This window comes from Pleurodeles waltl, chromosome 4_2 (assembly GCF_031143425.1).
Source record: "Pleurodeles waltl isolate 20211129_DDA chromosome 4_2, aPleWal1.hap1.20221129, whole genome shotgun sequence".
NCBI lineage: Eukaryota > Metazoa > Chordata > Amphibia > Caudata > Salamandridae > Pleurodeles > Pleurodeles waltl.
The window spans coordinates 324,657,503-324,729,591 of record NC_090443.1 but is presented as its reverse complement, the minus strand read 5'-3'; the positions used below and the strand labels follow the sequence as shown (position 1 = coordinate 324,729,591).

At 47.8% G+C, this 72,089-nt stretch overlaps 1 protein-coding gene across 3 annotated transcripts; it reads right to left on the bottom strand.

The window, feature by feature from the left end:
* Positions 1-25,447: 25,447 nt before the first annotated feature.
* Positions 25,448-47,767, bottom strand: DNAL4 (dynein axonemal light chain 4). 3 transcript variants are annotated; one of them, XM_069231305.1, is made up of 4 exons: positions 47,656-47,767; positions 41,095-41,179; positions 40,470-40,553; positions 25,448-27,034 (listed from the first exon to the last, which is right to left on the bottom strand). In XM_069231305.1, exons 2-4 carry the CDS (start codon positions 41,164-41,166, stop codon positions 26,870-26,872), a joined length of 321 nt encoding a protein of 106 aa, XP_069087406.1. In that variant the 5' UTR covers positions 41,167-41,179; positions 47,656-47,767; the 3' UTR covers positions 25,448-26,869. The 3 variants fall into 3 exon arrangements, with proteins under 3 accessions (XP_069087406.1, XP_069087405.1, XP_069087407.1); XM_069231304.1 differs by having other exon boundaries at positions 41,095-41,219; positions 47,656-47,766; XM_069231306.1 differs by having other exon boundaries at positions 26,722-27,034; positions 47,625-47,692.
* Positions 47,768-72,089: the final 24,322 nt, after the last annotated feature.

The following is a 72,089-nucleotide window of genomic DNA, read 5'->3' as shown; positions in this document are numbered from 1 at the left end:
TATCGCACTCTTTTGATGCTTCCGCGAGCCCACATACCAGCCCCAGGCGATGTATTGTGTCAAACATACAGATCGCTTTCTATGGGGCTCGCTAGCCTGGATATGTGCAGCCGCGTCCAACCTTCGCGTGCAGCAGATGCTGGCAGCGGAGCACAAAGGCGCGTGGCCTCGGAGGCTGACGTGCGCGTGTCTGAAAAGCAGAAAGGCCTGAATCAAAGCGCGCGACATAATGAACAGAAAATGGTGCCTCGCTGAATAGAGCATGTCGTAGATCGATGCCGCCCGGGCCGCCTTTGAAGATAACGGCTGCTTTTGAGCACGGGCACCCGTAGTGTTAAGCAGCCAAATGATTTCAACCCCATTAAACGGTACTTTGTAGGGCAGCGTGTGCTGCCCCTTCTTGTTGAAAGCAGGATCTGCTGGGAGCATAAAAGGCCGGCAATTTGAGAAAGACTCTTTTCTCTAAAACGGGGCATTATGAGAACCCTTTCCCGCACAATAGGAAGTCTCTCAAATCCGAAAACAGCGAACGATGATGAACCGATATACAATTTTCAAGGCGACAGACACCCTTTCAGAAATTAGATATATTCATTACAACATTGCTTTCATTCCTGTCAAACGTCACAATAAAAAAAGGAAGCCACTGGTTATCTGGCACCTGCTGTAAACAGTTTGCAGCCTTCGCTTTCTGTCTTCACCTAATATAACTTCCTCTTTTAAATGCTGAGTCCCGCTCACAAAATGGAGACCAGATCATGTAAGAACAACCATTCGCAAAGGCCAAATAGATCTGGCTTGGTTGCTGACCTTTTGACTTTGTCAATGGTTATTTGTTTGTGAAAGGTTTTTGTATGAAGATATACAACGTATGAAAAGAAATATTATCTAAAAGCCAACGTGTTTTTTTTTAATGTTAAACCACACATTGCAAAATAGTCCCTGGCACTAAAGGGGCTACTTGTTGAACGGATGTGCACACTATGCAAGAGTAGAGATGACTGCAACAGCACAATGCGTCCCTCACAGCCAGTTGTCAATGGCTGAAGCGGGCTGACCCTATGCCCTATGCTATATCATATGATAGGTGGATGCAAAATGTGAATGACAGTGCAGCAGACCAATATATGCCCCTGTAAATTGAAAACAAAACTTTTTAGATAATGCCATACATGAAAAAACACAAAAGTGTTTTAAATGAAGGCAAATTTGTCTTAATGCCTGGGCTCGGGGTGCCACCCGGTGCAACAAATCCTTCACCTGGCTCAGAGGTACACAGCAAGTAGTGGGCTGGCAAACGCTCAAGGCCAATGGTTTGGAGTTTCAACCAACTCCCAATGCCCAAGTCAACCCCCCATAAATATTTTAAACAAAAGAAGAAAAATGCCCTATTAAAGGACACAAGGTAAAGATCAGAAGTAATGTATGCACAGAAGAGTATCTTGTTAATGTTCCCAAATGCCAAGGTATTAACAAAACAGACCCTTGCTTGTTTGAAACAAAAGCAGGAACCAGGATTTATTAAAGGAGGTGACCTAAAGTTTGTCAAGCGAGCACGCAACAACAGAGGAGCTCAAACAAATGATTGCATAATTGTTGGCTATGAGAAAATTCCTCTATCAATGGCCGTTTCGGAGAAGTTGTGTGCTGAGTACAAAACACTAATTTAAGCTTGCCCCTTTGACAAAGACAATAGTGAATAGTGCACTGCTTCAGCTGTTTCCTCCTGCCCTATTGCTTCGTATAGAGTCCATCACAAAGTGACAGTTATTCAATTTCTTTCCCTTTTCTCCCCACCCTTGTTATTCCTATTTGAAGGGAGCTCCAAGTACACATTTTCAATAGTAGAAGTAGAAGTCGTTTACCACAAACACATTAGCTGGTTTATAAATAGGATTCCGAATACCCTCAAATTTCCCCTTCCACTATTCCCCACACCAAGAAAATAATTGCAGTTTTCTTAATTTTATATAAGTAGTAATTATTTTTTTATATTTGAGCTGTATATGCTCTTCTCCTTGCTGATGCATCAAAAGGCCGACTGTCCATAAGGGAACAAAAAAAGTTGTGCCCTGTAGGGCATACTACATGTTTCAAAGGACTGCCCAGATCTTTTGTGGTGGTATGGGCCTGTTTTCTTAAGTACCTCACTTTACCCCTAAAGGTCTTAGTAGCATATAACAGTTGGGGCCCCCACTGCAGAGATCGAAGTGTAATCTACAGATCAACAACTTGAATTATGGCCTGGCTACGGTAACCATTTTCATCATTCTGTGATTGATTATATGAAAGATTGTGTATTGATGAGCAGTGCTTGCTCTGTGAGTTAAGGGAGACAACTTAGGGGGTGATTACAACATTGGCGGGCGGCGGAGGCCGCCCGCCAATGTTCCCCCAACAGAATACCGCTACGCGGTCAGAAGACCGCCGCGGTTATTCTGTGTTTCCCGCTGGGCTGGCGAGCGACCGCCAGAAGGCAGCCCGCCAGCCCAGCGGAAAACCCCTTCCCACGAGGAAGCCGGCTCCGAATGGAGCCGGCGGAGTGGGAAGGGTGCGACGGGTGCAGTTGCACCCGTCGCGATTTTCAGTGTCTGCATGGCAGACACTGAAAATCTTTTTGGGGCCCTCTTACGGGGGCCCCTGCAGTGCCCATGCCATTGGCATGGGCACTGCAGGGGCCCCCAGGGGCCCCCAGGGGCCCCACGACACCCTTCACCGCCATCCTGTTCCTGGCAGTCAAAACCGCCAGGAACAGGATGGCAGTGAGGGGGTTGGAATCCCCATGGCGGCGCAGCAAGCCTCAGGGCAGCGGAAGGATTCCTCAGGGCAGCGGAAAACCGGCGGGAAACCACCGGTTTTCCGTTTCTGACCGCGGCCATACTGCCGCGGTCAGAATGCCCTTGGGAGCACCGCCAGCCTGTTGGCGGTGCTCCTGCGGTCGTTGACCCTGGCGGTCAATGACCGCCAGGGTCAGAATGACTCCCTTAGTCTGTTGGGAAGGCTGCAAGTAAATCATACAACGTTCAGCTTGCGGATACCCTGTGCAACACAAAAACGCTTTAGCAGTGCATGTCGGCGAAAGAACTATTGGCTGCATCTGGCATTGCAGAAGGGCGCCATGGGTGGCGGAACACACCATGGGAGCCATTTTGAACAGACTTTTCTAGTCCTATTTTATCAGAACATCCAACAGTATATACGACAGAGGTTTCAGTTCACAGCACTGGTACACCAACAACAACTAGACAAAATTAACTTAAATAGCAGTATCATTAGTAGAAGCTACTCAATCAAGGGAGATGAGCATCTCTCTACAATGAAAACATTTTACCACTAACAAATTAAATTTACTTGTTCTGAATTTGCTCAAAGAAATTGATTTTGTGGTTCAATATTATTGCCAAACAACATTTTTCATAACGTTTGGGCTCCAGATGCAAATCATACTGCTCTGAGTTCATGGAAGATAAATCTGTTTATTTGCTTTGGAAGCATATCATGGATGATCATTCAATTCCACAAAAATTGACACATTTTAGCATGTTTTATTATTGTTTGTTGGTAGCCCAACAAGGCTACTGACCGTCTCCAAGAGCTATGTTTACACTTTAGTGCCAATGCTATGACATTTTACAGCAAAGAGGGAGCAAGACTATCCCACAGAGCTCTGATTTGTGAATGGGCATCTGGTGATCACATTGTACAATTGGTACCAGTCAGCGCTAATAAAATATATCACAGACTAACACCATCTAATGATATATGCATGAGATAAAAAATTATTTACTTGGTGACTGGAGGCCTCACCACCCTGTCTCGCACTGGTGTTTTCTACAACCAACAGCACTGGCTGCGGGTAGATAGGCCACTATAACCAACCTGATTGCCTCGAGTTTTTGTTGAATGGCCTCTTGTTAATGCATTGGTCTTCGAAAATTCAATGCAACACTCCCCACTTTGTGGAAAAAAGTAATAGGATCCTCTAGAATAACAAACATCTGTAATATCGGTACTTAACAATTCAAACTGTGCAGTTAGTGTTCAATTCTCTCTTTAAAACGCAATCAAACACATGATTTCCAATATGCTATTGGCAGCCTGGTCTCGCAAAAAAGGGTAAAAGTATCCACAGTGTGAGGGACCTTGATGGTTAGTTGGATCCTCTCTCTGCCCACTGTGGCACCTACAGGACATGAGTGACAGAAACATTACCGATGGCTAATCACAGGGTGTCTCAAGGCCAATCTATTTTCTTTCATTAAAAGCACAGCAGTGTTTTCACATGATGTTTGTCTTGGTTTCCCAGGAACACAGGAAATGCTCCACTTGAACAGAGCCTCAAATCATGCACTGAAATCCATTCATGCCCTGTTGGAAATGGCCCTTTATGCTGGGTTTCTCCTGACTTTTTGCCTTCGACCTCTGAAGAACCAGAACCTTATGGGCCTGGCGGCGCAGGGTACGCCTGAAATCTCCTTGGATTCACCTGCCTCAACTAACAGAGACACGGGACACTCTGTCAGGCGTAAAAGATCAGATTTTATTAGCTGCAGCTAGTACAGTTGTCCAAGAAGTACACAAGGTATGTTCTCAGGAGACTGCCACTTTACTTTGTGGCGCACAATCTTATATACCGTATAAAAACCATTTATTAACTACATACACTCCCAGAACACATAGAAAGGAGCCAGTAAGAATAATGTAAAGATAGAACAGAGCCAATAGAAATGTCGGAAAACAAGACAGAACAAAGTATCAAGTGACTTAAGGTTGCCTTCCCTCCAGCTGTGTTTGTCACCCCTCCCTTGAACTAATTCATTAACCGATCCACAACGAAGTTGCATGTGGTGTGATAAGTTTGTGTGCGTTTGGAAGACAGTTGTGAAATGAGAGAATACTAGCAAAGGACAGCGAAGGCCAGACGATAAGATAAGATCGGCGGAGAATAGTGTGAGCCTACAGATAGTTGAAACAAGGATTAGAAAACCAGACAGGGATTAGTGTACTCGGTCAGACCTTAATACCAGCCTTGTAAAGATAGAGGCAGAAGGCTGTTTTGAACACCATGTTGCAGAATAAGCAGAAAAGGCAGAATGGACTTCGTTCGCTGTGCTGCCTGAGTGAAGGCAACATAAAATGGCGGCGGGCCACAAAATGGCGGGTCGATACGATCGTATTAAAAATCGAATTTCCTCAGACCCTCCTTTTGCCAGAACTCAGGCAAGATACACAAACTCATGTTAATCTGAGTCGATGTTTATGGCCATGAGGTCATCAAGCTGTTGCTGTACCATCATTTTGATATTCTCTGCTCTTTGTGACTTGGGTTTGGGAATACATGCAGTAGCACATAGGTTGCAGATGGCAGGACCGCAGTGCATACAAAGACAACAAGAGAATATAAAAGCTAACATTACTCCAAAGAATGTCAATACCTTCCAACCCCATTTGGACAGTAATCCCCAAAACCACTCTGAAAAGGACCAATCTCCTTCGTCCTGATGAATCGATTCGGAGATTATGTGTAACTTAGAGATAGCTTGGTATACTGTTGGAGCGTCATTAGGTATGAAAATACAGCAACTTGATCCGATCAATTTGCATACTCCACCACGGTCCGCAAGAACAAAGTCTAAGGCAACACGGTTCTGCAAGGTCATAAGACGATCAGCCTGTAGTTCAGCTGTAATGTTACTTAAAGCTCCTACAGTGATGTCTATGGTGGTTTCTACGACACGAACCAATTGCCTTATATTTCTGCTGTTGGCCATTGGACCCCAGAAGGGAAGAAATCCTTTGAGGAAATCTCCTCCCTCTTGTCCTGCTGTGTCTTTCGAATCCACAATCCCTCTGCCATATCTATTTTTATGATGGTTCGCAGGAGCGGTGTATGTAGGGGGAAGAAGAAAGGCTATATAACAAGTACCAGAGAAATCAGCTGGCAACCATGTATAAGCCCTATCGTGGCAAACGAAGTATGTACCTTGAGATGGTACTAACGGCAGTGGATTCAGGGCTGAATAAACATATGTATGGGAACATAAACTTTCTCTTTGTCCGGTGTTTGGAGTTCTACCATTTATTTGCAGACAGAAATTTCCTTGTTGGGGTATGACCCGTATCGGAGGAGATTTTCCTTGCTCAATCTTATCATTGAGGCTGGAAATGTAATTAGTTATGTTCCAATTAGTATATGCTTTTCTTTCATCTATGGAAGCTTCACTTTTTTCCATGATTTTAGCCATAGCTACCATTCCTTTTATCAATAAACTATGACTGAAATCTGAACCAACACTATGTGAACTGACAGGTTGTTTAATTTTACTTTGATATGCATTATTGAAAATGACAAAATAAGCCCAAGCGGAACCTTCATAGGAGAATGGAAGAACTAAATATGGCATTCCTTTTTCTACCGTATGTGGTATGAGTCCACACACCCAACAGTCAGTTGTATTGATCACTAACTGATGTTGATGTAACAACTGGACGAAGGAATTGTTAAAGTATTCAGTTCTTCTGATGAGTTCATGCTGGGGAAGAGTGTGAAATAGGTGCGGAGAGATAGTAGAAGAAGATGTAGAGGTAGGAGAAGAGACAACTTTTTGCTGCAGAGTAATAATGATCCAGTTTACAGATGCCAAAAGAATACACGACAATATAATGACGCATAGAGCAATACTACAACGACTATATATTTCTTTACAATTATTCTTTAAATTTTTACTTTCTCTTTTATCTAATGTAGCCTCCATCTTTCTAAGTGGATGCTCACGGCAATCTTCCTCAATCACTGTAGTCACGATTATCTACCGTCCTATGACACTGTGAGGTCCTGCAGGCCTATTGCCACTTACTCAGGTCGTAACTAAGACTCCTACCGTGACCCTGCAACCGGGATAGAGTACTACATAGGAGAGAAAGTTACAAGTTATTTGGTCTTGGTCTCAAATTATAGCGTTCCTGTCCAGAGGCAGTCTGGTTTTGAAACAATGTTCCTGGATTTGTCGTGTTCAAGCGACGATGCGATGGTATTGCTTCTTGAAGGATGTCGTCGTCCTCTTTCTCAGAAAGTGTTCCAATTAGACGCGCATCACTGAATGGTACAAATTGCGGAACTTTCTCACTTTCAGAGTCACTGATGCCTCTACGGACCCACTGATCGAAAGGCAAGGGCAAAGGCACTTTCTTGCAGTGCACGGCATGCACCCAGTTTTTCTTTCCTTCGACTGTAACTGCTGTTCTTGTGGTCAAAAGAACCAGGCGTGGCTCTCTCCATCTGGGCTCCAAATTTCTCTGTCGTTGGAAATTTTTCGTGCAGACCCAGTCACCTGGTCGGATGGAATGACCTGGGTCTGTGGAAGCCTCTGGTAGAGCACTCTGAACCTGTTGATGAAGAACACGCAATTTAGTTGTAAGGTCATGCAAGTAGTCAATCAACATCGGGTATGGCAAGTCTGAGTATTTCTTAGGGCGAGGAACTCCCCATACATTAGCTGGGCGACCAAATATCACTTCGTAAGGGCTAAGCCCCAAACGAGAGTGTACTGCTGTTCTGGTGGACAGAAGAGCCAATGGTAAAGCATCAGGCCAATTAAGTCCTGTGCTAGCTTGCACCTTAGCAATTTTAAGCTTCAAGGTTCCATTGTAGCATTCTACTAAACCAGCCGACTGTGGGTGATTCGCCGCGTGGAACTTCTGTTTTATGCCAAGACCTGCACAAACTTTTTGCATGACTTGACCCACAAATTCGCTCCCATTGTCACTCCAGACAATGCGCGGCAAACCAAACCTAGGGAAGAATTCTTTCAAAAGTATTTTGGCAGTTGATAAAGCAGTATTGTCCTTCAGAGGGTAGGCTTCTACCCATCTAGAAAAAGCAAATACTACCACCAGAACATATTTGAGGTTGTTGCATCGTTCCATGTGAATATAATCGATCTGCAACACCTCAAATGGATATGTTGGAGGAGCAAAATGACCTGCTGGAGTTGGGGTTCCCTTTCCCGGATTGTACATCAAGCAAACAATACAATGTTTTACTACATTATTTGCACACTTTGGGATCCCCTCATTTTGCCACACTGGAGCCAGAAGTTTACATATTCCTTTTGCACTTAGGTGAGCTGGACCATGTGCCATAGTAACTACAGGTAGTACATAAGCATCTGGTAACAGCCAACGTTGATGTTCTGATAATTCAACCCAACATCCCATCTCATCTAACATCCCTGTACTTTCCTTCCACTTTCTCAACTCATTCTCCGTAGCCTCTCCTTGAATTGATTTCACACTCTCTACTGTATCTTCACACATTCCCTTTTCTCTTACGCAGTTTGCGGGACCTGCAACATACATTCGACTTGTGTGGTCTCTGGCTGTCTTTTTCGCTACCTCATCTGCAAATGCATTTCCTCGACCAACATCGTCCACAATCTTTTTGTGTGCACTACACTTCACGATCGCTATCTGAGTAGGCATTGTAAGTGACTCAAGAAGTTCAGTCACTAATTGACTATGTTGTATCTTAGTACCATGGGAAGTAAAGAATCCTCTTTCCTTCCATAAACGCCCAAAGTTAAACGCTACACCAAAAGCGTATTGGCTATCAGTGTACACGTTTACTCTTTTTCCTTTGGATAACACACACGCTCTAGTTAAGGCTATCAATTCAGCTGCCTGAGCTGAATTATGTCTAATGCGTGCTGTCTCCACAATCGTATGCAAAGTAGTAATAGCGTAGGCTGAAACTGTATCTCCATTCGGGAGCTTGAAACAAGAACCATCTACCCATAGTGTTCCATCTGGATTCACTAATGGCGTGTCTTTTAGGTCAATTCTACCCTTAGTCTCTTCTTCAGTACGGAGAAAACAATCATGCTGTTCAGAGACATCTCTCTCTTCTGGAAGAGGCAACAAAGTAGCTGGATTCAGGGTATTACATCGTTTGATGTGTATGTGACTAGCCAAAAGCGTCAGCTCATATCCGGACAACCGAGCACTCGTAAGATGCTGCGTTTTTGTCCTATTTAGTAAAATATCCACTGCATGTGGCACCATAACAATGAGAGTATTATCTAGCACTACTCCAGCAGATTGTCGAATAGAAATTGCTGCTGCCGCTGTCGCCTTAAGACAACTAGGCAATGCTTTAGCTACTGGATCTAACGTAGCTGAGAAATATGCGCATGGTCGCTGTTGATCTCCAAAACGCTGCGTTAAGACTGACAATGCACAACCCTCTCTTTCGTGGACATAGAGCGTAAAGGGCTTACTGTAATCAGGAGTACCCAATACAGGAGCAGAACACAAAGCAATACGCAAATCAGTAAAACTCTTCTGACACTCGTCAGTCCACGGAAGAGGCTGAGGCGTATCTTTTAAAGTTAGCGCCAACAGCGGTTTAGCCAATAAAGAGAAACTCGGAATCCACTGTCTACAATAAGAAGTAATGCCCAAAAAGGCACGTACCTCTCTTTGTGTGGATGGCACTGACATTTGTGCAATTGCCTGAATTCGTTCGGGGGTCAATCGTCGTCCCTCCTTTGACAAGAGATGACCCAAATAAGTCACCTCGCGACAGACATATTGTAATTTAGAAGGAGAAACCTTGTGATTCAGATCAAACAAATGACGCAACAGTGCAACGGTCACGTTTTTGCAAATCTCCTCTGAATCAGCGGCAACTAATAAGTCATCCATGTACTGAATGAGAGCGGCACCGGACGGTAAGGAAAAGGCATCAAGATGACATTTTAGAGCTTGACTGTAAACAGAGGGACTTTCACAATAACCTTGAGGTGCGCGTTTAAACCGGAAGCTTCGGCCTCCGAGGGAAAAACCAAAAATATCTCTACTCTCTTCGGCGATGGGAATACTAAAGAAAGCATTCTTTAAATCAACAACTGAAAACCAAGTCGCTGTAGAAGGTATCATCGTCAACAGAGCAGTGATATCTGGGACTACAGGAAACTGCGGTACGACAATCTTGTTTACCTCCCGAAGATCAATTACAAAACGATAAACAGGAGGCTGAGAAGGATCAGTGCGTTTAAGAACCGGAAGAACAGGACTGTTACATGTATTTCCTCTCGTTTCCTCAACCACACCCTTCTGAATCAAATCATGGACAATTTCCAGAAGTGCTTTCTCACCTTCAGTAGAGATTCTGTATTGCGGAATACGTGGCATTTCAGCATTGGGCTTAAGAGTAACAACATAAGGTGGGATCTCAAGACAACCAACGTCATTCGGACCCGTAGCCCAAAGCGTTTCGGGAAGAGAAAGCAATTCAGGTGGGAATTGATCTTTTGATAAGTACATTGGACTAGTCATTTTCTGTCCTAGAGTGAGGTATACACCAGAAGGTGAACCATATATCGTAGCATGCATTCTTTTTAATAGATCTAAACCCAACAGATTTTCACCACAACCATTCGTCAGAAGAAGCGGAGCTTCTAAATCATAAGGGCCTATTGAAACAGGCAAAGGGCAAGAAACTGGATTGCGAACAGGGGCGCCAGAAAATCCTACAGATACATTCGTTAAGCCAGACAAAGGTGCGCCAGGGAGTTTAGAATGAATGATAGAGCTTCTCATGGCACCAGTATCTAAAAGAAATGGCTCTGAAACACCCATTGTAGTGACATTAACATAAGGTCCATTCTGATCCACTGGAATTGACGTAACCCCCTTACTTTGTCCATGGCTGTCCTATTCAAAATGAAGACTTTCATTCCCTCCTTCAATATACTGATCCTCACTGTAATACTGTGTAGACCTAACATTTTGCTGATCAAAGTAATTTCCGGAATTTGGAGGAACAAAAGAACGCTGCCCTTGGGTTAACACACCTCGACCTCTACCTCTATTTGCTGACTGAAGACCACCACGACCTCGTGAAGCAGATGTTGCTCCATTACGCTGCAACAATGCCGGACAACTGTTCTTAAAATGACCTTCCTCCCTACAATAAGCACATTGATTGGGACCTAGCAAAGGTCTTGGAATGAATGGTTCAGGCTTTTGATACAACCTCTGAAACTGCGGAGGCTGTTGAAACTGAGGCTGAACATAACGAGGAGGATAAGCCTGTTGCAAGAGAACTTTAGTTTTTAATTCTTTCGTCTTTTTCTCTTGTTTTTCCCTTTCTTCTTTGTCTCTATTTTCATAATATTGTGCAGTAGCCAATATCTGGGCGGAAGAAGAAACTGCCCATGAACTCTCGGAGTCTTTTAGCTTGTGTGATAGTTCAGGAAGCAAGTTATATACGAACTTATCCACAAATAATCGCTGTCCCCCTTCTGTAGCCATATCTTGACCACTGTGATCAATGAATGTCTCCTCAAATCGGGTAAAGAAATCGGAAACACTTTCATCTTTCTTTTGTTTACATACTGCTAGCTTATCCCAATTAACTCTCAAAGCAGGCATCATTGTTTTCATTAATGTAATAATCCTACCAGGGAGTTCTGAGATCAAAGCGTCGGGCTTTGCACCACCTACTTGACCTCTATCTGCGGCAATAATAGCGTTCCAATCGCCGCCTAATTCTTGAGCGTGATCCTCTCTACGAATTTTAGCCCATATTGTCTGTGGAACTACATTTCCCATCAACATGTCAATATCTGCTAGATTCATAGTACATGCATCAACTGTTTGCGACAACTCTTTATAGTAACCAGCAGGATTTTTGCGTGGATCTGGTAGTGACTGTTTAAGTGCTAAAACTTCAGACCTTTTCCAGGGGACATGTATCCATATGCGCTGAAAATGCGCAGGAATAGCTGGATTAGCACCTGCTGCTGCAACTTCTTCCTTCCATATTGGAGAAACCTCTCTCATGGGATAGTTTTTCAGTGCTGTCCTAACTGAAGGATCAGAATCAGGAAAAGTCTGTGAGAACAATAGGGATCTGAAAGAAATAAGTGTTCTGACAGCGTTTTCAACCTTAGGACCCACAATAAGTCCTTTGTCAAAGTCAGCCTGAACATCTAACAGATCCTGTGGGACCGAACCCAAATTCATATCCTCCCATTCTTTAGCGAGAGTATCGCACATAACTTTAAAAACATATCTCTGCGTAGGTGCATTCCATTGCAAAAAGGTGGACATAATATCAGACGTACTATATTGGGGACCCTTCTTGATCCATCTACAAGCAAGTGAGTCCAATTTTTCTCGCTCTTCGGAGTCTGGGAATTGACTACGAGACTGTCTTCGAGAAAAAGCTGGAGACACATTTAAAGCTTCAAAGAAAGGTGATAAGAGACCAGAGACAGTATCTGCAAATCGCTTACGCATAGATGGAGAATTTGACATAAGGATAGGGGACAAGGTATTAGGTGAATTAACTAAAGGAGCATTAGGAATTGCCAAAGGAGCAGAAGGCAAAGGAGTTAAAGGCAAAGCTGGCATAGGCAATACTTGAGGAGGCAATTGTGGAAAAGCTGGAGCAGGCGGAAGCACAACTGGCGGCTGAACAGGCTGTAACATCGGGGGTGCATTAGCACCTTGTACATAGGGCGGAGGCAATTTCAATAAGTGGGACATTAAGGAATCTTCCTCAAAATCTTTTCTCTTATCAAGGGAAGAGATAGGCAACGTCGGATAGCATTTATCTATTGCCATTCGATGCTGTCTGTCTGAAATTTCCATTGCATTATCTATTTCATCATCTTTGAATTTCTGAGCAGCCTGTATAATAGTCATTCCCTGTGTTTTCCTATCTCGTTTCGCTTGTTTAATTTCTCTCTGTTTGGCTTCCTTACGCCAAAGGCGAAAAGAGTCAAACATTGCCGGCCGGGCTTTTCTTTTAAATAACGTTGCTTCTAAATTATCTAGCACATCAGTTTCGAAACTACCATTTTCTGGCCATTTTAAAACACCATCTTTCTTTGTATATCGGGTCCATGTCTTATTAAAGGCAATAGGACCAACACCATGTTTAGAATAGAGCTCATATGTGGGAGTTCCAACCGAAGAAATCGGACAGGAGTCCTCAAGCTGGGAGTCCCTATTACAACCAAAGCAACAAAGTTTTCCAAACTTAGTCAGACCAGACATCTCACGATTTTTACTGGCTGTTCACAAACATCAAGGGGGTAAAACTTTCAGTTTACACAGCACAAATGCACTTACCCCTCGGCTTTGGCCACTGCAATGGCCAAATCTAAGAACCTAAGGACAAAACAAAGACCAAAATTTGTGGGCGCGACCCACCAAATACTTAACTAAGGATGTCTTCTTACACCAACAGAGGCCCGTCTATCGTCTCGCTTTACCATACATCATCAAAGAAAGGGCCAAGGCAGGGCGGCAGTCAGGGCAGCAGTCGTCAGTAGCCGTCAGGAAGGAGTAACCGCGCTGAAAAAGACCTTCGGACCACTTCGACATACAGGGGTCGCTTGACGTGGCTCGCGATTCCTCCAGAATTTTCTTGCGGGGTTCCTCACGACCTTCAGGCAGAACCGGTACCGCTGAAGCCGCCCCACGTTGGGCGCCAGTTGAAGAACCAGAACCTTATGGGCCTGGCGGCGCAGGGTACGCCTGAAATCTCCTTGGATTCACCTGCCTCAACTAACAGAGACACGGGACACTCTGTCAGGCGTAAAAGATCAGATTTTATTAGCTGCAGCTAGTACAGTTGTCCAAGAAGTACACAAGGTATGTTCTCAGGAGACTGCCACTTTACTTTGTGGCGCACAATCTTATATACCGTATAAAAACCATTTATTAACTACATACACTCCCAGAACACATAGAAAGGAGCCAGTAAGAATAATGTAAAGATAGAACAGAGCCAATAGAAATGTCGGAAAACAAGACAGAACAAAGTATCAAGTGACTTAAGGTTGCCTTCCCTCCAGCTGTGTTTGTCACCCCTCCCTTGAACTAATTCATTAACCGATCCACAACGAAGTTGCATGTGGTGTGATAAGTTTGTGTGCGTTTGGAAGACAGTTGTGAAATGAGAGAATACTAGCAAAGGACAGCGAAGGCCAGACGATAAGATAAGATCGGCGGAGAATAGTGTGAGCCTACAGATAGTTGAAACAAGGATTAGAAAACCAGACAGGGATTAGTGTACTCGGTCAGACCTTAATACCAGCCTTGTAAAGATAGAGGCAGAAGGCTGTTTTGAACACCATGTTGCAGAATAAGCAGAAAAGGCAGAATGGACTTCGTTCGCTGTGCTGCCTGAGTGAAGGCAACATAAAATGGCGGCGGGCCACAAAATGGCGGGTCGATACGATCGTATTAAAAATCGAATTTCCTCACCTCCTGTGTTTTGACCCTGTGCTGAATTTCGTTTTTGCTGGCTTTAAGACTCTGGGCACTTTACCACCGCTGACCAGTGCTAAAGGGCAAGTGCTCTCTGTCTAAACTGTATTGGTAATTGGTTTATCTATGATTGGCATATCTGATTTACTAGTAAGTCCTTAGTACAGTGCACAGTGTGTGCCCAGGACCTGTAAATCAAATGGTACTAGTGGGCCTCTGAACACGTCTCAGACCTGCCACTACAGTGTCAGTGTGTGCAGTTTAACTTCCAGCTCAACCTGGCAAGTGCACCACTTGCCAGGCCCAAACCTTCCCTTTTACTACATGTAAGTCACCCCTAACGTAGGCCTAAGGCAGCCCCATGGGCAGGGTGCAGTGTACTTCAAAGGTAGGGCATGTACTGGTGTGTTTTACATGTCCTGATAGAGAAATACTGCTAAATTCGTTTTTCACTATTGCAAGGCCTATCTCTCCCATGGGTTAACATGGGGATTTAATTGAAATATCATTTAAGTGTAATTTCCCATTGGGAGCAGATAGGGATCTGGAGTTTGGGGTCTCTGAACATGCCACTTTTAGAAAGTGGGTATTTTCATGGTTAACCATTCTGTACCTCTGCCTGGCTGTGGAATACAAGTCTGGGTCAGGATGACAGTTGGGCTGTTTGCGAAGCCACTGTAGATATTCACACAAAGGGAGCTAAGGTGTGCCCGGCATATTCTGATGGGTTTTCCTGGGCTAGTTTGGTGGGAGGAGGGGACACTTGCACCTGAATAGAGCTCTGCCTGTCTTTACACAAAGCAGTATCCAAACCCCTAGAGTGTATATGGGACAAGGGTAGGAAAGACAGGGTCTTGTGCACTACAAATACCTTCCTTTGAAGTTTTCCTACTTCAAAAGGCAGAAATGAGTATACGTATTGGGCCTCTGAGACCACAACTTCAGAGCACTTCTGGACTGAGGACATTCTGCCAGGAAGAAGTGCTGGATGCTGTAGGAGGAACTGCCACTATGCCTGTTGCTTTGTTGTGCTAGCCTGCTGCCTGCTGTTTCTGTCCTGGGAGTGAAAGGACTGGACTTTGCTTTTTTACATCCTGCTTTCCAAGGCTCTCCAAGATCTTGAACTGAGCTTGCCTCCTGCTAAGAAGTGTCAGGAACATCAAAGACTTCACCTGTCAGTGCCTGGACTCTTCTGCTGAGAGTCCTGACTTGCCAAGTGGTGCCAAATCCAGTCCCTGGGCCCTTGGAAGTGGAAACTGGTGTCCTGAGGAAGAAAATCCACGCATTGGATCGCTGTGGCTGAAAATCGATGCATTGCTGGGTTTGTGGCAGAAGAATCGACTAAGCGCCGCCTTATGGCTGAAGAATTGATGCAGTGCCTGGCTTGTGGTGAAAGGATCGACACAACGCCTGCCTTGCGGTGGAAGGATCGATGCAGCTCCTGTAGGACAGACACAGCGCCTGTTCCACCACATTTTTATCCTCTCTGTGAGTCAGGATTTTCCCATGCATCGTCCCTGGGGATCAACCCCACACCGCAGCAAGGAACTGAGGCTGTGTGACTGGAAACCGATGCATCAATTCTCCTGAAGGGAGAGAACCAATGCATCACCTCCCCTGCCAGCAAGGAACCGATGCATCACCTTCCCTGTCAGTAAGGATCCAATGCATTGCCTCTCCTGCGAGGAGAGAATCGCTGCATCACCCCCGTCAGTAAGGAATCAACGCATCACCTCCCCGGTGCAGTAAGGAACCAACACATTGGTTTGTTTTTCCGCAGCTCACCTTCTCTGCAGCCCACATTGTCTTTGTTTTTGATGCATCCCAGGTATGGTGTGTTAACAAGAGACAACGATTGATTCCACAGGATTAAGACTCTGCAACTTTGTAAAAGTGATATCTTTGCTTGTGCATGTTTGATTTTGTCGTTTTGGTCTTGTTTTTTTCAGATAAATATTGGCTATTTTTCTAAACTGGTGTGGAGCCCTTTTGTAGTGTTTTCACTGTGTTTGTGTGTGTGTATGTGTGTGTGTGTGTGTGGGGTGAGCAGAGGCTATCTTACCTGTGTGGCTCTCTTACCCTTACTAGAGTGAGGGTCCCTACTTGGACAGAGTGCAAACCACTGCCAACTGGAGGCCCCCTTTCTAACATGCTCCCAAGGAAGGCCCACTCTACTGTTTGAAAACTTCTGCCTTAATGGAAGGGTAACCACCAAGGGAAGGCTCTTCCCACTAGATCGATGCACGTATGACTAAAATCCTCTGTAGCAAAACAGGTTATTACGGGTCATTAATCATACTACACCAGCCCATGTCCATGCTCAATGATGGGGACTGGAACCTTAACCGACAGCTCTCTGAAAACCAGTACTACTGAAAAAGGAGGAAATTGATGTGCAGCGGGCCAGAAATTCCCTGTGGCTTCACTACTCATAACTCCCATGGGTCCTACATACATAGTCACAGGTCGCTGTGACTCCTCTGCACACATTAATAGGTATGGCAGCTACTAATCACATACAGATGTCCACGAGGCCAGATTTGGACTGGCTCATAAGGCAATCTGGCAGTGCCTGAAGAGATGGTCTGACAGATCAGTGTATGGGCTGTTTTTTTTTGGCTGTCTGTGAGTCTCTTTTATGGTGTGGAGGGCAGGATTTACTGTTGATTTCTCTGACATTAACACAAACATTGCATGCAGCAAGCACAAATACATCCAGTCTCCCATACCTTGCCAACCATCTATACAGCTTGCCTTTACAAGTTTAAAAGTATCCTGATTGACAAATGTGGGCCATTTTTTTTAGCTATCTGATTTGCCGGTGGGGGGCACTTTTAATTTGGTGCCTGGGACTAGTTTCTGTCCCAGTCCAACCCTGTATGAGGTGCCTATAGAAACGCAGAGGTCCACAGGAGGAAACTCATGGGGAGTCAGGCCAGAGATTCCCTGTGGCATGGCTCCCAGGGTTCCTACTTACATGGTCACAGGCCCCTGTGACTCCACTGCACACATATATAGGTCTCAGTGGCTCCTAATTACATACAGAGGTCCCCCGGGGAACCTATGGAAAAATACAGAGGGCCAAAGGAGGACGTTCAAGTGCAGTCAGATCAAAGGATTCCCATGGCTCTCATACCTATGACTCCCAGGGTTCCTACGTGTATGATCCCAGGACCCTGCCTCTCCCCTACATAGGTCCCCATAGGTCTTAAAGGCTCCTTTTACACATGGAGCTGTCAACTGAACAGCATGACCACATCAACTTACATCGCAGAGCAACTCAGGTAACAGTAGCCTAAACATATCACACACCCAGGGTCATTGCATCACCGAAATTCCCCCTAGGAAATAATGTGCAATGTGTGGGCAATGGACAACAAAAACTAACAAAGTGCCTTGGTGTGGGGACAGTAAGTCTTCTGCATGGCTCTGGAGTGAATGCTTCCCCTGCCTTATGGTGACCTACATGCAAGTCACTTAAAAGTTACTGTAGGGTTTCTGGATTCCTACCTCTGTGAACATGACAAACATGTAACTCCACTGAGGATCTCCATGTTTACATGGACTGAGACCCGCAAGCTTAGCTCTGAGGTGGAGGGGGCATGCCTAGTGCACCCCTGTTTCACACAGAGTGGCTACTGCCCTCTCTATTAAGGCAGTGGTAGGCTGACAGTGGTGGCAGCAATAAATCTATAGTCATGGATACCTGTATCCTTGTACCCTTGGTGGTGCTGGGGGTCTACTAGCCACCCTCCTTATCAAGTCTGTGCAGTCTTCTTTGCCGGAGGTCCTTTTGCCTTTCTCTACCTGGGGTGTGTGTTTGAGAGCCAGTAGATTCCCTAGGGGAGAATGGTGAGGTGAGCCATTGTGTTTAATGTGAGCTGAGATGTTTTGCGTGACATTCAGCTCCCCAATGTCCCTCCCTATACCTTGGAGAAGCCTGGTGGGCTGGGGGTAGACACTTGCTATTATCTGTGTTTAGCTGCAGTAACTGCTAGGAGGGACCGCCCCGACTTTTCTGTTTGGTGATGGTCAGTGCCTCTTTGGAGTTCATTAAAATTCCGCTCTGGGGAACAGCTTGGGCTGATACCAAGAGCCTATCCTGAAGCACATTAACTTATCCTGTACATGCAGTAAGCATGAGACACATAGGCCTCATGATTGGAGGGGCACCCAGGATTCAAAAGTAGCAGACCCTCTGATTGGATCAGCCTATCAATGAGAGGTGATAAAAGTTTGGCCTGAGTGATCAGTGGTTGATCAAGACTGGTCTTCAGTTCTAACAAGCATTTACAGAAGCTAGGTATGGGCCCCTGGTGTAAAGGCAAGGAAGCTTGCTCATCGTGCCTGAACTTGAAAGTTTTCTCTGTGATGGATGGATTCTGCTGTGGAGTACTGTGCTAGCTGTGAAAGAGCAAAGGGATCAATTGGTAGCCTGAATTCAGATGCAGAGGAGCAGCTGCTTGTGGAGCTTGTCGAGCATCGGCTTGGAAGACAAGGGAATTGCAAACAGCTGCTCAAGATAAGGAGAAAGAGGGAGATGGGGAAGCTTGAAGGTGAGATCACTTTGCCCAGACCCCTCTACTGCGCTGTTGGAGCCTGTGATACTTGCAGTTACCATCTGTAGCTGGAAAAGAGTGTCCTGTGGTACAGGCCCCCTACCTTTCTCTTTGTGATACATGGGGGTACAAGGGTGTACTGGCACTCTGGCCAGCTAAAACCTTCCTAGAGCTAGCCAGTGGCTACTGGTCTAGTGGGACTCCAGTAAACTGTGCCAAGTTACCAAGCACAAGTGATCAGATCCCTGACGCCACCAGAGTGGTGTCTTTGCTAAGGACATGAGGGCACTTCTGTTCTTTGGGTGGTGAGTTCTGGGGCTGATCTGGAACATTTGACTTCACATCATATGCTGAAACTATACGATTGGAATACAAGGATTGGCATCTTGACTCTAGTGCATGAGAGCAACCCTGTGCAACATGGTCTGTAATAGGCAATGCTAATTGTGTGTCTACATGCTAACAGTGTTTGTATAGTGCTTAGCATCTAGGCACTATAGTACTGTTTGCGGTCAGAGCTCTGGCCCAGAGGGTTGTAAAGATGTCCGATTTTCACTGTTTCTCCTACTTGTATGTGTAGTATATTTCTCTTATGTGCATTAAAGTAATTTTCTTTTTAAGAAGTAAAGCACTGGCTGGGCATTGATCTTATTAGCTGGTAGTACAGTGCACCCAGTATTCTGAATGTATAATCCCACCTCACCTCTTTGAGTAAGCCTTGGACTGCTCTGTCGCGCTACCCTGAGAGAGCAAGTGCTGGAAAGGAGTACTTGGTTATCCAGTTTTGGGTCCACTAGTACTGAGGCCCCAGGACACCAGTGGGGAACACTCCAGTTGATGAGATTGGAGAGGTGTAGCCCCTGAGTGCCCGAGTGCCCAGGAAACCGGATCTAACATTTGGTATACCCAGCCACACACTATAAGCTTTAGCAGAAACAATCTCATTTCACTTTCACCAACTCAAACTATACATTTAATATGTTTTTAGAAGCCACATACGACCGATGGACGGTACAAAAAAGGTGCCTAAATTAAGAGAGGGCCACCATGGTAACGTTGGAAAGCGCTATACAGATACTGACAATATCGCCTCCCCCCATGAGACTGAGATATATATATATATATATATATATATATATATATATATATATATAAACAGTGCTTTAAATGGGGGCGATACTGTCCAGTACTGAGTACCGGCACTTTTTTTTATTTTGAGAGGGACAGTACCCTTACTTCTCATGAAAAACTGAATACTTTTAGTTGGAGAGTACCAGCACTTCTCAGCAACAAGAAGGTACTCTGATACAGAGCACCTCCACTTCTATTTTTCCATTTCAAGTACTGTATACATGTGTGGGTGTGTAGGCGCGTGCGTGCACGTGCACTTTATGCATACACACTATCGGCACATTCACTCTTGAGTGGGAGGGGGCAGCACAGAGTCGCATAATGACTCCTCAAAGGTTCATGCAGACACTGTGTTCTTCTCCAGAATCGGTCCACGGGCTCATAAACGCACACAGAAGAGGCGGCTCTCGTAGGGGTGCGTGTGTTCCGCATCACGCCGTTGCCATCGCACAATGATTAATATTCATGTTTCGTGGCGCTTGGACGGGTGTCAGCTCCTTCAAAGCCGCTGATGCTTGTACGTGCTTCAGGGCAGTATTGACGCCCGCGCTGCCATGGCAGCGCGTCATGGAGAGCTAAGAACTCTGATCTCTCAACAAATCACTAATCCCCAGGGGAATGAAACAGGCCAAATGTGAAGGGATCAGATCAATTGGTGCACCCCAATCTCTGATCGGCAGAACCCTGGCACAGCTATTTAAAGCACTGCCTGTGCTTCTAAAAGTACCCCCTAAAAACACCCAAATATTCCAAGCTTTTTTTTTTTTTGGGGGGGGGGGGAGAGAATACTGCGACCCACGTGCATTTATGTCGGTGCACCTACCCTACTGTCAATCCCGCCCTGAGACCCACCCGCACAGCTCTGCAGGTGCACCTCTGCCATGGCCTGCAGCAGCTCTGCTACTGCGCACAGCTCTATACGTGCAGCCCTCTCCGGGCCTTCTGCACTCGAGCCCTTCACCAGCGGGTCACCGTGCCCTGGTGGGCGTCACGTAGTCACACACCTGCGCCAGAAGATAACGTGCGCAAACTAAATCTGAGGGTCAGCCTGACCAGGCTTGCTGCGACCTGGCACCCGCACCAGGCCGTGCCACCAACACATATTTTAAAGACGGTGACGTACCGCCTGCGTGTACGAGGAAGTGTACTGCGCTGTACCGATCTTTGTCCGAGGCCTAACCTGCTCTACTTGCTCCACCGTCCTCGTGGTACTTTCCTGCTGCTACAGCTGTCCTTGTCGTACTGCTGTACGTGTTCACTGTGCGATGGAGCTCGCCCTCCTTTAATGGATCTGTCTGTCATGAAGCTTGCACTGCTGTGCTGGTTCTGTGTCTGATGAAGCTCGCCCTCCTGTCATGAATCTATCTTTGCAAAAGCCTGACCTGTTGTACTGGTTCTGTTTGTGACGACGTTTGCACTGCTGTACTGGTTCTGTGATGAAGCTTGCACTGCTGTACTGGTTCTGTGCGTGATGACGTTTGCCTTGCTGTACTTGTTTTGTGTGTGATGAAGCTTGCCCTCCTGTACTGGATTTGTCTGTGATGAAGCTTGCCCTGCTGTACTGGTTCTGTGTGATACTGCTGTACTGGTTCGGTGTTTGATGAAGCTCACCCTACTGCACTGGTTCTGTGTGTGATGAAACTCGCCCTCCTGTACTGGATTCCTCTGTGATGAAGCACCCTCTGTAATGGTGCTGTATGTGATGAAGCTTGACCCGCTGTACTGGTTCTGTGTGATGAAGCTTGACCCGCTGTACTGGTTCTGTGTGATGAAGCTCACCCTCCTGTACTGGTTCTTTGTGTGATGAAGCTCACCCTGCTGTACTAGTTCGGTGTGTGATGAAGCTTGTCCAGCTGTACTGGTTTTGTGTGTGATGAAGCTCACACCTCTGTAATGGTTCTGTGTGTGATGAAGCTCGTCCTGCTGCACATGTCCTGTGTGTGATGAAGCTTGCACTGCTGTAATGGTTCTGTGAGCGATGAAGCTCGCCCTGCTGTACCGGTTCTGTGTGTGATGAAGCTTGCCCTGCTGTACTGGTTCTGTGAGCGATGAAGCTCGCCCTGCTGTTCTGGTTCTATTTGCGATTAATCTGCCCTGGTGTCCTGGGTCAGTGTGCGATAAAGCTCCCCCTGCCGTATTGGGTCAGTCTGTGATGAAGCTCACCCTTCTGTTCTGGTTCTGTGAGATGAAGCTTGTCTTCCCTTACTGGTTCAGTATGTGATGAAGCTCCCGTGCTGTACTGGTTCTGTGTGATGAACCTCGCACTGCTTCAATAGTTCTGTGTGTGATGAAGCTTGCACTGCTGCACGTGTCCTGTGTGTGATGAAGCTCATGTACTGTATCGGTTGTGGGTATGAAGCTTGCACTGCCGCACCAGTTGTGTGTGTGATGAAGCTCACCCTGCTGTACTGGTTCTGTGTGTGACGAAGCTCACTCACTCGCTGTACTAGTTCTGTGTGTGAAGAAGCTCGTGCCCTGCCGCACTGGTTCTATCTACATTGAAGACTATCCTACTGTATCTGTTCTTTAGGACATGGATCCCGTCCTGCAGTGCCTGCTCTGATGGTGATGACGCTCACCCTGCTGTACTGGTTCTGTGTGTGATAAAGCTTGCCCTGCTGTACTGGTTCTGTGTGTGATAAAGCTTGCCCTGCTGTACTGGTTTTGTGTGTGATAAAGCTTGCCCCGCTTTACTGGTTCTGTGTGACCAACCGTGCCCTGCTGTGCTGGTTCTGTTTGAGCTGAAGCTTGCCCTGCTATACTGAGTCAGTGTGTGATGAAGCTCACCCTGTTGTATTGGCTCTGTGTGCTAAAGCTTGCCCTGCTGTACTGCTTCTGTGTAAACAGTATCCTACTGTATCTGTTCTATAAGAGGTATATCCCGCCCTGTGGTACTTGCTCTGATAGTGATTATGCTTGCTATGCGGTACTACTGTTGTGTGTGATGAAGCCTGCCCTTATGTACTACTGTGGTGTGTGATGGAGCTCGTCCTGCTGTACTAGTTGTGTGTGTGTGAAAAAGCTTGCAAAAAAGCTTGCACCCTGCTGTACTGGTTCTGTGTACATTGAAGGCTATCATGCTGTATCTGTTCTCTATGAGATGGATCACTCCCTGCAGTGCCTGCTCTGATGGTGATAAAGCTTGCCCTGCGGTACTGGTTCTGTGTATGATGAAGTTTGCCCTGCGGTACTGGTTCTGTGTATGATGAAGTTTGCCCTGCTGTAGTGGTTCTGTGTGATGAAGCCCGTCCTGCTGTACTGGTTCTGTGTACACTGAAGACTATCCTGCTGTATCTCTTCTATATGAGATGGATCCCTCCCCGAGGTACTTGCTTTGATGGTGATGAAGCTTTCCCTGCTGTACTACTGTTGTGTGTGATGAAGCCTGCCATGTTACATTTGATCTATGTGAGACTGATCATGCTGTGCAGTGCTTGCTATGTGTGCAGTGAAACTTGTCCTACTGTACCGGTTCCGTGTGTGATGAAGCTTGCCCTACTGTAATGGGAATGGTGTGATGAAACGTTCCCTGCTCTACGGGTTCTGTGTGTACTGCACTTACTTTACTATACTGGTTCTGTGTACATTGAGCACTGTCATGTTGTATCCCTTCTATCTGAGATTGTCTGCTCTGATGATGATGGAGTTTGCTGCTGTACCGGGTCAGTGTGCAGCGAAGCTCGGCTTGCGGTACTAGTCCTGTTTGTGGTGAAGCTCTCCCTGCTGTACTGGTTCTGTATACACTGAAGACTATCGTGCTGTACCTGTTCTATATGAGATGAATCACAGCCTGTCCCGCTGTACTAGTTCTGCGTGTGATGAGGCCTGACATGATGTACCGGTTCCATACGAGATGAATCTTGCTCTGTGTGCAATGAAGAATGCCCTGATGGTGATGAAGCTTTCTCTGCTTTACCGGTTCTGAGTGAGATAAGCTTTCCCTGCTGTACTGGTTCTGTTCTGTGCACGTCATGCTTCGCCTGCTCAATAGACGATGGATCCCGCCCTGCACTAAGCTCTGATGGCGATGAAGCTTGCCTTGCCTTACTGACCCTGTGTGTGTGATGAAGCTCGCATTTCCATAGCCTGCCCGGTATGATGAAGCTTGCCTTTTCATACCCAGCTCTGCGTTTGACACAGCTTGCCTTTCCACATCGGGTCTGTACACAATGAAGCTTGCCCTGCAGCATCTTTTCAGTGTGTGGTGTAGCGTGCCTTTTCCTATCTGCTCTGAACGACGACACTTGCTTTGCTGTACCTGTTCTATGCGTATGTTTCGTGAAGTTTGCCTTTCCACAGCTGCTCTCTGCGGGTGATGCTTGCCCTGCTGCAGCTGCCACGTTGCTGCTGAATCTTGTCAGTATGCTTTACGTACTCTACGTGTGGTGGGGTCTGCCATACGTTACCTGCTTTGATTCATGCACTGATGCTGAACCGAGGGTAGTGGTGCAGTATTGAAGCCCCATGACTGGCACGTCTTCACTTCTTTGTTCCCTGCACATGTGGCCACTTCCGGGCCTAATTATTCAAGACACTTGTCTGCAAAGCGGATGCCATTCCAATCTGCTTTCTGGGCTCGGGGCCAAGTCACAAAATGTTCCTAAAAAAAAAATCTGAAGCCTGCGCTTTACACTGAATAAACAAGGCTCCACTAGGCGTATTGGCCAAGCTGACAGCCGGGTCTGTGCTGCGAGAGATAAAGTCGTTCTTGGCTGTGACTCTAATCGAGGGGGATCAAAATAACCATTGACTTTGTAAACGAGCTCCATTTAGATTCATTGTATATAAATGTATTTTAGGTGGATATCCTGAAACTCTGCCATTGATCCGGCCCTCTTGGATTTATCCTGGAGACTGGTTCTAAGCTCAGCCACTTACTCCAATAAGAGACGTTTCAAAAACTGCAATGTCCCCTAGTGCAGTGCTAGTCTCAAGCAATGACTTTCTGGGTGAGCTGAAGTGAGCTCACTCACCACCCTTTACCTCGTACTAACCACCCGCTGTAATCAGATAACCCAGAACTATTGCCTCAGTTGGCTCCAAGCTAAGTGCAGACATGCCAGACGGCCCCAATTTATTGTGACCACGTACCTGCGTTTAATATAAAAATATGCATACTTCAAGATGTATGTAGGTCGGTATATGGTATTTCTATAGCGTAAACCCAGCCAAAAGGCAGCGGAGCACTGTACAGGGTAAGAAATAAGCATAATGTCAATGATTGATTGGAGGTAGCTGGCTTGGTTGGTTAATGTATTGTGAAATAGTGCCCTTTATATAGGTAGTATTTGTTTGATTCAAATATCAGCCTACAGGAATGATTTGTCAAAGGAAATTCCAGGACTGGAAATGGGGTATCCTGCTGACATGGAGGCACATGGACACCATTCTCCAAGTACACACAATCAGGACAGTAGGGCACATCACAACGAGCCACAAAAGTTGAACAGCATCCACAAGCAGAGACAAGAACAGATAATTATGCATGTTTTAATACCAAAAAGAAGACAGATTCTATACAGAAGTGAAACCTCTCTATAGGATAATAGGCCATTTACAAAAGAGATAAAATACAGAGCCTGGACTTCAGTAAAAAAAGGAGCTTTGGCTATTCTCCTTGAATAAACATGGCTCATGACCTATGGGTTCTTTGACTCAGGGGATTTCTAAAATTGCAATAGCAAAGACCTCAGCAAAGACTTACTTGCGGCGGTTGAGAGATGGGGACAGGGAGAATAGGAATGAAGGGGGAACAAGGGTATGTAGAAGTGGGGCTAAGAAAAGTATGAGGGAAAAGATCAATATGGAATAAACCTTAGCAAGAATAAGGGTGTTTTGGACAAAGGGTTAGAGATACTGGGGTAATAGAGAGGTCTGAGCACGAAATGTAGTCTGATGGCAAAAAGAGACACTTAGGTGTGAGAGAATGAAGAAAAAAGTGAAAACTGAGGTATGGAGAGAGAGAGAGAGAGAGCAAAGTGAAAATGGAGAAAAAGAGGGAAGAATGAGTATGAGCAGAGAAAGGAACAAGAGGAAATGACAGAGTGGATGACAAGAGGTAGACAAATACAGAAGTAGAACGAGGGGAAAGCGTAAGTGTTAAGGAAGGAAAAGCAGGGAGATGATCTTGGAGAAGAGAGAACAACAAGGACGGAAGTGAGGGGAGCAGCCCAGAATATACAGACCATAAGAGGAGGAGGTGTGAGTCACGTTTCCACAGATGAGGTGTGAACAAGCCGCATCTATGTGGAGCGTGTTTATGTGAACAGCCTCTACAGAATCCCATCTGCTCCTCAACCCTCCACCTCCCCCACACTCTGAACTCTGGTACTTCAGCATGTCCCAGAATCTCAAACCCCAGAGGTCTTCACACCAGGGAGCAGTAGTCCCTGCATTCCTGGCACAAAGTATTGCGTAAGAGTTGGAGAAGGGTCCAAAAAGTGGGGTGGAGAGTCAAGCAGGTGTGTGCTTACGTGGGCCCTCGATCACGAATGAGGGTGCTATGAACTTTCATTGGAGTTGCATGTACCTTGAGAAGGCGTATGGGTTCTGCGGCCTTGCAGAGGTAGAAGGTGCTGCAGCTTTCCTTTAGGCTTACTAAAAGGGTGCTACTCAGGATCCACCCAAAAGTCAGACAATCCAGCATAAGACAGTCAACAGAGCAAACATGGGGAGGGACCTCCTGAACTTGGCACTTCTAGCTGGAATGATCATAAGAATCACCCCCAGGTGTATCCTGGGGAGCTCAGTTCCTCTTCTCTCCACCACACAAGGGTGGTCACCATACGGAACACAAAAGAATACTATTAAAATGGCTGCCACCAAGATTGTCACTAGAACACTGGAAGAGTGCAGGTCTGGAAAGGCGAGGAGGCAGACAAATAAGAAGTCCTCACTCAAGAACATTTCCACACACAAACTGCCAGGCTGCCACCAAAGAACATGTAGAGGAGGTTCTTCATCTCATGCGTAATCTCAAAGCCAAAGCCTTCACCGATCACAACGTGCCAGGAGGAGCCAAATTTCTTGTCCATGGTCTCCTTAATCATCTTGGCGGCACTCTGTGGGCAGAGAAAAGAGGGGTCATGATGCATATTTACCACAAAAGACATCACGAGTGCTTGTATGGCAAATTACAGGGTCCAGTGGAAAATACATCACAAGGCATGCTGGAAACTGCTTGCAAAACAAAAAAACGAAAAAAAGAGGGAAATTTGTAAACTGACAGAAGATCAAAGGGGTCATGTGACTGAAGGGGTATATTAAAAAAAAGTCTGTGAAGCACTGCACTAGGTAATTTGTTACCACACCTTTACCCCAAACTCTTTATGCCTACACACTCAAAGATAGGTGACTAGTAGCCCGTTGTACACGCTTTTTAGAAAGACAAACCTTGGTAGCACACTGTCATTTACAGACAGCATATTTTCCATTAAAATGGCCACCAATTTTGCACACATGTATAGTTTTACTGATAAAACTACACAGCACACAAATGTGTGTGGAAATTGAGTTTATGTCAATATTTATCATTTGTGCACCACCAAGTAGTATCTTGATTTGTTTGGATCCTAATAAAATCTTTTTTTCCAGCACACTTCTGAATTGCAAAAAGGTGCTTCGTTTTTGCTTCCCTAACTGCTGAAAGAAATCCGACATCCAACAGCCTCTCCTTTCACACTCCCTGTACTCCTCCAGCAAGTGTCACATAACTCACTCTAAAAACTCCTCCCTTTGCAGGCAAAGACAAAACACCAGTCCTGGATGTTAAAATATGTCGGAGTTTACCAGAACACATAGCTTGAGAGTTCACCTCTGTCTTTGAGGCTTAGTAAATGTGACAAGATAAATACAGAATTTAAAGGCTTCGTTATTTATTGCTCAGACGTACCTGACCCACTAAAAATTGGGTCGTGACCCACAGTGTGGGTAATGCTGGTGTAAACCTATATGGTATTTTATATTGTAGGAGGCTGGCCTGGCCTGTAGTGGGTACCAGAGGTACTTACACCTTGTGCCAGGTCCAGTTATCCCTTATTAGTGTAGAAGAGGTGTTTCTAGCAGCTTAGGCTGATAGAAGGTAGCTATGGCAAAGCAGCTTAGGCTGAACTAGGAGACATGGAAAGCTCCTACTATACCACTTATATCATATGCACAATATCATAAGGAAACACAATACACAGTTACTAAAAATAAAGGTACTTTATTTTTACGACAATATGCCAAAAGTATCTCAGTGAGTACCCTCAGTAAGAAGGTAATATATATACACAAGTTATATGTACACAAACCAAAATTATGTAAGTAATAGCAAAAAAAGTAATGCGAGCAGTGTAGAATCACAATAGGTTGCAATAGGAACACATAGGTATAGGGGCAACACAAACCATATACTCCAAAAGTGGAATGCGAACCACGAATGGACCCCAGACCTATGTGAGTTTGTAGAGGGTCGATGGGACTGTAAGAAAACAGTGAGGGTTAGAAAAATACCCCACCCCAAGACCCTGAAAAGTAGGAGTAAAGCACACCTACTACCCCCAGAGAGCACAGAAGTCGTGATAGGGGGATTCTGCAGGAAGAACACACACCAGCAGTGCACTGACAACGGATTTCCAGACCTGAGTACCTGTAAGACAAGGAGACCAAGTCTAATAGTCGCGACAGTGTAGAGAGTGTGAGAAGGTAGCCTCTTTCTAGCCTTGTTACCCCCACTTTTGGCCTGTTTGTGAGTGTATGTCAGGATGTTTGTCACTGTTTTCACTGTCTCACTGGGATCCTGATAGCCAGGCCTCAGTGCTCATAGTGAAAACACTAGGTTTTCAGTATGGTTGTTATGTGTCACTGGGATCCTGCTGGTCAGGACCCCAGTGCTCATAGGTTTGTGGCCTATATGTATGTGTCACTGGGACCCTGTCACACAGGGCCCCAGTGCTCATAGGTGTGCATGTATATGTTCCCTGTGTGGTACCTAACTGTCTCACTGAGGCTCTGCTAACCAGAACCTCAGTGGTTATGCTCTCTCATTACTTTCAAATTGTCACTAACAGGCTAGTGACCAATTTTACCAATTTACATTGGCTTACTGGAACACCCTTATAATTCCCTAGTATATGGTACTGAGGTACCCAGGGTATTGGGGTTCCAGGAGATCCCTATGGGCTGCAGCATTTCTTTTGCCACCCATAGGGAGCTCTGACAATTCTTACACAGGCCTGCCACTGCAGCCTGAGTGAAATAACGTCCACGTTATTTCACAGCCATTTTACACTGCACTTAAGTAACTTATAAGTCACCTATATGTCTAACCTTTACCTGGTAAAGGTTAGGTGCAAAGTTACTTAGTGTGAGGGCACCCTGGCACTAGCCAAGGTGCCCCCACATTGTTCAGAGCCAATTCACTGAACTTTGTGAGTGCGGGGACACCATTACACGCGTGCACTACATATAGGTCACTACCTATATGTAGCTTCACCATGGTAACTCCGAATATGGCCATGTAACATGTCTATGATCATGGAATTGCCCCCTCTATGCCATCCTGGCATTGTTGGTACAATTCCATGATCCCAGTGGTCTGTAGCACAGACCCTGGTACTGCCAGACTGCCCTTCCTGGGGTTTCACTGCAGCTGCTGCTGCTGCCAACCCCTCAGACAGGCAGCTGCCCTCCTGGGGTCCAGCCAGGCCTGGCCCAGGATGGCAGAACAAAGAACTTCCTCTGAGAGAGGGTGTGACACCCTCTCCCTTTGGAAAATGGTGTGAAGGCAGGGGAGGAGTAGCCTCCCCCAGCCTCTGGAAATGCTTTGTTGGGCACAGATGTGCCCAATTCTGCATAAGCCAGTCTACACCGGTTCAGGGACCCCTTAGCCCCTGCTCTGGCGCGAAACTGGACAAAGGAAAGGGGAGTGACCACTCCCCTGACCTGCACCTCCCCTGGGAGGTGTCCAGAGCTCCTCCAGTGTGCTCCAGACCTCTGCCATCTTGGAAACAGAGGTGCTGCTGGCACACTGGACTGCTCTGAGTGGCCAGTGCCACCAGGTGACGTCAGAGACTCCTGCTGATAGGCTCCTTCAGGTGTTAGTAGCCTTTCCTCTCTCCTAGGTAGCCAAACCCTCTTTTCTGGCTATTTAGGGTCTCTGTCTCTGGGGAAACTTTAGATAACGAATGCATGAGCTCAGCCGAGTTCCTCTGCATCTCCCTCTTCACCTTCTGATAAGGAATCGACCGCTGACCGCGCTGGAAGCCTGCAAACCTGCAACATAGTAGCAAAGACGACTACTGCAACTCTGTAACGCTGATCCTGCCGCCTTCTCGACTGTTTTCCTGCTTGTGCATGCTGTGGGGGTAGCCTGCCTCCTCTCTGCACCAGAAGCTCCGAAGAAATCTCCCGTGGGTCGACGGAATCTTCCCCCTGCAACCGCAGGCACCAAAAAGCTGCATCTCCGGTCCCTTGGGTCTCCTCTCAGCACGACGAGCGAGGTCCCTCGAATCCAGCGACACCGTCCAAGTGACCCCCACAGTCCAGTGACTCTTCAGCCCAAGTTTGGTGGAGGTAAGTCCTTGCCTCACCTCGCTGGGCTGCATTGCTGGGAACCGCGACTTTGCAAGCTACTCCGGCCCCTGTGCACTTCCGGCGGAAATCCTTCGTGCACAGCCAAGCCTGGGTCCACGGCACTCTAACCTGCATTGCACGACTTTCTAAGTTGGTCTCCGGCGACGTGGGACTCCTTTGTGCAACTTCGGCGAGCACCGTTTCACGCATCCTCGTAGTGCCTGTTTCTGGCACTTCGCTGGGTGCTACCTGCTTCAGTGAGGGCTCTTTGTCTTGCTCGACGTCCCCTCTCTCTGCAGGTCCAATTTGCGACCTCCTGGTCCCTCCTGGGCCCCAGCAGCGTCCAAAAAACGCCAAACGCACGATTTGCGTGTAGCAAGGCTTGTTTGCGTCCATCCGGCGGGAAAACACTTCTGCACGACTTTCCAAGGCGTGGAGGATCCATCCTCCAAAGGGGAAGTCTCTAGCCCTTGTCGTTCCTGCAGTATTCACAGTTCTTCAGCCTAGTAAGAGCTTCTTTGCACCAACCGCTGGCATTTCTTGGGCATCTGCCCATCTCCGAGCTGCTTGTGACTTTTGGACTTGGTCCCCTTGTTCCACAGGTACCCCCAGACAGGAATCCATCGTTGTTGCATTGCTGATTTGTGTTTTCCTTGCATTCTCCCTCTAACACGACTATTTTGTCCTTAGGGGAACTTTAGTGCACTTTGCACTCACTTTTCAGGGTCTTGGGGAGGGTTATTTTGCTAACTCTCACTATTTTCTAATAGTCCCAGCGACCCTCTACAAGGTCACATAGGTTTGGGGTCCATTCGTGGTTCGCATTCCACTTTTGGAGTATATGGTTTGTGTTGCCCCTATCCCTATGTTTCCCCATTGCATCCTATTGTAACTATACATTGTTTGCACTGTTTTCTAAGACTATACTGCATATTTTTGCTATTGTGTATATATATCTTGTGTATATTTCCTATCCTCTCACTGAGGGTACACTCTAAGATACTTTGGCATATTGTCATAAAAATAAAGTACCTTTATTTTTAGTATAACTGTGTATTGTGTTTTCTTATGATATTGTGCATATGACACTAAGTGGTACTGTAGTAGCTTCACACGTCTCCTAGTTCAGCCTAAGCTGCTCTGCTAAGCTACCATTATCTATCAGCATAAGCTGCTAGACACCCTATACACTAATAAGGGATAACTGGGCCTGGTGCAAGGTGCAAGTACCCCTTGGTACTCACTACAAGCCAGTCCAGCCTCCTACATTGGTTGTGCAGCGGTGGGATAAGTGCTTTGAGACTACTTACCACTCTTGTCATTGTACTTTTCATAAGAGAAAAATATACAAAACAAGGTCAGTGTATATACACATAGCCAAAAAGTTTTGCATTTCCTCTTTTCACTCTTTTCTAAGTGCTGAAAAGTACTTCTAAACTTTCAAAAAGTTCTTAAAAGTTTAAAAAGTTTTTTCTGTCTTTCCAAAAAGTTCTGAAAACTTTTTTCTCTTTTGCTATCACTTTAACTCTCTCTAAAAAATGTCTGGCACAGGCCAAAAAGTTGAACTGTCCAAACTTGCATATGATCACCTTAGCTGGAAAGGAGCAAGGAGTCTCTGCATAGAGAGAGGTTTGAGTGTAGGGAAGAATCCTTCCTTAGAACTGTTAATTAATATGCTTAGAGTACAGGATAAGGCCATAAGTGCCCAATCTGTAGAAAAAGTAGCTAATGGTTCTCAATCTGATCCAGGGACTCCCCCAGGAAAAGGTTCAGGAAAGAAACTTCTCAGCCTGCCCATTACTAGACAGTCTAGCATAGTTGGTACAGAGGTTGAATCACATCATACTGATGATGTGCTCTCACATTATGCTGGTAGCCAAGCTGTTAGGGTGCCCCTTGTAAGGGACAGGTCTCCTTCTGTTCATTCCCATCATACCTCTGTATCTAGAAATGTCCCTCCCACCCACCCTGATGACAGATTGTTAGAAAGGGAGCTCAATAGATTGAGAGTGGAGCAAACCAGACTGAAGCTCAAGAAGCAACAGCTGGATTTGGATAGACAGTCTTTAGAAATAGAGAGGGAAAGACAGAAGATGGGTTTAGATACCCATGGTGGCAGCAGCAGTATTCCCCATAGTCATCCTGCAAAAGAGCATGATTCCAGGAATCTGCATAAGATAGTTCCCCCTTACAAGGAGGGGGATGACATTAACAAGTGGTTTGCTGCACTTGAGAGGGCCTGTGCTGTACAGGATGTCCCTCAAAAGCAGTGGGCTGCTATCCTATGGCTATCATTTACTGGAAAAGGTAGGGATAGGCTCCTTACTGTAAAAGAAAATGATGCTAACAATTTCCAAGTTCTTAAGAATGCACTCCTGGATGGTTATGGCTTAACCACTGAACAGTACAGGATAAAGTTCAGAGAGACCAAAAAGGAGTCTTCACAAGACTGGGTTGATTTCATTGACCAGGCAGTGAAGGCCTTGGAGGGGTGGTTACATGGCAGTAAAGTTACTGATTATGAAAGCCTGTATAACACAATCCTGAGAGAGCATATACTTAATAATTGTGTGTCTGATTTGTTGCACCAGTACCTGGTAGACTCTGATCTGACCTCTCCCCAAGAATTGGGAAAGAAGGCAGACAAATGGGTCAGAACAAGGGTGAACAGAAAAGTTCATACAGGGGGTGACAAAGATGGCAATAAGAAGAAAGATGGTGAAAAATCTCAAGATAAGCATGGGGATAAGGGTAAAACCAAAGATCCCACTTCAAATCTTAAACACTCTTCAGAGGGTGGGGATAAAACAAATTCTTCCTCTTCTTCCCAACCTGCACACATTAAAAAGCCTTGGTGCTTTGTGTGTAAAAACAGAGGCCATAGGCCAGGGGATAAGTCCTGTCCAGGTAAACCCCCTGAGCCTACCACCACTAATACATCAAGCTCTAGTGCCCCTAGCAGTAGTGGTACTAGTGGTGGGACTGCTGGCAACAGTCAAGCAAAGGGTGTAGTTGGGTTCACTTATGGGTCCATAGTGGAAACTGATGTAATCAGTCCCAAGACAGTTTCTGTCACACCTAGTGGCATTGGCCTTGCCACACTGGCTGCTTGTCCCCTTACAATGGATAAGTACAGGCAGACAGTTTCAATAAATGGTGTTGAGGCCTTGGCCTACAGGGACACAGGTGCCAGTTTCACTTTGGTGACTGAAAACCTAGTGCCTCCTGAACAACACATCATTGGACAACAGTATAAGATTATTGATGTCCATAACTCCACTAAGTTTCTTCCCTTAGCTATAATTCAGTTTAGTTGGGGTGGAGTTACTGGCCCTAAGCAGGTGGTGGTATCACCTAGCTTACCTGTAGACTGTCTCTTAGGTAATGACCTAGAGGCCTCAGGTTGGGCTGATGTAGAGTTTTATGCCCATGCAGCCATGCTGGGCATCCCTGAGGAATTGTTCCCTCTCATTTCAAGTGAAATGAAAAAGCAAAGGAGAGAAGGCCTGAAAACTCAGGATCCCTCTCCATCAACAGGTAAAAAGGGTATCACAGTATCCCCTAACCACCCTACCATTCAGGATACTATTCCTGTGGTGGGAGAAACCTCTCCTGGGGTGGCACCTGTTCCAAGGGAATCATCAGCTGGCATAGCTGGACTCCCTGAGGTAGAAGTACCTCTCTGTGGGATAACTAACATTGGTGACAAAAAGAGCACCATTTTAGTTAACATGGAGCATCCCTCCAACCCTCCCAGAGAAACTTTAGTGCAGAAACCCTGTACTGCCTCACAACACTTAGGACAGCATCCCTGCCCTAGTGTGGAGCTCATAGGACAGCATCCCTGCCCTGCTCCAACTCAAGAGAAACAGCATCCCTGTTCTCTCTTCCAGCCAAATGGACAAAGTTTTTGTCCAGCTATGGCTTTACTGAGACAGCATCCCTGTCTGGCATTTCCATCATTACAAATAGGTTCAGTGGATAATTCCCACTGCTCTAAACTAAAACTTACTGATAGAAACTCTGAAAATACATCTTCACATTGTTGGTTAGCTAAAAAACTTCAAACAGGGTGGTTTACATCCCCACAGGGAAGTAACCATATAGTGGATGATAAAGGGAGTAACCAGTCTATTGCAGAGCTACTCTCTACTTATCACCACTTAGACAATAAAGTCTCAACTGGCCAAGGTTAGCCTTATTGTCCTTCGTTTGGGGGGGGGGTTGTGTGAGAAGGTAGCCTCTTTCTAGCCTTGTTACCCCCACTTTTGGCCTGTTTGTGAGTGTATGTCAGGATGTTTGTCACTGTTTTCACTGTCTCACTGGGATCCTGATAGCCAGGCCTCAGTGCTCATAGTGAAAACACTAGGTTTTCAGTATGGTTGTTATGTGTCACTGGGATCCTGCTGGTCAGGACCCCAGTGCTCATAGGTTTGTGGCCTATATGTATGTGTCACTGGGACCCTGTCACACAGGGCCCCAGTGCTCATAGGTGTGCATGTATATGTTCCCTGTGTGGTACCTAACTGTCTCACTGAGGCTCTGCTAACCAGAACCTCAGTGGTTATGCTCTCTCATTACTTTCAAATTGTCACTAACAGGCTAGTGACCAATTTTACCAATTTACATTGGCTTACTGGAACACCCTTATAATTCCCTAGTATATGGTACTGAGGTACCCAGGGTATTGGGGTTCCAGGAGATCCCTATGGGCTGCAGCATTTCTTTTGCCACCCATAGGGAGCTCTGACAATTCTTACACAGGCCTGCCACTGCAGCCTGAGTGAAATAACGTCCACGTTATTTCACAGCCATTTTACACTGCACTTAAGTAACTTATAAGTCACCTATATGTCTAACCTTTACCTGGTAAAGGTTAGGTGCAAAGTTACTTAGTGTGAGGGCACCCTGGCACTAGCCAAGGTGCCCCCACATTGTTCAGAGCCAATTCACTGAACTTTGTGAGTGCGGGGACACCATTACACGCGTGCACTACATATAGGTCACTACCTATATGTAGCTTCACCATGGTAACTCCGAATATGGCCATGTAACATGTCTATGATCATGGAATTGCCCCCTCTATGCCATCCTGGCATAGTTGGCACAATTCCATGATCCCAGTGGTCTGTAGCACAGACCCTGGTACTGCCAGACTGCCCTTCCTGGGGTTTCACTGCAGCTGCTGCTGCTGCCAACCCCTCAGACAGGCAGCTGCCCTCCTGGGGTCCAGCCAGGCCTGGCCCAGGATGGCAGAACAAAGAACTTCCTCTGAGAGAGGGTGTGACACCCTCTCCCTTTGGAAAATGGTGTGAAGGCAGGGGAGGAGTAGCCTCCCCCAGCCTCTGGAAATGCTTTGTTGGGCACAGATGTGCCCAATTCTGCATAAGCCAGTCTACACCGGTTCAGGGACCCCTTAGCCCCTGCTCTGGCGCGAAACTGGACAAAGGAAAGGGGAGTGACCACTCCCCTGACCTGCACCTCCCCTGGGAGGTGTCCAGAGCTCCTCCAGTGTGCTCCAGACCTCTGCCATCTTGGAAACAGAGGTGCTGCTGGCACACTGGACTGCTCTGAGTGGCCAGTGCCACCAGGTGACGTCAGAGACTCCTGCTGATAGGCTCCTTCAGGTGTTAGTAGCCTTTCCTCTCTCCTAGGTAGCCAAACCCTCTTTTCTGGCTATTTAGGGTCTCTGTCTCTGGGGAAACTTTAGATAACGAATGCATGAGCTCAGCCGAGTTCCTCTGCATCTCCCTCTTCACCTTCTGATAAGGAATCGACCGCTGACCGCGCTGGAAGCCTGCAAACCTGCAACATAGTAGCAAAGACGACTACTGCAACTCTGTAACGCTGATCCTGCCGCCTTCTCGACTGTTTTCCTGCTTGTGCATGCTGTGGGGGTAGCCTGCCTCCTCTCTGCACCAGAAGCTCCGAAGAAATCTCCCGTGGGTCGACGGAATCTTCCCCCTGCAACCGCAGGCACCAAAAAGCTGCATCTGCGGTCCCTTGGGTCTCCTCTCAGCACGACGAGCGAGGTCCCTCGAATCCAGCGACACCGTCCAAGTGACCCCCACAGTCCAGTGACTCTTCAGCCCAAGTTTGGTGGAGGTAAGTCCTTGCCTCACCTCGCTGGGCTGCATTGCTGGGAACCGCGACTTTGCAAGCTACTCCGGCCCCTGTGCACTTCCGGCGGAAATCCTTCGTGCACAGCCAAGCCTGGGTCCACGGCACTCTAACCTGCATTGCACGACTTTCTAAGTTGGTCTCCGGCGACGTGGGACTCCTTTGTGCAACTTCGGCGAGCACCGTTTCACGCATCCTCGTAGTGCCTGTTTCTGGCACTTCGCTGGGTGCTACCTGCTTCAGTGAGGGCTCTTTGTCTTGCTCGACGTCCCCTCTCTCTGCAGGTCCAATTTGCGACCTCCTGGTCCCTCCTGGGCCCCAGCAGCGTCCAAAAAACGCCAAACGCACGATTTGCGTGTAGCAAGGCTTGTTTGCGTCCATCCGGCGGGAAAACACTTCTGCACGACTTTCCAAGGCGTGGAGGATCCATCCTCCAAAGGGGAAGTCTCTAGCCCTTGTCGTTCCTGCAGTATTCACAGTTCTTCAGCCTAGTAAGAGCTTCTTTGCACCAACCGCTGGCATTTCTTGGGCATCTGCCCATCTCCGAGCTGCTTGTGACTTTTGGACTTGGTCCCCTTGTTCCACAGGTACCCCCAGACAGGAATCCATCGTTGTTGCATTGCTGATTTGTGTTTTCCTTGCATTCTCCCTCTAACACGACTATTTTGTCCTTAGGGGAACTTTAGTGCACTTTGCACTCACTTTTCAGGGTCTTGGGGAGGGTTATTTTGCTAACTCTCACTATTTTCTAATAGTCCCAGCGACCCTCTACAAGGTCACATAGGTTTGGGGTCCATTCGTGGTTCGCATTCCACTTTTGGAGTATATGGTTTGTGTTGCCCCTATCCCTATGTTTCCCCATTGCATCCTATTGTAACTATACATTGTTTGCACTGTTTTCTAAGACTATACTGCATATTTTTGCTATTGTGTATATATATCTTGTGTATATTTCCTATCCTCTCACTGAGGGTACACTCTAAGATACTTTGGCATATTGTCATAAAAATAAAGTACCTTTATTTTTAGTATAACTGTGTATTGTGTTTTCTTATGATATTGTGCATATGACACTAAGTGGTACTGTAGTAGCTTCACACGTCTCCTAGTTCAGCCTAAGCTGCTCTGCTAAGCTACCATTATCTATCAGCATAAGCTGCTAGACACCCTATACACTAATAAGGGATAACTGGGCCTGGTGCAAGGTGCAAGTACCCCTTGGTACTCACTACAAGCCAGTCCAGCCTCCTACAGAGAGGGGGCAGGAGCCCAGGAAATGCCAGCTGAAGTTGCAAGGAAGCTGCCACCGGTTGGAAGAAGCTTGGAGTTCTGCAAGAAAGAAGAGAACTAGGAACTTCTCCTTTGGAAGACAGATGTCCCACGTCGCGATGAAGCTTGCAGAGGTGTTCCCACACAGAAAGACCGCAAACAAGCCTTGCTAGCTGCAAGGGTCGCAGTAGAGGTTTTTGGGTGCTGCAGGGGCCCAGGAGGGACCAGGATGTCACCACTTGGAGGAGGAGACAGAGGGAGCGCTCAGCAACTCAGAGAGCCCTCACAGAAGCAGACAGCTCCCGCAGAAGTACCCCAACAGGCACTTAGAAGAAAAGTGAACCGGAGTCCACACAAAGTCACAAAAGGGAGTCCCACGACGCCGGAGGACAACTCAGAAGGTTGTGCACTGCAGGACGGAGTGCTGGAGACCCAGGCTAGGCTGTGCATGAAGGAAATCCTGGAAGAGTGCACAGGAGCCAGAGCAGCTGCAAATCACGAGGTACACAGCTTTGCAGTCTAGCGTGGGGAGGCAAGGACTTACCTCCACCAAACTTGGACTGAAGAGTCACTGGACTGTGGGAGTCACTTGGACAGAGTTGCTGTGTTCCAGGGACCACGCTCGTCAGGATGAGAGGGGACCCAGAGGACCAGTGATGCAGTCTTTTGGTGCCTGCGTTAGCAGGGGGAAGATTCCGTCGACCCACTGGAGATTTCTTCGGAGCTTCAGGTGCAAGGTGAAGGCAGGCTACCCCCAGAGCATGCACTACCTGGAAACAGTCGAGAAAGCCGACAGGATTAGGCGCTACAATGTTGCTGGTAGTCGTCTTGCTACTTTGTTGCGGTTTTGCAGGAGTCCTGGAGCAGTCAGCGGTCGATCCTTTGGTAGAAGGTGAAGAGGGAGATGCAGAGGAACTCTGGTGAGCTCTTGCATTCGTTATCTGAAGAATTCCCCAAAGCAGAGACCCTAAATAGCCAGAAAAGGAGGTTTGGCTACCAAGGAAGAAGGATTGGCTACCAAGAGAGGTAAGAGCCTATCAGAAGGAGCCTCTGACGTCACCTGCTGGCACTGGCCACTCAGAGCAGTCCAGTGTGCCCCCAACACCTCTGTTTCCAAGATGGCAGAGGTCTGGGACACACTGGAGGAGCTCTGGGCACCTCCCCTGGGAGGTACTGGTCAGGGGAGTGGTCACTCCCCTTTCCTTTGTCCAGTTTCGCACCAGAGCAGGGCTGGGGGATCCCTGAACTGGTGTAGACTGGCTTATGCAGAGATGGGCACCATCTGTGCCCATCAAAGCATTTCCAGAGGCTGGGGGAGGCTACTCCTCCCCAGCCCTTCACACCTATTTCCAAAGGGTGAGGTTGTAACACCCACTCTCAGAGCAAATCCTTTGTTCTGCCTTCCTGGGCAAGGGCTGCCTGGACCCCAGGAGGGCAGAAACCTGTCTGAGGGGTTGGCAGCAGTAGCAGCTGGAGTGGAGACCCAGGAAAGGCAGTTTGGCAGTACCCGGGTTCTGTGCTAGAGAACCGGGGGGGATCATGGAATTGTCACCCCCAATACCAGAATGGTATTGGGGTGACAATTCCATGATCTTAGACATGTCACATGGCCATGTTCGGAGTTACCATTGTGACGCTATACATAGGTAGTGACCTATGTATAGTGCACACATGTAATGGTGTTCCCGCACTCACAAAGTCAGGGGAATTTGCCCTGAATGATGTGGGGGCACCTTGGCTAGTGCCAGGGTGCCCACACACTAAGTAACTTGGCACCCAACCTTCACTAGGTGAAGGTTAGACATATAGGTGACTTATAAGTTACTTATGTGCAGTGGTAAATAGCTGTGAAATAACATGGACGTTATTTCACGCAGGCTGCATTGGCAGGCCTGTGTAAGAATTGTCAGAGCTCCCTATGGGTGGCAAAAGAAATGCTGCAGCCCATAGGGATCTCCTGGAACCCCAATACCCTGGGTACCTCAGTACCATATACAAGGGAATTATATGGGTGTACCAGTATGCCAATGTTAATTGGTAAATTTAGTCACTAGTCTGTTAGTGACAAATCTGGAAAGCAGAGAGAGCATAACCACTGAGGTTCTGGTTAGCAGAGCCTCAGTGAGACAGTTAGGCATCACACAGGGAACACATACAGGGCACATACTTATGAGCACTGGGGCCCTGCCTGGCAGGGTCCCAGTGACACATAGACTAAAACAACATATATACAGTGAAATATGGGGGTAACATGCCAGGCAAGATGGTACTTTCCTACATATATAGAAAACAATATTTTGACAAACGATATACGGATAGATATTTTGGTAAAATACATGGCAGAGACTGAAAATACTGTATTTTTGTAGGTGATATTTTGCCTACAATAAAAATGCACCACAATATACTGGTACTCCATATTGTGTCTGGAATCGGGCTGGAAAATAGAAGGACCAAGACCAGGGCATATAACCACAGCAATCAGAAATGGCACACATCTTGACAATCCCGGTGGCATTTTGATGATAGTGAAGGGGTAGATGAAGATCATACCTCGTTGTTGGTGGCAAACTTTTCACAGGCTGTGACACACAGCTCCATTGTTTCCACACGCATCTCCTCCGGCATGTCTGTATGCTGAAAGAAAAGAGGCAAAGGAGAGGTTAGGAGACCGAGGTCGCTGTCCATTGTGCACAATTCACCAAACACACACAAAACCATGGAAGGTGACACATAGCCTGACGGTCTCCACTTGCATGCCCCCTGGCATGTCCTGTGCAAGTTGAGAGGCAGAGACTAAGAAAAGGACACGGGTAGCTGCCAAACCCACACAGGTTCCACCTCACAACTGTGCATCTGTCACACACAATAATCTGCCATCTACAATAACAGTCAACACGGACTGAGTTGTTTGGCAAAGTGTGGCAACGATTGAGAGTAAAATGTTATCTAGAATACTGTATAAATCTAGTCATATACACACTCACAAAGGCTCCCGAGTTACAGCCAGCCAACCAGTCAGACACACAGAGCCATGAAACTGAGTGTGACAACCACCTAGATACACGTACAGAACCAAAAAGGTTTTTTCCTCGACTCACATCCATTTAAATATCCTTCTGTCGTGCACAACCACACTCACAGTCAGGATGGACCATTCACCCTCACTCCAAATTACCCGAATTAGCGGGAAGCTGTGCAAACGCTTATAGTCAGCCTCGTCCCTCTTGCTTTCCCCTGTATCAGCCATGTCCAGCTACGACCTTTAAGAAGAAAGGAAGCAGAGGTTTGTGAATTGGAGACCTGTGACAGAGAAAGAGAGGAAAAAAAAACTTACAAGAAGAAAAAAAAGCTAACATTGGAAAGAACAGCATTTTTACAGTATGTCAGACAGATGTGCCTTGTGGACAACGAAAGAAATGGGGCATGCTGGGAAAAACAGTGCAAAAAAGATGCTTGTAAGATAAATCAGTGGATTAGAACTCAAGCAGCAGATAACTGCGGTTGACCTGTAGGTTATTGACTTGAATCGCAGAGTGCGTTCTCAGTCTTTCACCATTCTGCCAAAGAAACAACGCACATTTGTTCATTAACAAAACCCGCCAATATTAAGGCACTAAGAGATGGTTCAATATGTAGAACGCACTACAGAAATAATCAACTTCGTTTTTCAAATATTTTTATTAGCATTTGATAACAGTATTGTGTACAGTACACGTATGAGTCTGATGTCAGCAAGCCGACTCATGTAGTACGGTTTACAGTATAAAAATATATTTAGCAGTATATGCTATCCATGCTGTTTACTTTCTTTTTTCTTCTGCAATATAAAAGTAGAAAACTAACAATAGAGTTAAATAGGTTATTCTATACCACCCTATCCCTTGGGCTATGCAGATCTAGGTACTTTCTGTAATGGTACAGCTTTATAACATGGGCCTGCTCTGTAAAGGTGGAGGAATAGGCTCTTTTACATACCCTTTCCTATATGTGGTTGTGGTGTGGTGTGCCAGGCGTAATTTTGCATCGAATAAATGTCTTAAGATGATGATTATACAGGTGTGTGACAATATATGTAAGTAAAAAATGGAATTCCAAAGGCCTAAGAGGGTCAGTCAGCATAAGTCGTAAACGTGTCAAGCATTATGTCTGAGCTGTGGGCGATTAGATTTTTTCTCAATCCTATCCTTTCTCCTCTACGAAGGTGTAATTGGTACTCAACCATCTATTTGCTGCCGCCAACCAGTTCTCAGCAGATGGGTGAGAAGTAAATGTCAGGTAAGTCAGTGGGGTGTGAAAAATAACTGGTTTCTGCCCCCCAACACTTTCCTGTCAGCCCCTATTGTTGCAATGCACCATGTTATAAATGGGGTCTCTAGTTGGCAGTGGTTTGCATCCTGTCTAAGTAGGGACCCTCACTCTAGTCACAGTAAGGAAGCCACACAGCTAAGATAAACCCTGCTCACTCCCTTGGTAGCTTGGCATGAGCAGTCAGGCTTAACTCAGAAGCAATGTGTAAAGTATTTGTGTGTGTGTGTACACAGGCACACCCTGAAAACACCACAAAAGTACTCCACACTAGTTTATAAAAATAGCCAATATTTACCTGTGTAAAAGACCAAAATGACAAAAATCCCACATTCACAAGTAAAGATACAATATTTTAAACATTAGGGGCCAGATGTAGCAAATCGGCAATTTGCGACTTGCAAATTGCGAGTCCCTGCGACTCGCAATTTGCAAGTCGCAAATTGCTATGCAGTACGGTGTCTCAGACACCGACTGCAACTCGCTATGGGGTCGCAATGACCCACCTCATGAATATTCATGAGGTGGGTCGCAAATTGCGGCCCCATAGCGAGTATAGGCACTCGCTAACATGGAGGCCTGCTGACGTCAGCAGACCTCCATGTTCGTGACCTGCTTTTAAATAAAGCAGTTTTTTTTTTTAAGTGTAGCCCGTTTTCCTTGCAGGAAAACGAGCTGCACTTAAAAAAAAAACCGAAACCTTTAGTTTCGGTATTTTTTCAGTGCAGGGAGTGGTCCCTTGGACCACTCCCTGCCCTGAAAAAATATTTTTGGGTCCAGTCACAAACTGGAAGGGGTCCCATGGGGACCCCTTCCAATTTGCGAGTGGGTTACCATCCACTTGAAGTGGATGGTAACTGCGATGCCATTTGCGACCGCGTATGCGGTCGCAAATGGTATTGCATCCCACTGCGACTCGCAAATAGGAAGGGAACACCCCTTCCTATTTGCGAGTCGGAAATGCATATTGCGAGTCGGTAACGACTCGCAATATGCATTTCTGCATTGGCAAACGCGTTTAGCGAGTCGCAAACGGCAAATTTTGCCGTTTGCGAGACGCTAAACGTTTGCTACATCTGGCCCTAGATGTATTATAGCACTTAGAAACACAATAGCTCCAACTGGGGCTATCAAGACGCCTTGGCGGAGTTGTCTCCAACAGTTTGACACCACTTGCGAGGGAGTGCGGGCTGGTCACAGTGTCGCATGGACCCCGGTTACAGAACTATGGAAATCAATGAGCAAACAAAGATGTTGCACAGAGGTGGGGAGGTTAAGCGTCGCTAGAGCTGGCGCAGCAGTGGTTTCTTGCTGCCACTGGGGAGGTGAGGTGTTGGTTCCTTAATGCTAGCCAAGGGAGGTAAGGTGTTGGTTCCTTACAGTTGCAGGGGAGGTGATGCGGTATTGGTGGCAGTTCCTTACAACAAGGGAGGGGTGATCGATCCAGCAGCTCAAGATGAGAGGGGTTGATTTGTAGTGTTGCGATCACACCACGGGCCACAGGTGCTGCGGCAGAGCTGGGTGCCATGGACGTTTGTGACATGGTGCTCTGGACTCACGCTTTGGTGGGACTTCGAAAGTGCAGCAGCAGCATTGGGCATGTGGTGGAGGTCAGGGTCAGTGCACTCAGCAGGGAACACAGTCCCGGTGCAGGCAGCGACGCAGAGTCAGAGAGTGGCACCGACCCTGTAGTCATTCTGGACATCGATGCACTAGTTTCTTCCTTGTTGCACCAGAACTCACTCCCAAGGGCCCAGGAACTGGATTTGGCATCACTTGGCAAGTGAAGTTGTTGATGTCCCTAACACTTCCTAACAGGAGGCAAGCTCAACCCAAGCCCTTGGAAAACCTTTGGAAGCAAAATGTAGAAACCAAAGTCCATTCCTTTCACTTCCAGGACAGAAGCAGCAAGCAGCAGGCCAGCACAACAAAGCAACAGGCAGAGTCGTAGTCTCTCCTACAGCATCCAGCTCTTCTTCTTGGCCGAATGTCATCACCCCAGAAGGATTCTAACTATATGGTGTCAGGTGTCCACTACTTATACCAATCCCCATCTTTGAAGTAGACGAACATCAAAGAGAAGTATTTGTGGTGCATGCGAGAGTGCCTTTTCCTGCCCAAGCCCCAGACACACTCCATGGGTTGGAGACTGCTTTATGTGAGGACAGACACAGCCCTATTCAGGTGCAAGGGCCAGCTCCAACCACCACTCCAGCTCAAGAAGACCCATCAGCCTGGTGATGGGCCATCCGGATATAGAGGACACACCTCAGCTCCTTTTTGTGACCACCTAGAGTGAGTGCACAAATGGCCCAACTGTCATCCTGACCCAGACGTGCATTCAGCAGACAGGCAGAGGCACAGAATGGTAAAGCAAGAAAATGCCCACTTTCTAAAAGTGGCATTTTCAAACTAACAAACAGTTCAATAACCAACTTCACCAAAAGAATTATTTTTAAATTGTGAGTTCAGAGAACCCAACTCGATAACTCTATCTGCTCCCAATATGAAATTACACTTAAAAGATATTTCAAGGCTATGCCCATGTTACCGTATGGGAGAGATAGGCCCTGCAATAGTTAAAAAACAAAACAAATTTAGCAGTATCTCATTATCAGGACATGTAAAACACAAGAGTACATGTCCTACCTTTTAAATACAATATACACCCTGCCATAGGTCTGCCTTTGGCCTACTTTAGGGGTGACATGCATGTAGTAAAAGGGAAGGTTTGGGCCTGGCAAGTGGGTGCACTTGCCAGGTCGAAATGGCAGTTTAAAACTACACACACACACACACACACTTTAGTGGCAGGTCTGAGACAGGTTTGCAGGGCTACTCATGTGGGTGGTACAGTGTTGCAGGCCCACTAGTGGCATTTGATTTACAGGCCCTGGACACACACAGTGCACTTTACTAAGCCAAGCATATACAAACCAATCACATATGCCAATCATGGATAAACCAATCACCAATACGATTTAGAAAGGAAGGACTTGCACTTTAGCACCGGTCAGCAGTGGTAAAGTGCCCAGAGTCCTAAAGCCAACAGAAACAGGTCAGAAAAATAGGAGGAAGAAGGCAAAAGGTTCAAATTGCATTTTACATTTGGCTCCAGTTGATGTCTGCATATGAAAATCACTTCTCATGTTAAAAGTAAGAGGGGTGGTGCAAAGAACAACTTAGGACAGGGAAGAAAAGGATTATCAGGAAACAGGTACACCATGAAAGGAAACACACACACCCCGAATCTCATGCTTATATTTTTTATTAAGTGATATACCCAATTTAACATAATGTACTTGTGTGTGCCTCTCAGACTACGCAGAAATGGACAGTCTTGTTTTTCTACATGTCTGAGAATTCCCATAAATATTGAAATTCTAACTTGCATGCTCTAACCTTCTAAGGGTTATATTCTACTTTTAATAATCATGCCCAGTAGATTGTGCACCTTAGTTTGGGCATTTGTGTACCACTAGAATGTGAATTTTGTTTTAAGGAAAGCCCCAAATGTTAAGGTTAGTTTTTCACTCAAGCTTTATGTTGAGTTGTATTTGGTATTTATTTAGATCGTTGCTACAACTTGTGTGGCCCTGAAGCGCTGCTGTTCATTTTGGCCAAGGTTTTGGCTCACCATTTAGATTTATAACCTACCCTGTAGTATAACGTTTGATTATTTGTTGATTGCTACTTCTTTCTTCAGTTACAGGCTTCTACGATATTAAGCCAAATAATACCCATCCAACCCCCAAGAGCATAGTATCTAATTCTCCCTTACAGATTGGTGAACCATACATTTCCTTGTGCAACAACCAGTGCCTAATTTGAGACTGTGGTTTCTAGGTATGCCACTTGGTGGCGGTATTGGCCTGAATTAGAAACAAACATAACGGTTGTTTATTCATTCAGTATACATTAAAATGACTAATACTTGTTGCCTAAGTCATTCTTATAACTCTGGGGCCTGGAATAGTCTGAATTGTCACACTAGTAGGATGTGATGGATAGTGACTGTGTTGGTGCTCTCATTTACAGCACAGGCAGAGGCAGTGCGATAGGTGGTGAAAGCGGCAGAGGCTTATTGACGAGGGCCCTGGCACTTTTTTTTTTTAAATAAATAAAGCACTGGCAACAACATAGTGGCAGGATAGCCAAGCAAAGGAGAAAACAACTCCACACCCAAGGAAGAAAGCATACCCTTGGAAAGCAAAGGCGCAGTCACTGTGCTTCCTAAAGAAGCCAACATGCACAACCTACTCAAATGATGCTATGACTACGGTGCTCTCTACCTTATCTGAGGCAGTTTATATGAACAAGGTTCCTTGCCATGTACGTGCTTTTGAAAGGATGTCACAGATGGAATAAAGTCAACCACGTATGAGGTACACCTGATACGTCCCTTCCACCGCTTTCCCCTGCCTAGATCGCCACCTCCTGCAACCAACACCTTCAGTTGCCCACTCTCAGTAGGACCCCGCTTTAAATACATCCACTCCAAACCCTTACCAACCAACAACCCTTACCCTTAAAATCACCAACCCAGAGCTAGGACTACAAGGAATCAACCACACAAACGTCTTCCTCTTTCAGGTAACTGTAACCTAACCATAGAGCCACCATCACCATGTGCCCACTCTCTGGAAGGGATCCCTTCCAATTAGCCCCCTCCCTCCGCTTTCAATAACTCCAAATCCAGAGCCAAGGCTACAGTGGGCCATCAACACTGCTCACTGTCCTAAAGAGATCGCAATCCAAAACCTCTTCCCTCGAAGGACCCCCATTGATTTCAGCTTACACTCAGGTCCCCATCCTCACCCAGGGAACTCTAAATAAAGCATCCTCTCACAACAAATGTTTATGCATGGTTTGTGCCTAGGACGCCCCAGCCCAATGTCACCTTCAAAGTTGCCACACCAGGATCACCTGCCAACAATGAAATCCCAATTTAAAACATCCGCAGTGATTCTCAACAGAGGCGCCCACTTAAAAGTCTCCTTCAAACACTTTGCGAGAACCCAGAGCACCTACTCCAGGGAAACCAACAGGGTGCAGGATACAATAACTCTTAGACCTCAACAAGAATAGGTTACACATAGCGTAGAAACTGATTCACTCACCCCCCACGACACCCTCCTTCCCACTATGAACACACACTAAGTAACGGAAAGCCACAAACGCCCTAACCACAAGGAAACCTCAAAATAAATCTACAATCCTCGCCTGCATAGCAACCTCTGAGGTCCCCAGGGGCGCACGAACACTCTTCCGTAATTTATCCTAGCAGGAATACTCCAAGACCTCGCGGTTTCAGGGCTCTGCAAAGGTAGGTCCATGCCGAATACACACTTGATTATATACAACTATTCTCCAGAAAGACACCTTCTCCCTGCCACCCACCTTCTCCCTGCCACCCCTTTTCTCAGCTCACCGGTCGTACAGCCTCCACTCGCTCTGGGCCTCCTCCACCTCCCGTTACTAAGGCTCTGTCTCGATGCTCTTTCTTGGCAACGCTCACTTCCTGTTCCTTTCCGGAGCCCCGCCTTCTCATTGGCAGCAGGGAGCCCGTTGCAACAATCGCGGGGAGCATAGGGCAGAGAAATGAAAAGAGGACTAAAGGATGAGGTAGCCATTTTGGAACAGTGGAGGTTCCAGTTTGGTGGCGACAAATTTCAGGGGCGGGGATGGAAGGGAAGAGTGAGGAAATCAGCGCCTTTTTTGTTGTTGTATAAACTCATCTGCATTGTGGATGAACTACGTGTTATTTTGTACAACACTTTTTTTGTCTCTATTTGTTTAAAAATGTATGCACACAATTTAGACAGCATTATACAGTTTTGGCTTTTTTTCATCCTGTATGTTTGGCTGTCGGTTTGTTATTCTAAGGGGGAATATACCAACATTTAATTATTTTTAGTTTTTGTATGCAAATGACAGCAAAGCTGGTAAAATGCTGGTTAGGTGGCAACCAATGTCACTAAATAGACGGGAGACTCGATTTTTAAAGTGAAATATGGCTTTAGTATAGCTGCCTCCTGCCAAAAATGAGAAACTTCCTAGCTACTATGGAGGAAAGTTTCAGTTCTATGTCAGGACCGGAGGCGAGAATTACGCACATCTTTCTTCACTCTTTATTCAACAGCAGGTTCAAAGTTCAACAACAAAAAAAAAACACGAAGAAACTACAACACCCATAAGGATGTTCCCATGGTAACCAATGTCTAATCATCGTTCATTCTGACAATATGTATAAATGTCCCTTGCCGCCGTCGTCCGCCCTCTTTCTTCACTGCTCCAGTGTCAGTTAATTCTTGCCCTTACTGCCTCTTGAGTACTTTTGTATTTTTAGCGATTGTCTGTAAAAACTGTTCTGCACGTTGATTTGTATTAACTTTGGAGGATTGTGTGTATTTTTTTTCGTTACTAGGGACACTCACCGCATGTGCATTTTTTTGGTTTGCAGAGCGCTGATTCGATACGCAGTGACGCTTTGGCTCCTCTAGAGGGTGATCGTTCGCGCCGCTTGTTCCACACCACGTTTTTCTAACGCTCGAGTCGCGGTAGCGCTCAACAGTTAGAATTTCGGTGCAACAGAGGTTTTCGCGACCCAAGGTTAATTTTTAACCGCTCCAACCCACACAAAAATACCGCTTTGCAGTTGAAGGACCACCGCGTTGCAGTAAGACTGCTTTCCCCCTAGGGAACAACACGCAACCTTCGGAGCGCATTTAGAGACCTTTTGGTCCCTTATTTTGTTGGTTTGGTGACAGGAGCGTGTGGGGGGCAGCCCTTCTTATTTTTTTTATAGGGTGTTCTTCTGTCAGAATTTTCCTCTTGAGTCCCACGAAGCAGCCCATCCAGGACATTGATTTTTTCCCTAACATGTCCCTATAGCCCAGGCCCTGGCCCCTATTAAAGAGAGTGTGGCACAACAGGCGGAACAGGTTTCCAAGGGGACTGGCAAGACTGGTGGGACGGGGGCTGGACTAAAGACTACAAATGTCACAGCTCCTCAGAAATCGGGGGCTGGACTAAAGACTACGAATGTCACAGCTCCTAAGAAATCGCACAAGCCTGACGCGGGGGCACCTAGAAGACTTTGAGCTCCTTGCCAATGCCTTTTGTAAGAGTGTGCATGCGCATAAGCGCCCACCCTGCCAGGAGGGAACTCAACCCGGAGTGACTGGTGAAGAGCTTCACCATATATTGGACCCTGATGCAGGGTCACCCAAACACATCGCAGGGGACTCTGAAGGGGCTTCCTCCTCTGCGGAGAAACAGGACTCCGGTCGGCCCTGGGGCCACTATGCCAGATCTGCAGGAGCAGGATGACTCCGGTTCAGACATGTTTGACCCCAGGGTAATCTATCATCATCAGAGTGGTGGCCGGAGCAGAAGGTGGCCGAATATGTGGCTAGTAAGATTCGACAGCCTCTTGACAAGGAGGTGCAAGCCCGCCTGAAGGCCGAGTGTCCGCGTCCCACCTTTCCAGATAAAGTTGCGGCGACTCCAGACATAGATCCAAAAATGTGTACCTTTTTTGCAAAGTATACGAAGGACCCCAAGAAGAGTATTGACCGGTCCTGGAGGGCTTGCCAGGACAAGCTGCTTGACGTGTTAGGTCCCCTAACACAAATAATTCAGTTGGCCAAGCGTGCAAGACAGACAGACATCCCCCTGCTGATGGATGTCATGGCCGGGTAGGCCCAGAGGGCAGTCTGCCTCCTGGGCAACGCAAATTGCGCCATCTCGGCTAAGAGGTGCCGTTCCCTACTTATTAAGATAGACCCCAAATTGTGGGAGTTATCTAACTCAGAGGCCGGGGCTGTGGCCTAGGGTAATTTATTTGGCGATCTGTTCGTCAAGGAGCTGGGCATATTTGTCGCCACCTTTTCGGTGCTGGACAAGGCGCTATCTTCTATCAAGAAAATCTTCCCTGTGAAGGTTTTTGGGGGGGCCGGACGAGGCAGGGGATGCTCCTCCGGCCTACTCTATCAGTAAGGCCCCAATTCCTACGGTTACAGGAATAATGGATGTCGAGACGGTCGTCAAGGCACCTTCTTCCCCAGTTGGGGCAGAGGGAAAGGCAGAGCAAGTAGGAGCGCCCAGGGAGGAGCGAACGCTCCAGGAGGCCCCACTGGTAAGGCTTACCCTTTCTTCCCCTCAAATTATCAGAGGGAGATTACGCTTATTCAGGCACAAATGGGCACATATATCTTCCGATGCCTGGGTGTTACATACAGTGACAGGGTTTCACATAGAGAACTGGGGAACACCGGTCCAGGAGTGTCTTCCGAGACCCTTAGTCTCTTCGGAAGCGGATTCCGCTCTGATAGACACGGAAGTCCACAACCCTCTTCGGAAGGGGCTATATGCAAGTCTGTTATTCACCCCAGAGGTTTCGTGAGCAATCTCTTTCTGGTAGAGAAAAATGACAAGGGTTTTCACCCGGTTATCAACATCAGAACATTCAACGAGTGGGTGATCTACAGACATTTCAAAATGGAGTGCATTCATATGCTCAGGGATCTCCTGTTACAGGGAGACTGGATGATTCGTCTGGACCTCAAGGATGCTTACCTGACGGTCCCCATATTTGCCCCTCATCGCAGGTTTCTACAATTTCTTTGGAGGGACGAGGTGTTCAAGTTCACGTCCCTCGCTTTCAGCCTGTCTTCGGCACCGTGGTGTTTCACCAAACTGCTCAAACCAGTGGTGAAATACCTTCGGTCCCAGGGGATTCACCTAATCATTTACCTAGACGATATCCTCCCCATGGATCAATCCAGGGCCCAACTTATATCCAATGCGAGCACGACTATTGTACTCCTCCAGGATTTGGGGTTTGTGATCAACCATCAGAAATCAGATCTCCTGCCCTCGCACTCGATGACTTGGCTCGGTGACTTAATAGAATTGAAACTTTCCTTCTTGCTAGCCAGGAAATTTCTCATTCTGTTAAGGAAATGAAGGCAAGGATTATGAATAACTTTCTTCACTTTTTATTAACAGCCAGTTCAAAGTTCAACATAAAGTCAAAAAACTACAACACCCATGGAACCATGATCTCCATGGCAACCAGTGTCCAATCCTTTCCTCCTCCGACAGTCCGTATAAATATCCTTCGTTAGCCCCATCCCTCCGTGACTTCACTGCGACTGGAAGTCAAGGCATCCTCACGTTGTTGCTGCGTCCGATCCTTCGAGAACAATGCAATACATATCAGCAAAGATGGACGTACCTCCTTCGAAAAGGAGTGATCAAGTTAAATAGCTATAAGCTGTATTGCAAGAATTCCCATATAAGAAATAAAGACCACTATAAAGCATTAAACATGCCCAAATCAAGGGATCTTCACTTGACCATCGTAAATAGAGATACCGCCTCCAACTGACGTTATGTCCAATCACCTCTCGGGCGGGAGATGCATCCATTGTGCCAGGAGGGATAATCCTCACCTCCGTGTCCTTAATAGAATTGAAACTTTCCTTCACAATAGCTAGGAAATTTCTCATTCTATGTCAGGACTGGAGGCGAGGATTATGCATGTTTAAAGCTTACTTACCACCAAAGAGGCAGCTTCGTGAATAGGTTTAACATAAAACTTTTTGAAAGTCGACTCTGACGACCAGTCAGCAGCATTCATGATGTCTTCCAACCTGCCACCTAACTGGACAGCCTTGGAGGCCATGGCACCCCGAGTGGAGTGCGCCCCGAAATTGATGCCTGCCTCCATCAGAACCCATTTGATCCATCGAGCAATCGAAGGGGAGGAAACTGCCCTAAAAGATTTCTTTATCAAAAGCAACAATTGCCTCTCCCAAGGGGTGCAGTATTCAGCTGTCATCGCTTCGTATGCCTTTAGACATCTGACAACACACAATTTCGGTGCGTGTTCAAAAGCTGGATAGGTTACCAGCCTGATATTACATTTAGGCCCTCATTCTGACCCTGGCGGTCGGCGGAGAGACGGCGGTCGGACCGCGAACAGACCGGCGGTATTAAAAATGGCATTCTGACAGCGGCGGTCCCCGCCGCGACCGACCGCCACTTCTCCACTCCGACCGCCACAGCGGTCATGACCGCGGGGCTGGAGTTTGCGCACTCCGGCCCGGCGGTCGTCCCAAGACCGCCAAGGGTATTATGACCCTGCCTACCGCCGCGGTTTCTTGCGGGCGGGAACCGCCGTGCGAACCATGGCGGTAAGCACTATCGGGGCCAGGGAATTCCTTCCCTGGCACTGATAGGGGTCTCCCCCACCCCCCACTACCCACCCGAGTCCTCCCCCCACACCCTCCACCCCCCTGCGACCCCCCAGAGGTGGTACGAACCCCCTCCCCACCCCCACCCCGACATGCACATACATGCACCCCGACATGCACACACCCCCAACACGCACATATACACACCCCCTACACACACATACACAACGGGGACACATACCCGCACACATACATGCAGACATGCGCACCTGCCGAACAGCACACATTACCCATAGACACAGCAGCACCCCCCGCCCGCATACACGCACTCACACACCCCCTCTACACACTCACACGCACACCCCCATGCACGCCCACATCACACAACACCCCCCCACCCCCCCCCTCACGGACGGTCAACTTACCTTGTGCGTTGGTCCTCCGGGAGGCGACGGGAGCCATGGGGAGGTGACCGCCAACAGAAGACCGCCAACAGAAGACCGCCACACAGAAATGTGGGTCGTAATTCTGTGGGCGGTGTTCTGCTGGCGTGGCGGTGGAGGTTGACCAGTCTCCACTTTCCCGCCGACCGCCAGTGTGGCTGCTGGCGGTTTTCCGGCGGAACGCTCCCAGCGGTCAGAATGCGCACAGCGGCATACCGCCGCGGTCGGCGGTCTTCACCGCGGCGGTAACTCGGCGGTCTTGCGAAAAGACCGCCAAGGTCAGAATGAGGGCCTTAGTCCGTCTGGACACAGTGAAGGTTACTCCGTCAGGAGAGAAAACCCTAGCCGATATATCAAGGGCTCTCACGTCTGAAACCCTTTTGCACGATATGAGATATAGCAACATAGGTAGTTTAGCTGACATCTCCTTCCTGGAGAGATACTGGTTGTCCTGCCAAGAGGACACAAGACGCAGAACCCGATTGACATCCCACAATTCTGAATACCTGGGTTCCGGGGGCCTGGATATCCTGATACCTTTAAGTAATTTGCATACCCTTGGGTGTTCCCCCAATGGGTTATTGTTCAGCGGGGGATGGCCTGCCGAAATTGCCTATCTAAAGGAGTTGATCGAGCAATAAGACAAACCAGCCTCTGCCAATTCCGCTAAGAAGTTTTTGATATCTGTAACCTGGGCCCCCATGGGATTGATGTGCCTTTCCACACACCAATGCACCCAGCGGTTCCAGTCAGACCTATATCGTTTGCATGTGCACGGAGCACAGGCCTGTCTGATTAATTTTTTAGCTTTTTGTGAAAGTCTGCTGTCATCCCAGCGACTCCGGATATCCTCTAAGCCATCAGAGTGAGGTGGCCTTGGAGGACCAGAGGATGACAATGCCCACGGGGTCCAAGAGTACGCCTGGGAAGTCCGGAAGAAGTACTGGAAAGTCGCAAGAGAGCTCCAGCAGGGTTGGGAACCACATTTGTGACCTCCACAGTGGGGTCACCAACACCACCATAGCCCCCTGATGACGCACTTGAGCTGACACTCTCGGAATCAATAAGAAGGGGGGAAAAGCATAACCCTGGTCTAGCCCTCAGATCTGTAAAAATGCAGCCACTGCTGCCGCCTCCGGATCCGGGCACCAGCTGAAGTACCTTGGTAGTTGGGCATTCCATCTGGATGCAAAGAGATCCACTGAACATGGACCCCAGTTCTCCATGAGTGTCAAGAATACACGTCTATCTAGTTGCCAGTCGCTGGTCTCCTCCAGAAATCTGGAGTTCCAGTCCACCAGCGCATTGTGGGAACCCAGTAGGTATTCCACTGTTACAGATATCTGGTGTTGAAGGCAAAAGTGACAGAAATCTTTTGCAAATTCCGCTAGGGCTTTCGAATGAGTGCTCCCTAGGCGATTGGTGTATTGTACTGCGGACACATTGTCCATCCTCAGGAGGACACAGCAAGAGACTATGGGCCAGATGTAGCAAAGGTTTTTACCCATTCTGTGTCTATGGGAAAAAGTGTTCATACATGTGGCCCTTTGGCCCTCATTACAACCCTGGCGGTCGGTGTTAAAGCAGCGGTAATACCACCAACAGGCCGGCTGAAAAAAAAAATTGAATCACAACCATTGCGGAAACTGCCAACACAGACAGCCACTTTAACACTCCGACTGCCATGGCGGTAGAAACAAACACCGCGGCGGTAACCTCCAACAGCCAGGCGGAAGACAAGGTTCTGCCCACTGTATTACAACACGCCTATTCGCCACCTTTTATGGGGCGGTACCAATGCCATCAAAAGCACAGCGGAAACAGGACTTGGAACGGCAACCACTCACATCTCAACACCCAATGAGGAACCAGGACGCCATGGAGCCCGAACTACAGGTCCTGCCCATGCTGGTCTACCTCCTCTTGTATCAAGAGCAGCAAGAACGCCGGTGGCGACCACGGTGAGTACTGCACCTAGCACACGGGGAGGGAAAAGAGAGTGACACACACATGCAACACCCCCACCCTCACACACAACTCCATACACACAAATACATGCAGCAACATTACATATACACCCCGTCACCCCCTGGAAGAACACAAGGACAAAAGGAAATGATTGTAACAAGTGTAATCAATTAAATATCAGATAGGCCGAATTCAAAATTCAGTATATACAAATATGTACACCAACTACACAAGTCTGGATATTACTAAAATCATTGTCCGTGGATCAGTCTCCCAAAATGCATGGGCGAAGCCCACACAAGATACCTGACTCGAAACGGAGAGAACACTGCAGGGGCATCAGATGGAAAATAAACAGGCACCTCAGGGGGAGGGTGAGGAGGGGCACCTCAGCTGGATGAATGGATGATGCCAGTGCTCCACAAGGAGGCTCTATGCCCACTGATTCGTCCTGGGGAGTGCAAAGCCACAGTCTCACAAGTCTCTCCAGTGGGTGGTTTGCCCACTGCTTTATCCTGGGGAATGCAAAGCCACAGTCTCTCAAGTCTCTCCAGTGGGTGGTTTGCCCACTGCTTTATCCTGGAGAGTGCAAAGCCACAGTCTCTCAAGTGGATAACAGTCTCCACTGGTTCTGGAGGGGGCATTGTGCCCAGAGTGCTTCATCCTGCCAAGGACTGAGGTAATGGATGTTAATCTCCACTGGTTCTGGAGGGGGCTTTGTGCCCAGAGTGCTTCATCCTGCCAAGGACTGAGGTAGTGGATGTGAATCTCCACTGGTTCTGGAGGGGGCTTTGAGCCCAGAGTGCTCCATCCTGCCAAGGACTGAGGTAGTGGATGTGAATCTCCACTGGTTCTGGAGGGGGCATTGTGCCCAGAGTGCTTCATCCTGCCAAGGACTGAGGTAGTGGATGTGAATCTCCACTGGTTCTGGAGGGGGCTTTGTGCCCAGAGTGCTTCATCCTGCCAAGGACTGAGGTAGTGGATGTGAATCTCCACTGGTTCTGGAGGGGGCTTTGTGCCCAGAGTCCTTCATCCTGCCAAGGACTGAGGTAGTGGATGTGAATCTCCACTGGTTCTGGAGGGGGCATTGTGCCCAGATTGCTTCATCCTGCCAAGGACTGAGGTAGTGGATGTGAATCTCCACTGGTTCTGGAGGGGGCAATTCACATGCAGTGTGGCAGGTCCTATCCCCTCACCTGGGTGTGTGTGCCACGAGATTGCCTGGGAACAGGTAGCATGATACTCCATGGAGGCAGAGACACTCCACCCTGCTGCGTCTTCGCCTGGCCCCTACTGGTACAAATAGTGCTGGGAGTCATGCCTCATGTACGCTGGGCAGGGTCCAGGACGTCTCCTGCAGCCTCGGACGGCTGCCCACTGGGGATGATTGCCATGTCAGCTGTCGTGGCACTGTCTGAGCATGTCGCGGGGCTAGTAGCGGTGGTTGTGGCGGTGTCTGTGGCGGTGTCTGTGGCAGAGGTGCTGGCGGTGGTGCATGTGTCTGCACCTGTTGAGGGACACAGCAGGACGTCTCCTGGAGCCTCGGACGTCTGCCCACTGGGGATGATGCTGGTGACTGTTGGTGAGGCAGCAGACGTGCAGGTGGCGGTGCAGGTGGCTGTGCAGGTGGCGGTGAAGGTGGCGGTGTCCACCGCCGTACAGGTTGGTGTTGTGGTTGACAAAAGGGGTGACTCTGGTCCCTCAGCCGGAGCCTCCGTGCCCTGTCCTGACCTGCTCTTCGGCTTGTGTCCCTTCCCCACCTTTGATGTCGCAGCTGGTGCCTTGCCACTGTCCCCTTTTGGCTTGGAGGAGCCCTTGCTTGCTGCGGCTTCTCCCTCCGGCATGTGGGCACCTATTTCATCTTGGCATGTGGTGGAATGGCCTGCTCCTTGGCCTCGCTAGGTGGCACACTGGCAGCCCTGATGGGTGGCGCCCGCGATGTGACCGGACTTGCTGAGACCACTGTGCTGGAGGATTTGGTGGCTGAGGTGCTGGGCTGGGACCTGGACAGCCTGGCCCTAGGGGAAGGATGGGGGGAGGTGTAGGGAAGAGGTCAGTGTTAGTCAGGAAAAGTTTCTTACACACACTGGGACGGCAAGATGGAGGGGGTTTGGGAGTGGAAGAAGAGGTAGTGGTTGTAGGAGGTGCACGTTTGCTGAATTTGGGTGAAGGTGTATGGGCTGGAGGCTGTTATGAGGTGGATGGCTGTTGGGTGGGTGTGTGGCTGCGTTTGTGTATTTTGGGAGGAGGGCTCACAGACACACTGGTAGAGGACACTGGGGCTGTGTGAATGGTAGTGGGGGTGGTGAGTGCACGTGAGCGGTGTGTGGTGAGGGGCATGCTGGTGATGGAGGTAGTGGCTGAAGATGTAGTGCATGCAGGTGTGAGTGGAGACGAGACAGGGAGGGAGGAGGGAGACGTGGTTGAGGGGGACACAGGGGAGGCAGTGGATGTTGGTATTTGTGCATGGGGATGGTGCTTGTGTGAGTGCTTGTCTGATGTGTGGTGCTTATGTTTGCCATGTCCACTCTTGTGTGTTGATGAGTGTGCATGCTGGTCAGATGGTGTGCTTGGGATAGGCTGAGGTACAGGGGATTGGGTCTGGGTTGAGGAAGTTTGAGGGGGGAGGCTGGACACAGGGACAATGGCTGAGGCCAGAGCCTGAAATGCTCTCTGTTGGGACGCTTGGCCAGAACGAATGCCCTCCAGGTATGCATTTGTTTGCTGCAAATGCCTCTCAACACCCTGGATGGCATTCAAAATGGTAGATTGCCCAACAGTGAGGGATCTCAGGAGGTCAATAGCCTACTCACTGAGGGCAGCAGGGCTGATTGGGGCAGGGGCTGAGGTGCCTGGGGCGAATGAGATGCCCACTCTCCTGTGTAAGCGAGCATGGGAAACTCGACGAGGGGCTGCTGGGAGGGCAGTGCTGGTAGGGGGGGTGGCGGCTGTAACTGTTGATGCAGTGGGCACAGATGTGCCCACCACTGCAAGAGAGCTCCCATCAGAGGAGGAGTCGCTGTAGCTAGTGTCTGCTCCTGTCCCCGTCGTGGAGCTCCCCTCACCCTCCGTCCCACTGGTGCCTTCTGACTCCGTTACTGCACCCTCCAGAGGGGCCATGTGGGATGCAGCTCACTCCTCCTCCGGTGCAACTGCTCCTCCACAAGATGATGCTAATGCACGCAAGGACAGGGTGACAAAACAAAAGGAGGGGGAAGACAGAGGAGACACATGGACAATGCATGCAACACCATTAACGTTGGCGGACACAACACAAAGGGAGCAGCCCTATGCACTAAGCCATGCAATGACAGGGCAGGGTAAAAGCACATGCCCATAGGGGACTCTATCAAGAACCATATTATGCACAGCCGGAAGCTATAGGAGTCTGACTAGGTGTAGAGGGCAAATACCACCTTTGGGGTTGGACAGGGAATGAGGCTGCAAATCACTGGATCTACCTTTGCGGTATGCCCTGGCCTAGGGGAACCCACAGCCCACCTCCCCCACCCAGACACCTCGTAATGCGCGCAGAGTCAGCTGAATGAGAGTGTACTCACCCCCTTGTGGCTGCTGTGATGCCCTCAAGCGCCCATCCAACTCCGGATATGCCACCGCCAGGATCCGGTACATCGGGGGGTCATGGTGCGACGGGCACCCCTTACGCGTTGGGAGGCCATCCCCAGCTGGGCCTCCGCCGTCTTCTTGCTCCAGCGGCGCAGGTCCTCCCATCTTTTCTGGAAGTGGGTGCTCTGTCTATGGTAGACCCCCAGGGTCCGCACTACCTTGGCGATGGCACGCCAAATCCCCTTCTTCTGGTGGGCGCTGACCTAGAGGAAAAGTGAAGTTATAATGGATGTTACTCTCCCGTACAGTTCTTCCCACACATTGCCCACAAACCTCCCACCCTAGCCCAGACATACATACACACGCCATCCTCACATGCTGGCCTGTCCCCCAGTCTCTTCCATCCACGACATGCCATACAGTCATGTGCCATCCACCATGCACACAGCTGACTCACCTGTTTGTCTGGAGGACCGAACAGTTTCTCCAACTCCTCCGCAGTGAAGTCAGGGGCCCTTTCCCCAGACACTGTAGCCATTGTCTCTTCCTGACACAGATCACAGCAGCACTTGCAGTGTAGGTCCTCTCCTGTTGAAGGTCAGGTATCAAGTGAGGGAACTGATAGAAAATGGTGCGTACCGTCACCGCCGGCGTACATCGTCATTGGCTCCTGGAACCCATAGGGCCCAATGATAACCAATGCTTGATTGCGCCGCGGTCTTCGACTGCCTACCGCGACGGTGTACAACGCCAGCGCAGTTACGTCATTTCCCCTTGTCCCACCTTACAGGTCAGGCAGCCGCCATTTCAGGGGGCCACATGGCAGGCCAAATAACTGCATCACACCTATTTAGGCCAGGAGTATGGACAGACAAAGGCACTTAGAGAAATGTTAACGTTTGTGCTAAACAGCCTTGTGAAACATAAGTGTTGTATGACCCTCTGCTCACCATTCTCCTCCATAGGGCACGTCCGCTGGGGCAGATGATGAGATGGCGGCATCCTCCGGTGTGAATTGCGCCGCGGTCTTCGTCCGCCTACCGTGACGCTGCACAACGCCAGAGCAGTTACCTCATTTCCCCTTGTCCATCCTTACAGGTCAGGCAGCCGCCATTTCAGGGGTCCACATGGCAGGCCAAATAACTGTGTCACAGCACTTTTGGGCAGGAATATGGACAGACAGCGCCACACACCGATTACATCACAATAGTTCAAACCACCCTTGTGCAAGCTATGTGGTGTATGACCCTCTGCTCACCCTTCTCCTCCATAGGGCACATCCGCTTGGGCAGATGATGAGATGGCGTCATCCTCCGGTATACATACCCCTGGTGGACCTGTCGACAATGGAAGACAGACACATAATTATCACTTACAGACTTGATTGTGCAACAATGCCTGAACTGTGTGCCCAGTTGGAGCCTGACCTGATGTCAGCTATCCGCCATCCTACAGGAATACCCCCTCTAGTACAGGCCCTGTCTGTACTCCATTTCTTGCCAGTGGGTCTTTTCAAACAACAGTAGCCATGGCATCAGGGATGTCCCAGCCAATGTTCTCTAATGTGTTGTCCAGAGTGTTATCTGCCCTGCTGAAACACATGCGCAGCTACATCGTTTTCCCTCAGGTGTAGGATTTGCCCACAGTGAAAGGTGACTTCTATGCCCTGGGACATATCCCCAACATCATTGGTGCCACTGATGGTACACATGTGGCATTTGTCCCCCCGCAGGAATGAACAAGTGTACAGAAACCGGAAAAGCTACCATTCTATGAATGTGCAGATAGTGTGTTTGGCAGACCAGTACATCTCCCATGTGAATGCCAAGTATCCTGGCTCAGTGCATGACGCTTACATTTTGAGGAATAGCTGCATCCCTTATGTGATGGGGCAACTCCAGAAGCACGGTGTGTGGCTAATAGGTGAGCCTAAAGTCCCCACACAGTTTCATTTGCTGTCTGGGTATGGCAGATTGCCTAATGTTTGGAGGATGTCTAACTGTGGTCCCTCGATATTTGCAGGTGACTCTGGTTACCCCTTCCTGTCATGGCTACTGACCCCAGTGAGGAATCCCAGGACAAGGGCAGAGGAACGCTACAATGACGCACATGGGCAAACTAGGAGGATAATAGAGCGCACCTTCGGCCTCCTGAAGGCCAGATTCTGGTGCCTCCATCTGACAGGTGGCTCCCTATACTACTCACCGAAGAAGGTGTGCCAGATCATCGTAGCCTCCTGTATGTTGCACAACCTGGCTTCGCCACGCCAGGTGCCTTTTCTGAAGGAGGATGGGCCTGATGGTGGTCTTGTGGCAGCTGTGGAGCCTGTGGACAGTAAAGAAGAGGAGGCAGAAGAAGAAGATGTAGACAACCGAAACAACATCATCATGCAATACTTCCAGTGAGACACAGGTAAGAGGACGGAACTGCATCCCACATCTCATACTATTGTAGGACCTAGCATAAGTCTGCCATTTAACTCTGTGTATGGACTCTGACTTGTCACTTTGGCTTTCCATTTCACAGATCAGGGACCCGATTTGTGCCCTCTGCTATGTTTACTCCTGGCCTACAGCTGTGTAACATTGGTATGTGAACAAGTACATTGACATTGCTATATTCCAGAGATTTTGCAATGACACAATTGTGAAAGCATAGACTGACTCCAGATGTTTTGGTGATTCAAGGGTGTTTATTTCTGTGCTAAGAAGTGGAGGGGGGTGTGAAATGGGCTGGGGTGATGGTGGAGGAATGTCCATGGCAGAGTCCAGTCTCTTGGTCTCACAGATGCATTGTCCAATGGGGCATAGGAAGGGGAGCAATGGCAGTTTAAGGTGGACAGGGTGAGAAAGTGGGACAGAAGGGTGACATTCAGGATGGTCTTATTTCCTGGCGGGGTCTTGGCAATGTTCTCTGTCTTGTTTCTGGATTTCAGGGACCGTTTGCAGGGTGGTTCTCCTTCTGCAGGGGGTGGGGTGCTGGTGGCCTGTTGCTCCAGTGGCGGTGCCTCCTGTCCACTAGCGCCAGCGGAGGTGGAGGGCTGTTCATAACCCAGGCTAGTGTCAGGGGACCGTTTGTGTCCCACTGTGTCCCTCATGGTGTTGACAAGGTCTGCCAGCACCCCTGCAAAGGTGACCAGGGTGGTGTTAATGGACTTCAAGTCCTCCCTGATCCCCAGGTAGTGTTCCTCCTGCAGACGCTGGGTCTCCTGAAACTTGGCCAGTACCGTGCCCATGGTCTCCTGGGGATGGTGGTATGCTCCCATGATGTTGGAGAGTGTCTCGTGGAATGTCGGTTCCCTGGGCCTGTCCTCCCTCTGTCACACAGCAGTCCACCCAGCTTCCCTGTTATCATGTGCCTCTGTCCCCTGAACCGTGTGCCCACTGCCACTGACCCCAGGTCCCTGATTTTCTTGGGTTGGTGGGTTTGCCTGGGTTCCCTGTAGTGGTGGACACACTGCTGATTGACGTGTCTTGGGGGCAGAGGGATGGGCCTGCTGGGTGGGTGCTGTGCTGGTGTTTCCTGAGGTGGGGGGGGTCTGTGGTGGCTAATGACAGTGGCAGGGGAGCCGACTGTCCAGAGGTCCCTGATGGGCCGGGCTGGTCATCTTGATCCAGGTGTGCAGAGCTGCTGTCATCACTGTGGGCCTTCTCTGTGGGGGTCTGGATATGTCTGGCACCTCCTGTCCGGTGACGTTGGGTATGTTTCCTGTTGGGGTGTAAATGCATAGTTTTATTATCTGTGTGTGCCATCTTGTGCATTGGGTGAGGTACCCTCTACTTCTGTGCTTGCATCATTGTGTTTGCCCTTTTGTGGTAGTTGGTTTGGGGTGTGTGTGGGTATCTGTACTCAACATGCTTTGGTGATGGTGGTCCATGCATAGGTGTTGCATGCAGGGCCTTGGTATTGAGATGTGTGGGTTTTTGATAGGGGGGCATATGTGAGATGATGGAGTGATGGGAGTGAGGGTAAGGGTCTTGGTATGTGATGGCATGCAGGTGGAGTGGGGCGGGTATAGTTGTAAAGATTTGACTTACCAGAGTCCAGTCCGCCGTGTTGATTCGTGGGTCGTGATAGTGTGGGTGTATTCTTGTTGGCGTGACGGTGTAGGTTTTGGTATCGCCAGTTTATCACTGACCTTTGGTGTGGCGGACTTGTGTGGGTGTCTGTATTGTGGCGGATTCCGAGATGTGGGTCGTAAAACCTGTAGCGGAATTGCGCAGCCGCAACGATATGTTGGCGGTCTTCAGCACGGCGGAAAGCGGGATTTACCTCCAGGGTTGTAATGAGGGCCTTTGTCTCATGTCAGAGACCTGATCGCAAATGATCCCGCCAGGAGCTTCAGACAATGGATATGTAAACTGAGTTCCTGTGGGGTCCAATGTCCACCAAACGAGATGTCCCCCCACCTGGCTCCCCATCCCTAATGACTGACGTCTGACTCTATTATCAGATCCGGCAAGGATCTGAAGATCGCTGTGCCGTTCCACGCCTCCATGAGGTGCAGCCACAGTTGGAGTTCTGTTCTTGCCTCTTGGGGAAGAGTTTTCAGCTCGGAGTAGGTTACTCTGCATTGGAGATGATGAGCTTTCAGGCATTGAAGAGCCCTGTAGTGAAGAGGGCCTGGGAAGATGGCCTGAATTTAGGGTGAGAGAAGTCCCACCACTGTGGCCAACTGTCTGAGTGAAATTCGGTTGCACCGCATGACCTCCGTCAACTCCTTCCTGATCTTGGTTATCTTTGAGATCAGAAGGCTGAGAGAAGCTTTGTTGGGATCTATGAGAAACCCCAGAAAGGTCATGACTGCGTGGATAGAAGGTCCGATTTCTGTTGGTTTATTACAAACCCCAAGTCCTGGAGGAGCACAATAGTCATGGTCACATTGGACAGAAGCTGTGTATGGGATTGATCCATCAGGAGAATATCGTCGAGATAAATTATCAGGCGAATTCCCCGAGACCTGAGGTACTCCACCACTGGTTTGAGCAGTTTCGTGAAGCACCACGGTGCCGAAGATAGGCCGAATGGAAGGGATGTGAACTCGAACACCTGTTCCCTCCCAAAAAAGTGCAGGAACCTGCGATGCAGAGGGAAAATCGGGACCGTCAGATAAGCATCCTTGAGGTCCAGGCGAATCATCCAATCCCCATGTAAGAGGAGATCTCTGAGCATGTGTATGCCCTCCATTTTGAAGTGCCTTTATACTACCCATTCGTTGAAGGTCTTGAGATTGGTCACCGGGCGGAATCCCTTGTCCTTTTTCTCCACCAGGAAGATATTGCTCAAGAAACCCCTGGGGTAAAGGACTGACCTGCGGATGGCTTCCTTGCACAAGAGAGCTTGAACCTCTGAGTCTATCAGTGCTGAATCCGCATCGTTATAGACTAAAGGTCTTGGAGGGAACTCTCGGATCTCTGAACCCCAGAATTCTATGTGGAAACCCGTCACTGTCTGTAAGCCCCAGGCGTCTGAGGTGATCTGTGCCAACTTGTGCATGAAGAAACATAGGCCCTTATTACAACATTGGCGGTAAATCTTGCTTACCGTCGTGCAGAAGACCGCCAACACACCTCTGCGGTGGCGGAAATCCGCTACAGCTATTACGACCCAGAGGCCGGAATCTGCCAAAATCCAGACACCCACACCAGTCCGCCACACCAAAGGTCAGTGATAAACTGATGATAACAAAACCGACACCGTCACGCCAACAGGAATACGCCCACAATATCACGACCCATGAATCCATGCGGCGATCCTTCAACCGCGGTATTCCATTGGCGGTACACACCGCCACGCTCAAAATACACACACATTTACAAAACACAACCACATTGGACAATTCGAAATACACACACCTGATACACATACGCACACCATTCCCACACACCCAATACAATATAAAACACACACCCACATCACTCACAAACCCCTACAACAAAAATTGAAAACGAAGCACAGAGAGAGACACCACCATCAACAAACTAGCATCCACAGGCACCAACATCCACGCACCTCACACAACACACACAAAGACATCCCCTCACACATCACAACACACACCACCTCACCCACACCACACCATGGCACTGCAAAGACACCCCAGGTTCTCTGAGGAGGAGCTCAGAGTCATGGTGGAGAAAATCGTGCTGGTAGAGCCACAGCTATTCGGATCACAGGTGCAGCACACCTCCATAGCTAGTAAGATGGAGCTATGGCGCAGAATCATAGACAGAGTGAATGCAGTGGGACAGCATCCAAGAACTAGGGATGAGATCAGGAAGAGGTGGAACGACCTACGGGGGAAGGTGCATTCTGTGGTTTCAAGAAACCAGATTGATTCACAGAGGACTGCCGGTGGACCCCCACCTCCTCCCCCACAACTAACAACATGGGAGGAGAAAGTCTTGGCAATACTGCATCCTAAGGGCCTCGCAGGAGTAGCAGGAAGAATGGACTCTGGTAAGTCAAATCTTAACTATTACATCCCCACCCTACCTGCATGCTATCACATACCCCATCCTCACCCTCACCCCCATCACTCCAACACCTCACATATGTCCCACTATCACAACCCACACATCCCAATACCAAGCCCTGCATGCAGCACCAAAGCATGGACACCCATCACCAAAGCATGTCCACTACAGATACCCACACAGATCCCAAACCAAATATCACACAAGGTCCTAGACAAGAATGTAAGAACTGGGGTACAGGGTCACCCTCCCATTGCACACGATGGCACACACAGATGCAATAATCATGCCTTTACACCCCTGCAGGACCCCTACCCAACGTCACCGGACAAGAGGTTCCAGACGTGTCCACACCCCCCACAGAAGAGGCCCACAGTGATGACAGCAGCTCTGTCCAACTGGATCTAGATGACCAGCCCAGCCCATCTGGGACCTCAGGACAGTCGGTTCTCCACACACTGGCACATGCTACCACAGAGCCTCCCCCTCAGGAAACACCAGCACAGCACCCACCCAGCGGGCCCATACCTCTGTCCCCAGGACACGTCAAGCAGCAGTGTGTCCACCACTACAGGGAACCCAGGCAAACCCACCAACCCAAGAACATCGGGGACCTGGGGTCAGTGGCAGGGGGCACATGGTTCAGGGGACAGAGGAAGAGGAAAACCGGGGAACTGGGAGGACTGCTGTGCGACAGGGGGAGGACAGGCCCAGGGAACTCACTCTCCACGAGGCCCTCTCCAACATCATGGGAGCGTACCATCATTCCCAGGAGACTATGGCAACAGTACTGGCCAAGTTTCAGGAGACCCAGCAGCTGCAGGAGGAACAGTATTTGGGTATCAGGGAGAAACTCAAGTCCATCAACACCACCCTGGTCACCATTGTAGGGGTGCTGAAGGACCTTGTCAACACCAGGAGGGACACTGTGGCACAACAAGGGGCCCCTGACACTAGCCTCGATGATGAACAGCCCACCACCTCTGCCGGGGCTAGTGGACAGGAGGCACTGCCACAGGACCACGACCCTAGCACCCCACACACTGCAGATGGAGAACCACCCCGCAAACGGTCCCTGAGATCCAGGACAAAGACGGAGAACAATGCCAAGACCCCCGCCAAGAAATTAGGCCACCCTGAATGTCATCCTTTTATCCCACTTCGCCACCCTGTCCATCCTTAAACTTCCCTAGCTCCACTTTCTATGCCCCTTTGGACAATGCACCTGTGAGACAAATAACTGGACTCTGCCATGGACATTCCTCCACCATCACCCCTGGCCATTTTACAACCCCCTCCACTATTTTGCACTTAAATAAACACCCTTGAATCACAAAACAATCTGGAGTCAGTCTGTGCTTTCACAAATGTGTAGTTGCTATAACTATGGAAAATAGCAATGTCAATTGTATTGTCAACATACCTATGTCACACAGCTCTAGTCCATGAGGTAATATAGCAGAGGTCACACAGTGGGACCCACATCTGTGAAATGGAAATGCAAAGTGACAAGTCAGGGTCCATACACTGGGTGAAAGTGACAGACATATGATAGGTCTAACAATTGTATGAGATGTAGGAGGCAGTGATGTCTTCTTACCTGTGTCTCACTGGAAGTATTGCTGGATAACGTTGTTTCTGTTGTCGATATCCTCTTCTTCTGCCTCCTCTTCTTCACTGTCCACAGGCTCCACAGCTGCCACAAGACCTCCTTCTGGACTATCCTCCTGCAGAAAAGGCACCTGTCGTTGCAAAGCCAGGTTGTGCAGCATGCAGCGGGCCACGATGATCTGGCACACCAGAGTAGTAGAGAGAACCGCCTGTCATATGGAGGCACCGGAATCTGGCCTTCAGGAGGCCGAAGGTCCTTTCGATCACTCTCCTAGTTCGCCCATGTGCCTCATTGTAGCGTTCCTCTGCCCTTGTCCTGGGATTTCTCACTGGGGTCAGTAGCCATGACAGGTTGGGGTAACCAGAGTCATCTGCAAATGTCAAGGGACAACTGTTAGACCATGGGTATTCACAAACTTTTTCTCAGTGGCCAAAATTGCAGTATGGTTTGTGGCCGAGGGCCGCACTGAAGGGCCAGCGGGGGGGGGGTCATGGGCGGGGCTTCTAGGGGGCACAACAACCCGCTCCCTTTTTCAAAGCATTGCTAGACAATGCTGCATTTTGAATCCAGGTATAACAACAAACCTACAAAAAGGACATTTTGAAAAACATTTTTATTATCAGACAATAGTAATCTTAAGAGGCATGGCATGGTAATCCTTGTGAACAGGCTTATCTGAGTCCGGAAAATAGGTATGTCAAAGGAAGACATACTAAGAACTTATTTTGCACTTCATGTCTCTTATTAGTGTTCTGTAATCTGGTATTATGTCTGAAACGGTAAGCCTTAAGAGCTGATCCAGATGTAAGTCTGTTAGCTTATTTCTGAGTTTACTCTTCAAAAGTCCCATTGAGGAAAACGAACTTTCACAAACATTTGTTGACCCAAACATACAAATTATTTTCTGGGCCACTGTAAAAAAAACAGGAAATTTGTCAGAAAGCACAGTGTTCCAGAATTCTTCGGGTGACTGCCCCCAAAAAAATGCTTAAAGAGCTGAGTTGTGCTACATGTCTATCAGCTCCATTTGTGCTTGCGGTCTTTTCACGCCAATAAGAACTTTCCCTTTGCTTAGCCATCACACTTCAGTGTGCATCAAGAGGTCTGTATATTCAGCTTCAGAATCCTGCAGCATAGCCTTCAAAAGTCTATGGTTAAGGGCTTTGGCACGAATAAAATTAACAATTTTCACTGCAAGTTTTAGGATGTAATTCAGCTCTCCATGCTTTAATTTTGCACACAAAACTTCCTGATGAATAATGCAGTGGAAGTCTATTACAGTCTGTCCAATGAGCTTCTTTTTAAGCAAAGATACAAAGCCTCTGTCATGGCCTACCATAGCAGGAGCGCCATCTGTTGTGATGCTAACAAGACTGTCCAGTGGTATGTGATGTGTTTCAAAGTAGTTGCAGATACTGTCCAGAATATCTTCTCCTCTTGTGTGCCCTTGCAGTGGTAGAAGGCACAGGAGCTCTTCTTTGGGATGAAGCGATTGGTCCAAATACCTCACCCTAAATAATAACTTGGCCACATCGCCTATATCTGTGGACTCATCCATGGCAATGCTGAAGAACGGTGACTCTCTGACAGCTTTGATCACCTGCTCCTGGACATTTTCACCCATTGCCTCTATTCTGCGTGCACAAGTGGAATCCGATAGCTGTAATGCACCGATTTCTTTTAAAATGCTGGATTTGTTGCTATAGTTTTCAAACAAAATTTCAGCTGCTGAAAGGAAATATTTCTTCACCAGCTCTGCCTCCGTGAATGGCTTCTTATGTTTGGCAAGCAGGTAGCATATTTTGAATGATGGTTCTGTAACAGCCTTATATTCCTTCATTTGGCAAAGGAAGAGCTTCTGCTGGGAAAGAAGTGTTTGCTTTAACAATGCCACTTTTGCTGAACGCAGTTTTGAGTGCAATGGGAAGTTCTCAGCATGACTTGCGTGTTGAGTTTTGTAGTGCCGTTCCAGGTTATATCTCTTAAGAACATTTACTTTCTCTTTGCAAAGCAAACAGGTGGCTTTCTCCTTTGGCCATTCAACAAACAAGTACTCTTCTTCCCATGTTGCCTGGTATGATGTGTGTTCACTCTGTAGGGATCTGGGTCGTTTGCAAGGCTTGGTAACTGGACTGTAGGCCATTGGTCTCAGGCGAGTTTGTGCAATGAGTATCAAGGGTCAGGAATCAGATTTTCCCCTCACAGCCAATGGACCGACACCACTTCACGACCGACCGATGGACCGACACCACTTCACGACCGACTGATGGACCGACACCACTTCACGACAGACCGATGAACCGACAACACTTCACCACAGACTGATGGACCAACAACACTTCACGACCAGACCGATGGACCAACAACACTTCACGACAGACCGATGAACCGACACCGCCTCACGACCAATGGACCAACACTGCGTCTCACTACAGATCTCTGTGCGCAACACCAAAGTAATATGAAGTGATGTGTAAAAGGAAACGAAGCACACCGTGATCAAACAATTGTCAACACACATGCTGGCCTTTGCCGATTCCCAGAGAACCATGTTATAAAAAGTATTTTTTGCAATTATGCTTGCAACCTGCTAGGCATCATAGAGTGATAATGAGTAGTCAACAAGCAATTACAGTCTCACCTCAAATATCTTGTGGCCAGCAGTATCACATCAGTGGACTTGCCTCCATCCACTTTTATGTAGTTCATTAACTTAATAATTTGGTCAAAGATTAGAAAGAAAGAATACACCAGGAATAGGTACTTATGCACCTTAATCATTCATGGCAGTCATAATGAACAATAGAAACAATTTGAACAAAATAAATGTAGCTACATTTAATTGAATCAATCAATAATTAATTGGCCATGATGTCTTGTGAGTTAGTTTGAAAATATGAACCAGGCATTTAATGGTAAAGGACTGCTGACAGGAAACATTTACCTACAAAAGAAACATGCAGCCATGATTAAGCTGTCTCACAACTCTACGTGTTGAGCACAAAAGATATTTTATCGTTATCAGAAACATATCTGTAATACAGAATGGCAAATAGTGCATTTTTGTTATGTTCAGATGCAGTTTTTTGTTCGATGATCATAAGGGAGAAAAGATTTTGAGACACTACAATCATACGGAACTATAAAAATAATCCTCATAACAATTTTAAATCTGCAGACACATGTTCAAGTTACCTTTATTAGTGTTTTAGGTTTCTCGCAAGTTTACTATCTGGCTCTGGTGAAGGTCAATGAACTGTTGCACTTCAAGGAATGTTTACTACCGTTCACCTTTAACCGGCTCCTGTCTCAGATTTCCAGGAGTACTCTAAAAAATGCTGTCAATTCTGAAATACAGCCATGAGAAGGGCTTTTCACATGCATATTTATAAACAGTGTGCAACCATTGACAGAGAAAAGCCTTGCCATGCAGGCAATGGCATTATTTATTCCTCCTTGTGTATAATATTTTCCTTACGGCAAAAACCCTTCCCTGAGACCCCAACGATTTTATGGCTTTCCATTGCCATTTCGACCCTTCAAAGAAGGGGTTCCCAAAACTTTTACAGAACCTGCTGCCAAGCTAGAGGTGCTGCCAGGAACCAGGTACAAAAGAAAAGCGACATTCAAGAATCTGCTTCATAGAGACATCTGTATTCAGGATTCTGGTGGCATCAATAATTGATTCCTCTATGGTACTGGTAATCAATGAAGACAGCACCTATTCCACCACACTCATTTGGCAGCTAGTTTGACTGTCCACTGCACTTCTGCACCTGGACGCCTGGACCAAGGAAAGGAACACTAGTGTCCCTACGTTACCCAGGCTCAAGAGAACCCAGCCCTCTTGTTGGTTCGGCCAGACGGGAGCCCTAGTCCACACCTGCAGCCTGTTTCTGTGCCACCCCCATCGCAACCGTTCCTGATGAGTGTACACCTGATGGCCCAAACCACCTCTGTATCCAGATTCGCCAGGCCAAGGATAACAGAGCCATTGGTGTCCTTGCGTCCCCGCGCATCGCAAGACTTGAACCCCCTTGGTAGTTTGCCCGGACTGGACTCTCAGTCCCTCACTGCAGCAACTTTGTGACCGGGCCAATCCCCATGGACTTACATGGAGAACTCAATGCCAAACTACCCCCCTGAATCCAGTCGCCCCAGTGACGCCCAAGGTGACCTGACGGTATGGCCTTGGACCTTACCCCATACCTACCTTAATTCCAGTAGATTGGTCCTGTAAGTTGCTGTACTATACCCATATGCAATGCTTGTTCTTTCTCCATAGGATAACCTTACCGCTCCTGAAAAATGTCAACTTTTGCAAACTCTAAAAACGTATAATTCAAAAAGTACTCACCTGATTCCGGTGGTCTTGGTATCTACATTTTGTTTGTTTAAAGATATGTTACTTTTATAAATTAGTGTCAGATTTATTTATTGAGTGTGTCTCACTGCCTATGTTCATGCCTAACATGCTTAGCACTACCCACTGATATGCCTAACTGCTCGCCCACACTAACACAAAAGAAAGCATTTGGGATGTCAGTGGTGCCTCCATGATTCCTTTGGGGTTTGGCTGGACTGTTTGCATAATGCACCTCTTTTTCTTCCACGATATAAAGAGCCAGCTTCCTACAGTCTGTCCATCTCATTGTTTGACCCAGACTCCAGCAAATAAGGTAGAAAGACACAGCTGTCCCCCCTGCCCTCTCAGACCCCGACTGCTAAGATTTTGTGACCTTGTCAAGAATAAGTAAAAGACTCCAGAAATGAAAGAGGACAGGTTGCATGTTAGTCTACTAAAGATACCAGTGCTAGAGAACTGTAGTTAAGGTGTCTACATTTTTATTCTCCATCAATAGAACTTTCATAGAATACGTATCTTGCTTGAAGTTCAAATACTGTAAAAATGTGATGCATACAACAGGGATGCAGTAGTCTTTGTTGAAGGTTTCTGGAGAGGCCCATGTTGTCGCTTTTTTTACATGTCTGTGAGGAAGACTGCTGCAATATCTCCCATGTATCTGATGGAGGAAGCCCATACTGTGGCCCAAAGTATAACAGCCTTTTGTGGCAGAAATGGAAGCAAGATGTGGGCAAGTCCTTTTTTTCAAAATTTGGCTTACTTGGATTTTCAGAAAGAGATGAAGTGCTGGTCCAACCTTTGTCCGCATAGAACTTTAAACTGTACTTGACCCCTTTATGAGGTTAGAGCCCTTTGTGCAGGAGGAGGCTTGTGGAGGGTCCATTGGCAGGTGAAAATTGTCTTTGAGGTGAACGGATTAATGTACTTTAGGAATTAATAACTATTTGGTGTAGAGGAAAGCTTACCAAGGAAACCAAAGCTGGTGAACGTTTTTCTCTCTTCCCTTTCTCTTGTTTTTCCCTTGTGCATCATCCATGCTCAGTGGCCTTTCGTGCCATGAGCACCTGCCCTTTGTAGTTGTTAGCTAGAATTATCTGGGCTCTCTGAAGCACTGAGGGCCATATTTATACTTTTTGACGCACAACTGCGCCAACGCAGTTGTGCATCAAAAATGTTACCGCCGGCTAACGCCATTCCAACGCGCCATGCGGGCGCCTTATTTATGGAATGA

What these genes read in the sequence shown, in the direction of transcription:
- DNAL4 (XM_069231305.1), bottom strand. Translation starts at nt 41,166, where the DNA reads ATGGCTGATACAGGGGAAAGCAAGAGGGACGAGGCTGACTATAAGCGT. An exon ending in ACAGCTTCCCGCTAATTCGG is followed by an intron (nt 40,554 to 41,094) that starts GTAATTTGGAGT and finishes CTTTTCTTTCAG; the next exon opens with CATACAGACATGCCGGAGGA. An exon ending in AGTTTGCCACCAACAACGAG is followed by an intron (nt 27,035 to 40,469) that starts GTATGATCTTCA and finishes CTCTGCCCACAG; the next exon opens with AGTGCCGCCAAGATGATTAA.